Raw genomic sequence first — 72089 nt, forward strand, 5'->3', positions numbered from 1 at the left:
TTTGAAAAGTTTTGTATAAAACATGGCAATGGCCTACATGACCACTCAACTTCCCTTTCAGATCTAGGATAATTCTTTAAAGTTTTGGCCCCTAATTCTTCTAAATGTGTGGTGTTCACTCGACCCTGTTCGTCTGCCCCCCTCTGGCAGCCATTATACAAATAACAGGTTGAAGAACAACTCTTCGGGCAATGGTTGCTTTCTCTTTCATCGATATTTCATTTATTCGTATGAACATCACCTACTATACACCGGGCTGTACACTAGATGCTAGACATAAGAAACTAACAAGATAGAACACTGCAGTCAAGGGTGGTAGACAAACAAGTGAATAGATAATTACAAATTAGTGAAACAAGAGTCGTGGAGAAGCATACAGAGAATGCTGGGAGTGTAGATAGGATACTTGGGCTGGCCTTGCCATTGTTAGGGGGAATGATGGGACGTGAAGGAAGTCGAGAAGCTGGGCATTGAGAAGGGCAGGTAGAGTTCCTAAATTCAAGTAGGAATAGGAGATAAGAGAAGTCAATGGGAATTCAGTGAGCTGCAAGGATGCTCATTCAATATGCAAGAAGTCAGACCACAGGTTTCAAGGGAGGAGAGCAACAGGTGGGGTCAGAGAGATTGGTTGGGGCCAGATCACAATAGGCTTTTTATGTCACTAGAGTTTGAGCTTTTATCCCCTAGGCTAGTGGTCCCCAAACTTTTTTGATTATGTTCCTCATTAGTAAAAATATATGTGTATACAAAAAAAAAATATACCTCCAATATATGAATATTTATTCATTTATACATTTTATACCTAGGCAGTGTAGTGTAATGGTTAAGAGCTTGGTTTCTGGAGCCAGATGGACTATATTCCAAATCCTGGCTTTGCTACTTTTTAGGGGTGTGACCCTGAGCAAACAACCTCTCTGTACCTCAGCTTCCTCATCTGTAAACTGAGGATAATAGCAGACTCACCACCTCTGAGGGTTGTAGAAAGGGCCAAATTAAGTAATTCATGAGAACTTAGAACAATGCCCGGCACATGATAAATGTTATGTTAACTTGCTGTCATCGATTCTGACTCATAATGACACTATAGGACAGGGTATGACTGCCCCATAGGATTTCCAAAGAGTGGGTGGTGGATACCAACTGCCAACCTTTTGGTTGGCAGTCGAGCTCTCAACCATCGCCCCACCAGGGCTCTGAATATTATTCTATACATCTACTACTGAGTGCCATTATAAAAGTGGAGTTGGAATTTCTACCTATTTTTTTTTTTTTTTAAGGGCTCCACCAGAAACCTTGCCGGTGTAGCGGTTAAGTGTTACGGCTGCTAGCCAAACGGTCGGGAGTTGGAATCCGCCAGGCGCTCCTTGGAAACTCTATGGGGCAGCTCTACTCTGTACTATAGGGTCACTATGAGTCGGAATCGACTCGATGGCACTGGGTTTGGTCTTTGGTTAGGGGCTCCACCTACCCCAGAAAATCTGTTTTAACACAAACTCACTTCAAAATGTCAAGAATTATTTTCATCCTCAAAACTTGTAACTGGAAGAGCAGACCTCCTCTAACCCCTCACCCTACCTGACAGTAAATAGCTTTGGCCTGTCCTGATTGTACTTATACCAAACTCATCAGTGTAGGTAATTCTTGCATTTAACTCAAAGCAGTGACCTGGGGCCTGGGGTGGGAACTGAGGACCTTCTTTTATAACAAGCTTCCAAGTAGTGCTGGTGCTACTGGTCCAAGTACTACACTTTCAAATTTTGAAAAGAAAATATAAATATCAAATAAACTACCTTTAAAAAATATTTTTATTTTTCCAGCACAACCAGATGGTGCCTGGCTACCATCACCAAACACTCTGACAGGGATCACAAGAGAGGCTTCCAGACAGAGCTGGAGAAAAATGGAGAACAAAATTCTAACTCACAAAAAAAGACCAGACTTACTGGTTTGACAGAGACAGGAGAAACCACAAGAGTATGGCCCCGGACACTCTTCTAACTCAGTACTGAAGTCACTCCTGAGGTTCCACCTTCAGCCAAAGATTAGACAGGCCCATAAAACAAACAATAATGCACGTAGCTCAACCGCGTATACCAGACTAAATGGGCCTACCAGCCCAGGGGCAAGATCGAGAAGGCAAGAGGGCACAGGAAAGCTGGACGCATGGAAATGGGGAACCCAAGGTTAAAAAGGGGAGAGTGCTGACATGTCGCAGGGCTGGCAACTAATGTCACAAAATAATATGTGTATTAACTGTTTAATGAGAAACTAATTTGTTCTGTAAACCATCTACAGCACAATAAAAACAAATAAATAAATCAAATATTTTTATTTTACATGGGACACAGCACACTTTTCTTCTCACTAAAAAATATAAGTGTGTGTGTATATATATAATATATATATATATGTATATAAACCCTGGTGGCGTAGGGGTTAAGAATTCAACTGCAAACCCAAAGGTCAGGGTCGTAAGTCTGAATCCACTAGGCTCTCCTGGGAAACCCTATGGGGCAGTTCTACTCTGTCCTACAAGGTTGCTGTGTGTTGGAATCGACTTGTCGGCAACGGTTTGGTTTTGTTTTGGTTTAATACATATATCTGTATGTGTGTGTTTTAGCAAAGGTAAATATGCTCAATTTTTGGACAATGTTGGTTTAGCTCTAAATTCAGATTATTCCAGAACTTGAAAAAGAACTTGAGCAACAAGCACAGATACCAAATAGAAAAAGTGCCTTATGGACTTTGCCTAACAAGTTGTGATACTCGTTTTTCAGCCTTATCCACTAGGTATGCAAAGCTCCTTGTTCAAATTCAGCTAACAATTTCCATTTTTCCTAATGTCAATCAGTTATTGTTGCAAAATATTGGAAGGCTCTACATTTTCATATTGTTAACAAATTACCTTATTTTAGTTTTTTAGGAGGACCAAATACCCTGTTTCCAAGCCTTTAAAGCATAGAAATGATGTTAATAGGTGGCCCACTTACATAATATTCTGCCTCAAAATCGCCTAACACTAGAGACACTTAAACTACCCATTGTCAGTATACTCTCTCCAAAGTACGAGTTTAATTTTTTTTATTGTGTTGTAAGTGAAAGTTTACAGCTCTAGTTGCTCATACAAAAATTTATAAACACATTGTTATGTGACCCTAGTTGCTCTCTCTATAATGACAGCACACTCACCGTTTCCACCCCAGATTTCTCTTGTCCATTCAACCAGCTCCTGTCCCTTTCTGCCTTCTCATCTTGCCTTGGGACTGCATGAGTTTATTTTGAAAAGCTGTTACTCTCTCTCTCTCTTTCGTTTTGTTAGAGCATAACTTTTGCCCTGAAAAGACAAATATAGTTATTTTTTCAAATATCCTTTAAGTGCATTACTGACATCGTTTTCATCATGGAAAAGGTCAGCAAGTTTGGAACATTATTTATTTATAAAAGAAAAATAACACATTAAATCTGGTAACTCTTTTAAGTACATTGCCACAGGGAAGCTCCTTTTTCCCCCAGGTTGGTCATTTATTGTACAGATGGAGAACCACATGATGAGTTGACATGAGCTTCTCCAGGCGTGAGAGCATACTAGTTGAGGGTCAGACAGTTTAGAACATGTTGCTTTCACAGCTGGAGTTTCTTCCAGACCTTAAGTTGAAGTACAGGAGAAGCAAAGCAATGCCCAGTACGTGACCAGCACACGATTCATTTTACTGGTGAGAGTACAAGACTTGAAATACTTTTTTAGTGCCACTGAACTGAAATAGTGCATCAGTTTCTGGAGCCGTCATGATTTTCAATCTTGTCAAAGCCACGAATTCTGCATCCTGTGTCCTTCAACATATACAGCCACCCTCGGCCCCAGAGAAACCCTTTTAACCTCATGTACTGTGATTGTGGAACACGTTTTCTTTCTCACCCATGTATTCTACTTCTAGGTAAAAAAAAAAGTAGGTAGGTCTAATTGGCATTTCTCCCCTTTTGTTAAAATACATGTAAAACAAAAAGCCCCCATTGATAATACACAGTTCACCACAGATAATACAGAAAATGTACATATTGTTCCTATTAGAGTGACTGACCCAGTGGTGTGCTGTTAAATGTTTAACAACCAGCTGTTTGTAAAGAAAAAAAGGTATTGATTTGCAATGCCTGCTAATTCTCATGGTGTAAACACTCCCACCACGGCGAATTTCAAGCTACCAACGTGATGTCATGACCACAGAGTTGGGAAGAGATGCATAGCAGCACAGCGATGCAGCCCATATCCATCATCAAGATACAATAGGTGGAAGTAATCTCAAGAGCACACATAATAGTAAAATGCAGTAAAATAACTGGAAGTGATGCATTTTGAGGGCTGATTAACTTTTGCTTTTAAAATAACTTATTAAATTATAAGTTTACATATGTGATTTTTTAATAATGTCCGTTTATCAAGGAGTCCCTGGGTAGTGCAAACTGTTAACAAACTCAACTCCTAACCAAAAGGTTAGAAGTACCAGTCTACCCAGAGGTGCCTCTCAAGAAAGGCCTGGCAATCTACCTCCAAAATGTCAGCGACTGAAAACCCTATGGAGCACGGTTCCACTCAGACACACATGGGGTCACCATGAGTTGGAGTCAGCCTGGCTGGCAACTGGTAACTGGTGTTTATCAACAGACTCACGAAATTCCTGAAAAGTTAATAATATACACTTGAGAGCTAGTACAAGCCAACTCCAGCAGCACTTGGATCTTACCATGCTAAAACAACAAGACTTTGTGGAGAACATTGAGTTAAAGCTCTTTTTCATTCACTTAAAGCTGACAGGCACCATACACAATAGCTTCTTCCTGATTCTTGGTTTCTTCTCTTAACAGGAGGAACCAGAGCAGTAATGATAGAAGAGAGTAGTCTTGTCACAAAATTTTTTGATATATACCCTTTTGGATTTTTTTCATGTGTTTGTAGGCATGAGTGTGTGTATGTGTCTAAAGAAAAACCAAACCAAACTCGTTGACTCATAGTGACTCCATAGTACAGAATAGAACTACCCCATACAGTTTCCAAAGAGCACCTGGTGAATTCGAACTGCCAACCTTTTGGTTAGCAGCCATAGCTCTTAACCTCTAGGCCACCAGGGTTTCCGTATGTGTCTAAGTGTACATATATGTATAACTGTATAATAAATGATATGAGACATTAAGGATTTTTGAACAATTGAAGATATAGGGAAAGGACCGGACTGAGCTTGGACCAAGCTAATCTAAATGGACTGTATTGGTGTTGCACACTTTGTGGTTTTTAGGGCTGGATGATTTAAATGCCCTGGAGTCAGCCTATTGTGTGATTATCTCTATAGATAATAGGTGAGACTGCAATTAAAGACCTGGGACTTATATCCTTGTGTGCTGTGCTGGCATTACAGTAGAGTTTAAGTTTCTGCATGCAGCATTTCTGGATCCGACTTTAGGTTTATTCATTTATTTAGTCAGTTAGTTGGCAACTTGCCCACCAAAAATGGTTCACCGTTTACCTTCTTATCAACAATATATGAGTCCCTCTTTTTTCACATCTACAGCAATACTCTGTAATATTATTCTTCTTATCATTGTTTTTAAAACCTTTGCCAAACTTAGCAAGTGAAAAATATTGTTAGATATGCATTCTTTAATTATGAGGGAGGTTGAAGATCATTTCATATCTTTGTTGGTGATTTGTATTTCTTTTTTTGAAAAGTGTTTCTTCATGCTCTTTTATATTGGCTTGTTTATCTCTTTATTGATTTGAAAGAGCTCTTTACACTTTTAGAATATTACAGTTTTGTCTATTATATACAGCAACCCCTCCCCCTCCAGTTTGGCATTTGCATTTTAATTTTGTCTTGTTGCTGTTGTCATCATTTGCCATACAGGAATTTCCATTTATGGAGTTAAATATATGAATATTTTCTATTATGGTTTTTCTGCTTTGTCTCGAATTATAAAAATATTCATCTATGTTTTCTTCTATTATTCTTATTGTTTAATTTTTAAATTTGTCTTTAATCCACTATTTATTTTTAACAATACGTGAAGTAGAGATTCATTTTTTCCTAAAATATCAACTAATTATCCTAAGACTATCCTTTTATTTTAATAATTCACACTTTCCCTATTTAAAACTTACTTTTATAATACCCTAAAACAAACAAGAAAAAAACCCAAGCACATTGCGGTCGAGTCGGTTCTGACTCAAAGCAACCCCATAGGACGGGGTAGAATTGCGCTGTAGAGCTGTCAAGGAGCACCTGGTGGATTCAAACTGCCGATCTTTTGGTTAGCAGCTATAGCTCCTAACCATCATGCCACCAGGGTTTCCTATAATATGCTATGTTTATATAAATAGGTGAAGATACAGACTTGTTATTCTGTTCTATTGATCTGTCTTTTTATCCCTTTGCTAGTATCACAGCCTCCTCATTAGAGACATTTTATACCACAATTCATCACACACTACCTTTGTTTGTCTTATGTCTTTTTGCTATTCTCATTTGTTTACTCACCCAAATAGCTTTGGAATCACTTAGTCAACTGCCTTTGAAAATATGTAAAGATATTCAGACATTGCAATATGGGACTGGTATAGGAATATACACACTAATTAAATAGAATAGGAAGTCTAGAACTGGACCCAAGTTATATACGGGAACTTGGTTTGTGGGGAGGGGAACATTTAAAATCAGTAGGAAAAGGATGGGTTATTCAATAAGCAATCTTAAAGCAATCACTTATAGATTTGGAAGAAAGTGTAAGTTAGCTCTCAACCTCACACCATAATAACCTCACACAAGTGAATTAAATGCACGAGAAGAAAATATAGGATGATGCATTTAAGATTGTGGGTTGAGGAGGGATTTCTCAGTGTGATACAAATCAGAGGCCATAAGAGGAAAATTGGACAGACTCTGTTTCATAAAGTTAAAAGCTTTGTCATAACAACAACCACCAAAAAAAAAAGAGAAAGAAAAACAGATGAGGGGAAAATAGCTGTAATATGTTTAACAGACAAAGGGTAAGATATATTATGGAGTTCCTATAAATTAATAGCAAAAAAAAGAAACACAACTTTAAAATGATCAAAGGATATAAATAGTCGAATTATGAAAGAAGAAACACAAACAGCCATGAAAACTGTGAAAAGCAGCTCCATTTTGCTAGTGATCAAGAAAACGTACAACTAAACACCAACAGGAGACAATATTTGCTTATGAGATGGGCAAAATTTTAAAAAGATTGATTGCCCCCAATGTTGAAAACAGTATGAGAAAATGGCCTTTCTTGAGGAAATGTAAATAGGAGCAAGGTTTTTGGAGACTAACTTGATGGCATCTATCAAAATGTTAACTGTATATACCCTATGACCAGAAAGAACACTCTTTGGAACTGATCCTACAGAAATGCTAGCTTAAGTGTGTAAAAATATATGTATAACAATATTTATTTTAGCAAAGGCACTGGAAACATCTCAAATATTCTTTAATAGGCAGATGGATAAATGGATGATGGTGCAACCCTCCTTCAAACATTTACCCTGGTTAAGAGGAACTGGATAGTTGTGTATTAATAGCTTGGAAAGATATCCAAACCATATTGATAAGTGAAAAAAAATTGAAGCACAGAATAGAAAAATGATCCACTTATGTAAAAAAAAAAAAAAGTGTGTGTGTTCTGTGCAGGTGTGTAAGAGTATAATCCAAACTAGAAAGAGTGATTACTTCTGAACGAAATATTTTGTGACACATTTCTGATTTTTTTAATATAATGAGCTCTTAAAATTAAATGTTTTTCTTAAAAGAATGATTTGGCAAATTCTGACAAAAATGTTAATAATTTGGAATTTACACTATATTTCTAGATTGCTTTGAGAATAATTGACATCTTTTCAATATTGATTTCTAAACTACAAATACAGAATGTCTCTCCATTTATTTAAGTCTTCTCTGTCTCTCAATAAAGTTTGAAATTTTCCTTTGCTGGTCTTTTTATTTTTTATTTTTTTAATTAACTTTTATTAAGCTTCAAGTGAACATTTACAATTCCAATCAGTCTGTCACATGTAAGTTTACATGTATCTTACTCCCTTCTCCCACTTGCTCTCCCCCTATTGAGTCAGCCCTTTCAGTCTCTCGTTTCGTGACAATTTTGCCATCTTCCCTCTCTCTCTATCTTCCCATCCCCCCTCCAGTCAAGAGTTGCCAACACACTCTCCAGTGTCCACCTGATTTAATTAGCTCTCTCTTCGTCAGCATCTCTCTCCCCCCTGCTGACCAGTCCCTTTCATGTCTGATGAGTTGTCTTCGGTGATGGTTCCTGTCCTGTGCCAACAGAAGGTCTGGGGAGCATTGCCACCGGGATTCCTCTAGTCGCAGTCAGACCATTAGGTATGGTCTTTTTATGAGAATTTGGGGTCTGTATCCCACTGATCTCCTGTTCCCTCAGGAGTTCTCTGTTGTGCTCCCTGACAGGGCAGTCATCGATTGTGGCCGGGCACCAACTAGTTCTGGTCTCAGGATAATGTAGGTCTCTGGTTCATGTGGCCCTTTCTGTCTCTTGGGTTCTTAGTTGTTGTGTGACCTTGGTGTTCTTCATTTTCCTTTGCTCCAGGTGGGTTGAGACCAATTGATGTATCTTAGATGGCCGCTTGTTAGCATTTAGGACCCCAGATGCCACATTTCAAAGTGGGATGCAGAATGTTTTCATAATAGAATTATTTTGCCGATTGACTTAGAAGTCCCCTCAAACCATGTTCCCCAGACCCCCGCCCCTGGTCCGCTGACCTTTGAAGCATTCATTTTATCCCGGAAACCTCTTTGCTTTTAGTCCAGTCCAATTGGGCTGACCTTCCTTGTATTGAGTGTTGTCTTTCCCCTCACCCAAAGCAGTTCTTATCTACTGATTGATCAATAAAAAACCCTCTCCCTCCCTCCCTCCCTCCCTCCCCACCTCGTAATCACAAAAGTATGTGTTCTTCTCAGTTTTTTCTATTTCTCAAGATCTTATAATAGTGGTCTTATACAATATTTGTCCTTTTGCCTCTGACTCATTTCGCTCAGCATAATGCCTTCCAGATTCCTCCATGTTATGAAATGTTTCAGAGATTCGTCACTGTTCTTTATCGATGCGTAGTATTCCATTGTGTGAATATACCACAATTTATTTACCCATTCATCCGTTGACGGACACCTTGGTTGCTCCCAACTTTTTTAAATTGGCTACTTGGTAATACATAATTCTAGTTGCCATCGTAAGTAGGGAAACCCTGGAGGTGAAGTGGCTAAGTGCTACGGCTGCTACCCAAAGGGTTGGCTATTCAAATCCACCAGGTGCTCCATTGAAACTCTATGGGGCAGTTCTACTCTGTCCTATATGGTCGCTATGAGTGGGAATCTACTCGACGGCAGCGGGGTTTTTTTTTTTTTTTATGGTAAGTAGAATGTTTTTTTGTTTTTTGTGTTTTCCCATTATATTTTCAAACTGGCTATGATACGATATATAAAATACTGTTGCTTCTTATATATTATGTAAGGGGACTTCTTACTGAAAGATATCGTTTAGTTTTTAAACAGTGGGTAGCAGGGAAGTTACGTGAGCAGGCTCCAGAATCAGGTCACTCAGATTGGAATCCTGGCTCTGCCACTCACCACTCACCTCCTACTTAACATTTCTGGAACTTAGTTTCCACATCTACAAAAGAGAAGCAATGACAAATGTACCTCCTGGGGTTCCTGTGCCCCCACGTGTCTGTCAGTTTGTCATGCTGTGTGGGCTTGTGTGTTGCTGGGATGCTGGAAATATGCCACTGGTATTCAAATACCAGCAGGGTCACCCATGGCAGACAGGTTTCAACTGACCTTCCACACTAAGACAGACTAGGAAGAAGGACCTGGCAGTCTACTTCTGAAAAGAATTAGCCAGTGAAAACCTTATGAATAGCAGCAGAACATTGTCTAATATAGTGCCAGAAGATGAGCCCCCCAGGTTGGAAAGCACTGAAAAGATGACTAGGGAAGAGCTGCCTCCCCAAAGTAGAGTCCACCTTAATGATGTGGATGGAGTCAAGCTTTCAGACCCTTCATTTTCTGATGTGGCACGATGTCTTACACACTTTGGACATTTTATCAGGAGGGACCAGTCCCTGGAGAAGGACATCATGCTTGGTAAAGAGAGGGTCAGCGAAAAAGAGGAAGACCCTCAATGAGATGGATTGACACAGTGGCTGCAGCAATGGGCTCAAGCATAAAAATGGTTGTGAGGATGGCGCAGGATCAGGCAGTGTTTCGTTTTGTAGTATGCAGGGTCACTGTGAGTCAGAGCCGACTTCCTGGCACCTAACGACAACAATCACTTTACCAAGCATGGTGTCCTTTTCCAGGGACTGGTCTCTCCTGATAACTTGTTCAAAATATGTGAGATGAAGTCTCATCGTCCTCCCTTCTAAGACGCATTCTGGCTGTACTTCTTCTATGCTGGATTTGTTCGTTCTTTTGGCAGTCCATGGTATAGTCAATATTCTTTGCCAACACCACAACTCAAAGGCATATGTATACATAAAATGTATATATTGCATATACAATTTGGGATGTTGTTATGTATGTTTTCTGAATCTGTTTTATAACTGGGGCTCCCTTCTGGGTTAGTGTTAGGTGAGAATTCTTGATATGTAGAAGGTTTTTATGAAGAAGCTTTTTAGTTATCTAGTGCTCCTATGACAGGTACCATAAGTGGATGGCTTTAACAGGCAGAAATTTATTCTGTCAGAGTTTATGAGGCTAGAAGTCTGAATTCAGGGCTCCAGCTCCAAGGGAAGGTTTTCTGTTTTTATCAGCTCTGGGGAAAGATCCTTGTCATCAATCTCCCCCTGGTCTAGGACCTTCTCAGTGCAGGGAACCTGGATCCAAAGGATGCACCCATTCCTGTCTCTTCTTTTGGCGATAATGAGGTGTGTCTCCTCTGCTCCCGTCTCTCTTTTGTATCTCAAAAGAGGCAACCCAATCCTGTAGATCGTGTTCTGCCTCATTGATATTATGTTGTTGTTGTTGTTAGGGGCCGTCGAGTCGGTTCTGACTCATAGCAACCCTATGCACAACAGAGCGAAACACTGCCCAGTCCTGAGCCATCCTTGACAATCGTTATGCTTGAGCTCATTGTTGCAGCCACTGTGTCAGTCCGCCTCATTGAGGGTCTTCCTCTTTTCCGCTGACCCTGTACTCTGCCAAGCATGATGTCCTTCTCCAGGGACTCATCCCTCCTGACAACATGTCCAAAGATTGTAAGATGCAGTCTCGCCATCCTTGCTTCTAAGGAGCATTCTGGTTGTACTTCTTCCAAGGCAGATTTGTTCATTCTTTTGGCAGTCCATGGTGTATTCAATATTCTTTGCCAGCACCACAGTTCAAAGGCGTCAGCTCTTCTTCGCTCTTCCTTATTCATTGTCCAGCTTTCACATGCATATCATGTGATTGAAAATACCATGGCTTGGGTCAGGTGCACCTTAGTCTTCAAGGTGACATCTTTGCTCTTCAACACTTTGAAGAGGTCCTTTGCAGCAGATTTGCCCAATGCAGTGTGTCTTTTGATTTCTTGACTGCTGCTTCCATAGCTGTTGATTATGGAACCAAGTAAAATGAAATCCTTGACAACTTCAATCTTTTCTCCATTTATCATGATGTTGCTCATTGGTCTAGTTGTGAGGATTTTGTTTTCTTAATGTTGAGGTGTAATCCATACTGAAGGCTGTATGTAGTCTTTGATCTTCCTCAGTAAGTGCTCCAAGTCCTCTTCACTTTCAACATGCAAGGTTGTGTCATCTGCATCATGCAGGTTTGTTAATGAGTCTTAACTACAATCCTGTTGCCCCGTTCTTCTTCATATAGTCCAGCTTCTCAGATTATTTGTTCAGCATACAGATTAAATAGGTATGGTGAAAGAATACAACCCTGAAGCACACCATTCCTGACTTTAAACCAATCAGTATCCCCTTGTTCTGTCCGAACAACTTCCTCTTGATCTATGTAAAGGTTCCTCATGAGCACAATTAAGTGTTCTGGAATTCCCGTTCTTCGCAGTGTTTTCCATAGTTTGTTATGATCCACACAGTCAAATACCTTTGCATAATCAATAAAACACAGGTAAACATCCTTCTGGTATCCTCTGCTTTCAGCCAGGATCCATCCTACATATCTTAGCAGTTAGGATTTATGACACATAGGATAATCACATCAGATCACAAAATGGTGGGCAGTCACACGGTACTGGGAATCATGGCTTACCCAAGTTGACACACATTTTATGGGGACACATTTCAATCCGTAGTAGTAGGGTTGGCATATCTCAGTGAGTAGAGAGAATAACTTAAGTACTATTTTAGTTAGTAAGTTCACATTTGATCCAGTACCCACTAAGGGGGTAGAACGTTGTACTTTGAACTTTGTTTATGGAGGCACAGGGGAAGATGATCCTTGAAAAATCTTGTAATTTGGAATACGGAATGCATGAAGTGCCTGAAGAACACTGAGGCCCAGATATTGAGGTACTTTATATCAAGGGTACTCCTTTTCTGCTGGTGACTGTGGGACACCCAAGAGTACATTAGCTACTGTCTCTGCCCTTAAGGATCTTATTGGCTATGAGAGGAGAAAAGATACACATAAAGACAGAGTGTGTGAGATACTTCACATGAAAAGCGTTGTGGAGGTTGAAGACAAACACAGAAAGCATATTATTTGAAAATGTAATGATCAAGTGTATTTTATGTTTCCTCACTTTTTGGGTAGCTTGTATAATACAAGGAAACCCTGGTGGTATAGTGGTTAAGGGCTATGGCTGCCAACCAAAAGGTTGGAAATTCTAATCCACCAGGTGCTCCTTGGAAACCCTATTGGGCAGTTCTACCCTGTCCTATAGGGTCACCATGAGTCAGAAATCGACTCGATGGCAACGACAGTTTTGATATAATACAAGGTAGAACATGGTGAACTCTATAAGAGATGTAGGTAACTTGTTTCAGAATTCAGAAAGGAGCAGATGATTTCATCATGGACAGAGGGACACCGTCATGGTAGGGGAGGTATTTTAGGTTCACCTGGAAGTATTTGTAAAAAGCAGACAGTTGTGCATGAAAGCAACAAGAGGGAACCATAAGGTCAGGCCAGAAAGAGGATGGTGTGCCTATGTTGGGATAGTAAAGAGAGAGCCCTGACTGGTGCATGTAGTTGAAAAAGACGGGAGATAAATTACCTAGGTTAACTGTGACTGCATTATGAAGTACTTTAAATATCAGGCTAAGAAGTTTGGATTTGATTGGTAGGCAATGAGAAGTCATTATAGCTGTGCTTTCTTAGAGTCTGTGAAGGACTTCAAGAGAAACGTGCATATATGTACTTACTCAAGAGGGCCCATAACTTTTATTAGATTCTCCAAGGGGCCTATGACCCCTGAAAGTTAAATTACCACTATATTACAGGTTTTAGAAGAGTAGATTACAAAAGACAGATAAACACCCAAGGCCAGTTAGGTGGCTATTGTTGTAATTCAGACTGTATGTAATATGTTTGAGTATAAACTGAGGACATTAAGTACTAAGCAAAAGTTTGAACGGAAGTGAGTATATCTTCAAAGGTCCCACATAGCCATATTAATGGCTCACTTGTAAGTACAATTGAGAGTGACTATCATATATTTTGGAAACCCTGGTGGCGTAGTAGTTAAGTGCTATGGCTGCTAATAACCAAAGGGCTGGCAGTTCGAATCCACCGGGTGCTCCTTGGGAACTCTATAGTGCAGTTCTGCTCTGCCCTATAGGGTTGCTATGAGTCGGAATTGACTAGATGGCACAGGGTTTGGTTTGATTTTTTTTTTAATCATATATTTTTGTTGTTGTTATTTAGTCCCAGTAGGATAAATTAAACTTCATGAAAATGAAGTCAAACATTGATTATGGCAATAAAAAAAGAATCAGATAATCCAGGTGTTTAGATTTGGGTTGTGTTAGGTTTTTCAGCATTTTATCTTGTTATTTGGTTTTTATTATTCTAGTTTAACATAAAATTGATATTTAGTAAATGTACTCTGGGGTGAAGTGACCCTGGAAAAATGCTGTGTGTCTGGAGAGAGTAGTGTAGGATTAAGTCTTTTTGGTTTGGATAATGTTCCTGGTAGACAGCCACATGAAAGCAAATCAGTCACACAGTAATACTTCTGATTCAAAACAAAATTTAATGAAATCTCCAGTTACTAGTATGTTGTGTGCAAATATAAACTTGAAACGATTACAATTATCAAATACTTTAGTTTTTATTTCCACCATTCCCCATTCTTATTTATATGATAACTATCCTCCTATGTGAAGCTCATTTTAAAAAAAAAAGAAAAAATTACTAACATTCTTCTCTGTGTTTGCTGATTGGCATAGAAAATAGTCTGGATGCAGTTATTACTTCACAGCTTTAGGGAAAAGGCCACTTAATTTATTAGTTTATTATCAACTTAAAAGTCCATCTTTTGTACTTGTAAGGATTTAAGGCCACAGTTAACATTAAAACATGCAGTATAGGATAATTAAAATACTTAAAAAGTAAAATCAGGTAAGAAATATTTGTTCTAAAACTTAGAATGAGAGTTATTACAATTGAGCACTACATTTAACTTTATTTCCTGTTATCTAAGGTATAAAAAAAAAAAGAGAGAGAGAAAGAGATTGATTTTATATTTTATACTAAAAAAAAAAAAATTTTTTTTTTTTAGAGAGCACAAATTACTTTGGAGAGGTAGCCTTTTCCCTTGCATCAGTTTTTGGATTGAAAAATTTGATCACTTTTTCTTTTTTAGAAAGCTTTGTTGAGATATATTCACCTACCATATAATTTACCAATTTAAATTATATAATTCAGTTCACAGAACTGAACAAGTATCATTACAATCAATTTTAGAACATTTTTATCATACCAAAAAGAAACCCCTCACCTCTAAGCTGTCACTCCCTAAACCCATATCCTTTCCAGCTGTAGATGTCCACTGAACTGTTTTTGTCTCTGTAGATTAGCCTTTTCTGGATATTTTGTATAAATGGAATTAAATATAAACATATGTCCTTTGTGATTGTCTTCTTATCTTCAGAGATGTATGTATTAAGATCCTTTCTTCATTTTTTAATTGGGTTATTCATCTTTTTGTTATTGAGTTGTAGGAGCTCTTTATATATTCTAGATACAAGTCCATTATCAGATACAACATTTATCAGATTTTTCCACCAGTCTGTAACCTGTCTTTTCACTTTTGTGATGGTGTCCTTTGAAGCATAAAAGTATTTAATTTTGATTAAGCCCAGTTTATTTTTTCTTTGGTTACTTGTTCGTTTGTTGTCATATCTAAGAAATAATTGCCTAATTCAAAGTCATGAAGAGTGTAGTGGGTTGAACACGGGTCCTGAAAAAGACATGTCCAAGTCCTTACCCGAGGATCCTGTAAATGTGATCTTACCTGGACAGAGGGTCTTTGTAGATGTAATTAAGGTAATGATCTCGGGATGAAATCACCCTGATTAGCGTGGGCTCCAAATCCAGTGGAATGTCCTTGTAAGAGATAGAAAAGGAGAAGACTGAGAGACCTAGAAACACATGGAAGAAGGCAATATGAAGATGGAGGCAGAGACTGAAATCACGTACCCTCAAGCCAAGGAACAACTGGAGCCTGAGATGCTGGAAGAGGCAAGAAAGAAGTCTCCCCTAAAACCTTTGGAGGGAGGGCAGCTCTGTGGACACCTTGATTTTAGACTTCTGGCCTCAGCTGTGAGAAAATAAGTTTTTGTTGTAAGCTACCAAGTTGTAATTTGTTAATGGCAGTCCTAGGAAACTAGTACAAAGAGTTGTATAGTTACAGCTCTTACATTTTGGTCTGTGATCCATTTTGAGTAAGTTTTGCATACGCTATGAGGTAGGAGTTTAACTTCATTTTTTTATGTGTCTAGACTATTCTTTTCCCATTAAATTGTCTTGGTATCCTTGTCAAAAATCAACTGACTGTAAATGTGAGGATTTATTTCTGGACTCTCAATTCTGTTCCACTGGGCTATATCAGTACCATACTGTCTTAATTACTTGTAGCTTTGTAGTAAGTTTGAAATTGAAAAGTGTGAGTCCCCCAACTTTATTCTTCTTTAAGGTTATTTTTGCTTTTCTGGGTTACTTGCATTTCCACATAAATTTTAAGATCAACTTGTTAATTCCTGCCAAACAGGCTGTTGGACTTTAATGGGAATTGTATTGAATCTGTAGATCAGTTTGAGGAATACTGCCATCTTAGCAATATTGTCTTTCAGCCTGTGAACATGGGATGTCTTTCCATTTATTTAGATTTTTTTTTTTTTTTAATTTCTTTCAATGATGTAGTTTCCAGAGTAAAAGTTTCTTAATTTTATTTTCAGGTTGTTTATTGTGTATAGAAATACAGTTGTCTTTTGTATATTGCTCTTGTACCCTGCAACTTTGTTGAACTTGTTTATTAACACTAATAGTTTTGAATGGATTCCTGAGCATTTTCTGTATATGAGGTCATGTCGTCTGTGAATAGAGAGAGTTTTACTTCCCTCCAGCCTAGCCTTTTATTTCTTCCTCTTGATGAATTGACCTAAGCAGAATCTCCAGGACAATGCTGAATAGAAGTGGTGAGAGTGGACATCCTTATCTTGTTCCTGATCTTCTGGGGAAAGCATTCAGTCTTTTATTTTAAGTATGATGTCAGCTATGAGTTTTTCATAGATGGCCTTTATCAGTTTGAGGAAGTTCCCTTCTATCTCTGGTTTGTTGACTGGTAGCTTCTTATACATGGATAAGAAGTTCCCACCTTGGGTCCATGATGTAGCTGTAGAACTAGAAGGAAAAATCCCCTGGCTTTAGCCAAGGTCGTATGTTGTCGGAACTTATCCATTCTCAAGACTTCTAAATATTGCTTTTTTATTAGTGATTCTCAAATTTGTGATTCTGGTTTTGAATTTTCGCCTAAGTTCTAATCTCTCTGACATTTGCTTATTTGATAATTCCAATTAGCTATCAGTCTGCCATTCCAAATTCAGCATGACTTTATTCATGCATTCATTTGATTGATTCATTTATTGTACATTAAGTGCTATTCCAGACTCCAAAGGATACAAGAATGTGTTTGGAGAAATGTCTGGGGTAAGAATGGCTCTAACACAGAGGACCTCGCGTGTCAACAGAGGACCCTCTTGGAGATACGCAGGGGCTGTGTCACAAAGATCCTCTGAGCTAAGTTCTAAGGAGTTAGAAGTTTATTCTGAAAGTAGTAGTGAGCCACTGAAAGATCTGAAGCAGGAAATCAGTGTCAGATGTGAATTTTGAACAAATCGTGAGGAAGGAGAGGTAGTATAGAATATATAGATTGATTTGAAAATGAAGCTGGAGGCTGGGGAACTGGTAGTTCTATCATTTGAAAAGAAAAGAAAGCCTGAAATAAGACACTGGCAGTGGAGCTCTGGTGGCACAGTGACTAAGAGCTACAGTGAACCATGGCTCCTAACCAAAAGGTTGGCAGTTCAAATCCACCAGCTGCTCCTTGGAAACACTGTGGGGAAGGTCTACTCTGTCCTACAGGGTTACTGAGTTGGAATTAACTCGATGACAATGTTGGTTTTTTGTTTTTTAAGTGGGGATAGATACATAGATTTTTAGGAAGTCAAAAATGGATAGTACTTGGTAACTGGATTATAGAGGCTGAAGGAACAGGACAGTACCTCCATGATTCCTATGGTTTTGACCACGGCCTAGGTGGTTCTACATTGGAGAAGTGTTATAGTTGTTGTTAGTTGCCATCAAGTTGATTCCGACTCATGGCGACTCCATGTGTGCAAAGTAGAACTGGGTTTTCAAGGCTGTCATCTTTCATAAGCCGATCGTCAGGCCTGTCATCCAAGGCACAACTGGGTGAGTTCAAAGCGTCAGCCTTTTGGTTAGTAGTCGAGTGTTTTAACCTTCTGCACCACGTTGGGAATCCTAGGCGGTTAAATGTGAGGCTGGATTCAGAGAAAAGTGTTTTAGGTGATAATTAATGTGAATGAGGTCACTCAAGGAATGAGCAGAGCTCGTGGTCAATGAGAGTATAGTGGAGACTATAGGATGAGTAGAGGAAAGGAAACCTGAAATTAAGCTACAAGAGGTAGGAAGAAAGCTACAAGAGGCTGCTATTACAGGCCAAAGTAGGGAAGAATTAGCTCAATTTTTCATTATCGTTTAGTTTTCCTTTTATCCAGTACATTGTTTTAAACTTTAACATGAAAATTTTTTGTTTTGTTTTTCCCATTTGCCTCATGCTCTTTACTACCTAAGCCAGTGTTTCCTAACTTGGACATATATCGGAGTCACTTGGTGAGATTAAATGCAGATTCTTTGGGTCCTGGTAGACCTACTGAATGAGAATCACCTGGGATGACACCCTAGAATCTGTATTTTTTAAAAACTTCTGTGATAAAGACTTGCTCTTTACCAAGCTTGTTTCTTTTTATCCCTGATGCCAGCTAACTTATATTTACTAGTCCCTTTGGTGTTGGGGATGGCCATATGATTGAGATCTTTCCACAGGAAATTAAGCAGAAGTGTTGAGTGTCACTTTATCCATTGCAAATACGAAGCCCCCTTGATCGATCCTCTCTCTTTCCCACCTTCTGTCTGGCAGTTGTATGTATGACAGAGCAACATTGGAAACGAGGGGTCAAATAGAGCTGAGCATCTGTCAACCTGGGTCGTCTCCACCCTCCTCAAACTGATCATTAACACTGATTTTGGTCTTTCTGTATGCATGGATTAAAAATAAACTATTGTGTTATGCCACAGTTTTGGAATTTACCTATTATAACATCCACTGTTACATTAGCCAGTATGGTTTCTTAGATTACTATTTAAGGATCAGAGTTTGGGAACCCTTTGTCTATAATATTTGTATTTTTAAACTCATTTATATATGGCAGGGTAGTCTTCAGTTTCAAACAATGTATTGCATTAGGCAAATCTGCTGCAAAGACCTCTTTAAATTATTAAAAAACAAAGATGTCACTTTGGGGACTAAGGTGCACCTGACCCAAGCCATGGTATTTTCAGTTGCCTCATATACATGTGAAAACTGGACAATGAATAAGGAAGGCTGAGAAAGAACTGATGCCTTTGAAGTATGGTGTTGACGAAGAATATTTAATATACCATGAACTGACAGAAGAGCAGACAAATATGTCTTGGAAGAAGTAACAGCAAGAATACTCCCTAGAAGTGAGGATGGTGAGATCGTGTACTTTTGGCATGTTATCAGGAAGGACCAGTCCCTAGAGAAGGACACCATGCTTGGTAAAGTAGAGTGTCAGCAAAAAAGAAGACCCTCAACAAGATCTGTTGACACATGGCTACAACAACGGGCTTAAACATAGCAAGGATTGTGAGGATGGCGCGGTTACTGGGCAGTATTTCATTCTGTTGTACATAGGGTTGCTGTGAGTTGGAACTAACTCGATGGCACCTGACAACAATAGTCTTCAGTTGTTGACTTACAGGCCCTGTAGGTAAATATTGTATTTTTTTCTGTAATAATTTTAATGGAAATGGTTTTGTTAACATCCTGATAATTTTATTAAATGACAAACATTTGCATGCTTACTGCCTCCTGGTCTTTGATGCTGGGGATACATCTATATATAAAACAAAGGGTCTGCCTTCTGGTATGGAATAAGATGGACTTAGATAAGAGCAATTATCTTACCTGTACTTTGGAGCACCAAGGGAGAAGTGGCTAATTGAGCCCAAGGTGGAGTGGGTGGAGTCCTTCTCGATGTTTATATCCCTTATGTAATATTGTTCTCTTTTATACTTGTTGGACAGGAGTCATACATAACCTCTTTAAAATACCCCTTTAAATGAAAAAAAAACCAAACCTTTTTCCATTGAATCAATTCCAACTCATAGTGACCTTATAGGACAGAGTTTCCAAGGAGCGCCTGGTGGATTCCCTTTAGAAGATCAAAAACAAGTACATTTTTGGTAGATTTGTGTTACATGGGGTGTGCCGAACATGTGACTTTTCTTAATCTCTATCACTAAGAAAATTATTTAAGAGAACTATAAATTTTAGTCTTGATGCAGATTATATTGTTAAATGTTTCCTGCAATTAACAAAGAAAAAAAATTTAAAGAAAACCTTATTGATGATGTTTACTCTTTCCTTCTTCCTTTGCAGGGAAATTTTGGATTGGGAATGGTACAGGTCAGAAAGAACCTACTTTCTTCATAAACATGGTATGCTAAATCTGTGTAAGTTCCATAGGGTAAAATCACATAATTAATCAAACAGGACTTGGAAAGATATATCTATCTGTCTTGTCAAACCCATTGCTGTCCAGTTGATTCTGACATGATGACTCCATGTGTGTACAGTAGAACTGCACCCTGTAGGATTTTCTTGGATGTAGCCTTTATGGAAGCAGATCGCCAGGTTTTTCTTCTGTAGTGCCACTGGGTGGGTCCGAACCTCCACCCTTAAGGTTAGTAGCTGTGCGTGTGTGTCTGTGTATGTATATGCATGTGTGTGTGTAGATGGGTACATGTGTATATGAATAAACAAGAGTCTTCTATATTGCATAGTTCTCTAAATACTTAGGGATTTCCCCCAGTTTTGAAAGCTTACACGCTAGGCAGTATGTGGTTGCAGTGTCAAACTGGATCGTTACCAGTGTGAGGAAAGTGTTCCTAGGAGAACTATAAAAGGCTGAGCAAGTGACAGCCACAACCTGGAGAAAGAGGCGTAACATGTTCTTGGAGTTTGTTGGACTTGTTTGTTAACAACAGTTGGCTTTTAAAGAATATGTAAGCGACTGCAATGTCAGCAGGATTGAAACCAGGTGACTAGATCAGAGTAGCAAGTGTAGTATTAGTTAGGCAAGACAGATAAATAGCCTAATCCAAGGTACGAGCAAGTAGTTAGAAACTAGCATGTCTGTGAGAGCCTGCAGGATTCAAATAGGGAAGATGTCTGGGATCAAGAGACTTTAGTAAATGAGGCCAAGGAGCTATGTAACCTTGCAGACATTCTCATGTGATCTTGTAGAAGGGAAACTGAGAGAGAACCTGGTTAGAGTATTTTCTAATAGAGAAGCTAGTCAAGGGGGAAAATGAAATATGGGCTGTATGTCCTATAGAAATGTTTCTGGGTGATTGTGTATATGTTCAGTAATGGCTAATCTACTCACTTAACAATGGATGAACTTGTTATTTTAAAGAAACTTACTGTAAATTATTTAAAATATGAAGTCCTTTAATAGAATAAGTGATCTTTTAGCTTATCTTTTATCACAAAACTGAATTTCTGTATATTACCTTCACTTAAATTTAGATGCTCTGACTGACTGTTACAGGTGATCACTACAGAGAATATTTTGCATGTTCTCATAAATTACTGGAGTCCTGGTGCCATAGTGGTTAAGAGCCCAGCTGCTAACCAGAAGGTCTACCAGCCACTCCTTGGAAACGCTGTGAGGCAGTTCTGCTCTGTCCTATTGGGTCCTTATGAGTTGGAATCGACTCGACAGCCTCAAGTTTCAGGTTTGGTAAATTACTGGCTTTAGAACCACCTATTTTATGTATTGGCTGTGGAACTGTTGCTTTTTAAATGTTAGTAATTAACTCATTTGTATTTTCTCCTTACTGACAATATTTCACCTTCTAAGGCTTACAGATTCAATTAATGTCAAATGAACTCCTTACCTGCTCACCTTGTACCTCTCTTTGCTCCTTGGAGCTGCAGTTCTGAACTTGAAATTTCTTTTCTCTGACCACAGCTTCTTTCATTCTTGGTTCTTCCAGTGAACCTGAGCTTTGCTGTGTTAAGCCTACTTCACTTAGTTGCTCGGTTCAGTTTGGCACAAACTGACCTCTGGAGAAGCCTTGACCTTTTGATTTGCACAGTCCTGGTTAGAGCAGTGTTTTTCAAAGTGTATGCACTGCTAAAACGGCAAGATGAGCAAACCTCACCTTTATCATTTCCTTGTCATCAGTCACTTACATGGCACTTTGTCTCTCTTACCCTAACCACCCAGCGTTAAACTAAACCTCATCCCTGGCCACCTAGGGCCAGGCCATTGGGTACCAGCCATAGGCTCAGAAGTCTGCACAACTCCCATCACTTCAGACCAGCTGGCCTCTCTCTCTCTCCCTCTCTCTGTCCCTCACTCTCTCCCTCTCTGTCTGTCTCCCTCTCTCTCTCCCTCTCTGTCTCTCTCTCATCCCCTGGGACGAGCCTGTAAAGCCTTTCTCTGTCACCCAGTTGCCCAGACCTGGGTCTTCACAAATCTCTGTCCTGCTAGCCCCTGCTGGCTTATTGCCCCCTATGGGTTTGCTAATTCTCTATAACTGCTTATAAAATTCATGGAAACTTTAATTTCTTTTTGTTGTGTGCTGTTGAGTTGATTCCAACTCAGAGCAACCCTTTTGACAGAGTATAACTGCCCTATAGGGTTTCCTAGGCCATAATCTTTACCGGAGCAGATCGCCAGGTCTTTTCTTCTGCGGAACCACTGGGTGGGCTCGAACCACTGGTTAGCAGCAGAGAGCTTAACCATTGTGCACTAGGGCTCCTTTACTTGTACCTACATTTACTCATTGATTATAATCAGAAAGGATACAAGCAAAGAGACTTCAGACAAGGCCTGGGAGAGGGCCCTGTGGCGCAGTGCAGAGACAGTATCTGACTTTCATCTTTATCCTCCCATCTTGTCAGCTGGGGATTATGTGCCTGATGATTTTATACGTGGTGTTAGTTGATGAGGACTGAGGAGAGATGGCAGGAGCTGAGACTAGGGGAGGAAGAGTATATGGGGCAATTCTAAACTAAGGGGCTTGAAATTTATTCTTACAGCTGTGGGGTGGCAGCCATTGGAAAAGTTTATTTAGAGTTTTGTCCTTCAGTTTGAGCCTTTAGGAACCGACTTTGCAAGGACTGGGCTCTGCTTAGAGATGACAGTGACAAATCATAGGTTCAAAGAGGAAGGTGAATCTTCCTTTTTCTCTGGAATTGGTCCTTTATTCTTTTGGGCAGTTAAAAGTTGTTTGTATCCAAGAAGCTACTTCCTTGCAGGCATGAAATATTTACAAATTTGTGACAGAGTGATGTATAGTATGTGGAGAGGGAATCATGAGAGCTCTCTGTGAAGTTTGTGAAGCAAGAGTTTGAGAAAACCACTATTATGGGAGTCGCCGGCTGGTGCAAATGGTTAACGTGCTCAGCTCCTAACGGAAAGATTGGAGGTTGGAGTCCACCCAGAGGTGTTTGGAAGAAAGGCCTGACAACCTTCTTACAAAAAAACAGCTATGATAACCCTATGGAGCACAGCTCTACTGTGACATACGTGGAGTTGCCATGAGTTGGAATTGACTGGACAGCAGCTGGTGTTTTGGTTTGTTATAGGCTGAACGGATTGCTTATTGTTTGTGTATATACAGTGGGGTGTGTATTGAAAGCTTAAACATCCTCTGGCATCTTATTTATTTTTGACTGTTCAAGGAAGGCTGGGCTGATAATACTAGTGCCTTTTAGTAGTTGACATAACAGGGAAGTATTTGGCCTTTTACTTACTTGGAACCCACAACTTTTTTTTTTTTTTTAAACATAGGTAGGCTAGATAAGAGGCTTTGTACTTGCTTCTTAGAAGAAATTTAGGAGCAGTAAATTGACTGCCTTCAAATTTTTGCTACCAGTTCTTCACAGAAGTATAAAATGCAGAATCCCTGCCTGATTCGTTTGTAAACAATCCTTGTGATTGTCAGCTTGCCAAGGGATGCTTTTTTCTTTTGAGTAATTTCTGGGGAATACCTTGCTTTGGATCACCCTTTGTTGTTGCCTTCGGGAGTACAGGTGCTCTTTTCCCCCCTTTTTCATAAAACCATTAAATTCTACAGTTTTCAGGAATTCAACGTTGTTTTCATGGAACTGATGTAAGTTAAAATTGAAACTGTGAGAGAATTTACCTATTTAGTCTTGAGCTGAAAATTTCCCAAAGAGTAGGAGCCATAGTTTTGCTCGCCACCAAACGCAGAACAAGTAATTTTGAATTTATGGGCATGATTATGTCATGGCCTTTCTAAATACAAAAATATAACTTTCACTTAGAACATTGAATACTTTGATAATATCTTTACTGATATTGGTGAGAATGTAGTGAAATTGGTCCCATTATAGTTTTTTCTATTTGCCTTTTTTTTTCAATTATGTTCTAGGTGAAAGTTTACAGAGCAAATTAGTTTCTCATTAAAGAATTAATACACAAATTGTTTTAGGACATTGGGTGCCAACACTTTGATGTGTCAATGCTCTCCCCTTCACGCTGGGTTCCCTGTTCCCATTTGTTCAGTTGCCTGTCCCTTCCTGCTTTCCTGTCTTTGCTTTTGGGGTGGTGTATTCATTTAGCCTCATAAACATGGTTAAATTATGCAGCCAGTTCCTCAAGTGTGTTATTGTTTGCCATATAGACTTGTCTAATCTTTGGTCTAAGAGCGAGCCTCTGGAGTACTTTTGTACTGAGTTAAAAGGGTATCTGGAGGCCATAGGTTTGTGGTCTCTCAAGGTTCTGTCAGACCAGCAAGTCTGATATTTTTTTGTATGTTTGAATTTGAATTTTGTTCTACATTTTTCTCCTGCTCTGTCCAGGACCCTGTGTTGTGATTCCTGTCAGAGCAGTTGGTGGTGGAAGCCGGGCACCATCTAGTTGTTCTGGGTTCAGCCTGGCAGAGATTGTGGTAGTTGTGGTCCATTAGTCCTTTGGACTAAACTTTCCCTTGTGTTTTGTTTTTTTAATAGACTGAGGTAATCTTGTTTATTTGTCTACATGTTTATGGTGTCTCCCTGTACTGGAATGTGAACTCTAAGAGGACAGGGACCATGTGTCTTTTATATATTGCTGTATCCCTGTCATGGATTGAATTATATCCCCCTCAAAAATGTGTGCGTTTACTTGGTTAGGCCATGATTCCCAGTATTGCGTGGTCGTCCTCCATTTTGTGATTGTAATTTTATGTTAAAGAGGATTAGGGTGGGATTTTAACACCCTTACCAGGTCACATCCCTGATCCAGTATAAAGGAAGTTCCCCTGGGGTGTGGCCTGCACCACCTTTTATCTCTGAAGAGATGAAAGGGAAGTAAGCAGAGAGTTGGGGACCTCATACCACCAAGAAAGCAGCACCAGAAGCAGAGTGTGTCCTTTGGACCCAAGGTTCCTGTGTGAGATGCTCCCAGACGAGGGGAAGACTGATGACAAGGACTTTCCTCCAGAGCTGACAGAGAGAGAAAGCTTTCCTGTGAATCTGGAGCCCTGAATTTGGACTTGTAGCCTACTGGACAGTGAGAGAATGAATTTCTTTTTGTTAAACTTGTGCACTTGTGATATTTCCGTTATGGCAGCACTGGGTGACTGAGACAATCCCTATCACCTATTGCAGTGCTTTGCGTATAGTGGACACTCAAGTAATTGCTGAATGAATTCTGACTTGGTGTGGCTTAGGTGGTATCCTGACATGTATTGAAAAAGCACCTCGGGTTATTTTGATGTGCACTCCCATGGTTGAGAAACCTTCGTCTATCTTCCTTCTCTAATGTGCGTGAGATATAGAAGATATCACTCTTGAAATTGGTAATCTCATTTCCCTAGTAGGAAAAGTTTAATTTGGTAATGTTATTCAAATGTTGTTTGTAGGTAGGACTCAGAATGGACAATTGCATTCCATCATCAAATAATTAAGTTTAGGAAAGGTGGGAAGATAGACCTAAAATTGAGTTTATTCCATTTTTTTTTTCTTTTTGTTTAAAAAAAAAAACAGGCAAGGTTAGACTTCCTAGATGGTTTTCCTTCAAAACACTGCTTCTCAATGGGGGACATTTTGACGTCTAGAGACGTTTTAGATCCCTTGTAGCTTAGTGGTTAAACGATCAGCTGCTAACCAAGAGGCTAGCGGTTCAAATCAAGCCGCTCTGTGGGAGAAGGATGTGGTAGTCTGCTTCTGTAAAGACTACAACCTTGAAAACCTGATGGCACAGTTTTACTCTATCTTATAGGGTCACTATGAGTCGAAATGGTCTCCACTGGCAATAGGCTTTTTAGTTTTAATTTAAATATGCACATATCTTACATTTTAAAGGCTTGTTTGTATATGTAAGTCAGTAGTTTTCAAAGTGTAGTCCTTGAACCCTTAGGAGTAAAACCTATTCATATTAATACTAAAATATTATATGCCTTTTTCTCTTTGATGTTTGGATTAAAGATACAAAAGCAATGCTGAGTAAAACAGCTGATACCTTAGCAGGAAATCAAGACAGTGGCACTGAATTGTCCAGTAGTGTGTATTCTTCTCTGTCATGAATACTTCATGTCATACAGTTAAAAAAAAAAACAAAACCTCATTTTTCCTTCAGATTCTTTTTCAGTACAAATTAAATTTTACTATACTTGGCCCTAGAGTATCTGTGTGATAAAGTGGGTATGTGCTGCAGAGGAAAAGAATTTGTATGATTGAGTTGCTAGCTCAGCTACCCCTGTCCCCATTTTCATGTAATATCTTCTTTAATTGAAAGAACAACTGAAAAACCATGGTTATTCAGACTTGGGTATTTGGCAAACATTTCTTTGAAAATGAACTTGTTACTAATGATAAAATTGGAGCTTTCAGGCAAAAATTAGAATTTGGGGAAATCTGTATGGGCCACCTTGAGCTTGATAGCATTCTAGTAAAGACATTTGTGGTAATAATGATAGTAATAGTGGTATTATATAATGAACTGTGTCAACATTTGGAAGAACTGAATAACTCAGCAAACCAACATTTTCCAGATGGCGTTATAAAATCACACATAGGTAAAGATCCCATTCAAAGAGCAAGTTAGACAAATGGATTTTGTGTGTGTGTGTGGTAAAGTATGTATAACAAAACATTTGGCATTTCAGCCATTTGTATGTGTACAATTCAGTGACATTTATTACATTCACCATGCTGTGCAGTTGTCATCCCTATCCATTTCCAAATTTTTTTGTTATCACCCTTAACAGAAACTCCATACTCCTTAAGGAATAACTTTGCATTTTCCCCTCCCTCCTGCCCTTTGTAAGCTCTCATAAACATTGGTCTCTATGCATTTGCCTGTTCTAGATAGGTATTTTATATAGGTGGGTCATACAATATTGTCCAGCAGTGTCTGACTTAGTTCACTCAGTATAATCTTTTCAGGGTTCATCCATGTTTTAATATGTATCAGAACTTCATATTTCTTCATGGCTTAATTACTGCACTGTATGGATTTCCCACATTTTATCCATCTGTTGATGGATACTTAGTTTGTTTCCACTTTATGGCAATTGTTAATAATGCTCCTCCCACATGTCTGTCATTTTGTTGTACTTTGGGGGCTTGTGTGTTGCTGCGACACTGGAAGCTCTGCCACTGGTATTTAGATACCAGCAGGGTCACCCAGGGCGGACAGGTTTTAGTGGAGCTTCCAGACTAAGACAGACTAGGAAGAAGGACCTAGTGGTCTATTTCTGAAAAGAAGAAATAGAAATGAGAAGAAACAGCTGCAAACATCCATTAATAATCGGAACCTGGAATGTACAAAGTATGAATCTAGGAAAATTGGAAATCATAAAAAACAAAATAGAACACATAAACATCAGTGTCCTAGGTGTTAGTGAGCTGAAAAGGACTGGTATTGGCCATTTTGAATTGAACAATCATATGGTCTGCTATGCCTGCAGCAACAACCTGAAGAGGAATAGCATTGCATTCATCATCAAAAAACATTTCAGGATCTACCCTGAAGTACACTGCTGTGAGTGATAGAATAATACCCATACGCCTGCAAGGAAGATCAGTTAACGTGACCTACTTTTCAAATTTATGCACCAACCACTAAGGTCAAAGATGAAGAAATTAAAGATGTTTTACCAACTTCTGCAGCCTCAAATTGATTGAACATGCAATCAGGATGCATCGATAATTATTGGTGATTGGAATGCAAAAGGTGGAAACAAAGGATTGGTTGGTGGAAAATATGGCCTCAGCGATAGATACGATGCTGGAGATCACAGGATAGAATTTTGCAACACCAATGACTTTTTCATTGCAAATATCTTTTTTGAATAACATAAGTGGCGATTATACACACAGTCCTCACCAGATGGAATACACAGGAATCAAATCAACTACATTGGTGTAAAGAGATGATGGAGAACTCAATATCATCAGTCAGAACAAGGCCAGGGGCCAACTGCAGAACAGACCATAACTGTTCATATGTAAGTTCAAGTTGAAGCTGAAGAAAATTAGAACAAGTCCAGGAGAGCCAAAGTACAGGCTTGAGTATATCCCACCTGAATTTAGAGACCATCTCAAGAATAGATTTGACACGTTGAACACTAATGACCAGACGAGTTGTGCAAGGACATCAAGGACATCATACGTGAAGAAAGCAAGAGGTCATTAAAACGACAAGCAAGCAAGAAAAGACCAAAATGGATGTCAAAAGAGACTCTGAAACTTGCTCTAGAACATCAGATATCTAAAGCAAATGGAAGAAGTGATGAAGTAAAAGAGCTGAACAGAAGATTTCAAAGGGTGGCTCTAGAAGACAAAGTAAAGTAACCTGGAGTTAAGAAACCAAAAGGGAAGAACATGCTGGACATTTCTCAAGCTGAAAGATCTGAAGAAAAAATTCAAGCCTGGAGATGCAATATTGAAGGATTCTACAAGGAAAATATTAGATGACACAGGAAGCAGCAAAAGAAGATGGAAGGAATACACGGAGTCACTATACCAAAAAGAATTGGTCAACATTCAACCATTTTAGGAGGTAGCATATGATCAGGAACCGATGGTACTGAAGGAAGAGGTTCAAGCTGCACTGACGGTATTGGCAGAAAAACAAGGCTTCAGGAATTGATGGACTACCAATTGAGATGTTTCGACAAACAGATGCAGTGCTGCAAGTGCTCACTTGTCTACGCCAAGAAATTTGGAAGACAGCTTCTTGGCCAGCCAACTGGAAGAGATCGGTATTTGTGCTCATTCCAAATAAAGGGGATCCAACTGAACGCAGAAATTATCCAACAGTATTATTAATATCACACGCAAGTAAAATTTTGCTGAAAATCATTTAGAATGAGATGCAGCAGAATATCAACAGGGAACTGCCAGAAATTCAAGCCAGATTCAAAAGACGAGGTGGAAAGAGGGATATCATTGCTGATGTCAGATGAATCTTAGTTGAAGGCAGAGTTAACCAGAAAGATGTTTACCTCTGTTTTACATTGAGTATGCAGAGGCAGCCGACAGTGTGGATCATAACAAATTATGGATGATTGCCAAGGATGGGAATTCCAGAACACTTAATTGTGCTCTTGCAGAATCTGTACATAGATAAAGAGTCAGTCGTTGGAACTGAACAAGGGGATACTGCATTGTTCAAAGTCAGGAAAAGTGTGTGTCAGGGTTGTATGCTTTCACCATATTTATTCAACCTGTATGCTGAGGAAATAATCCGAAAAGATGGACCATATGAAGAAGAATGAGGCAACAGGATTGGAGGAAGACTCATTAACAACCTGCAATATGCAGATGATAAAACCTTGCTTGCTGAAAGTGAAGAGGACTTGAAGTACTTACTGATGAAGATCAAAGACTACAGCCTTCAGTATGGATTACACTTCAACATAAAGAAAACAAAAATCCTCACAACTGGGCCAGTAAACAGCATCATCATAAACAGAGAAAAGATTGAAGTTGTCAAGGATTTCATTTTACTGGATCCATAATCAACACCCATGGAAGCAGCAGTCAGGAAATCAAAGGACACATTATGTAAATCTGCTGCAAAAGACCTTTTTAAAGTGTTAAAAAGCAAAGATGTCACCTTGAAGACTAAGGTGGGCCTGACCCAAGCCATGGTGTTTCAAGTTGCATCTGCATGCGAAAGCTGAGCGATGAATAAGGAAGACTGAAGAAGAATCAGTGCCTTCGAATTAATGGTGTTGGTGAAGAATATTGAGTATACCATGGACTGCCAGAGGAACAAACAAATCTGTCATGGAAGAAGTACAACCAGAGTTCTCCTTGGAAGCAAGGATGGCAAGACTTCGTCTCTCATACTTTGGATATGTTGTCAGGAAGGACCAGTCCCTGGAGGAGGACATCACGCTTGGTAAGGTGGATAGAGGGTCAGTGAAAGAGAGGAGGACCCTCAACAAGGTGGATTGACACAGTGGCTGCAACAATGGGCTCAAACATAGCAACAATTGTTAGAATGGCACAGGACCACACAATTTTTCGTTCTGTTTTGCATAGGGTCACCATTAGTTGGAACCAACTTGACGTCATCTAACAACAACAATAATAATGCTCCAGTGAACATTGCTAAGCAGGAAACTGAGACCCTGTGTCTTAGGCTGGGTTTTCTAGAGAAGCAAATCCAGTAAAGCGGATAAGTACATATAGAGAGTGATTAATGTGAAGGAAATGGCTAATGTGGTCATAGAGGCTGGAATGTCCTAAGTCCGTGGATCAGGCTGGAGGCTTCTCGTGAATCACATAGCTGCAGGGCGGGGAACCCAAAATGGGCAGGCAAGATGGCAGGTAAGCTTCTAGTTCCAGTCCCAATAACTGGAGGTCAGACAAACAGGAGCCAGCTGCCGAATCCAGAATGAGCAGAAGTCCATGAGCCTTGCCAGAAAGTCTTCCTATATTGGTTGCAGACGACACCCCCCAGGAAACTCTTTTAACTGATTGGCTGCTCACAGCAGATCCCGTTGTTGAGGTGATTACAGTATATCAGATCTCATCATGGAAGTGATTACATCATTTTACGACTGCCAAACCACTGAGAGTCACACCCCAATCAATTTGAAACACAACCATAATGATCACACCCTGCTTTCAAGTCTTTTGGGTAGATATATACCTAATAGTGCAATGGCGGAGTCATATGGTAATTCTATGTTTAACTTTATGAGGAACCACCAAACTTTTCCACAGCAGCTACACCATTTTACATTCCCACCAACAATTGATTAGGGTTCCAATTTTTCCATATCCTTGCCAACACTTCTTATCTTCCATTTTTCTGGTAATAGTTATCCTAGTGAGAGTGAAGTGGTGTTGTGGTTTTGATTTGCGTTTCCCCAATGATTAATGACGTGTCAAGCATCTTTTTTTCCCTTAAGTTAAAATATTTTTTTGTTTATTGTACTTTAGATAAAGATTTACAGAGCGAACTAGTTTCTCATTTAACAATTAATACACATACTGTTCTGTGACATTGGTTGCCAACCCCACGACATGTCAGCACTCTCCACTTCTCAATCTTGGGTTCCGCATTACGAGCTTTCCTGTCCCCTGCTGCCTTCTTGTCCTGGCCCCTGGGGTGGTGTGCCCTGTTAAGTCTCCTTTTGTTTTATGGGCCTGTTTAATCTTTGGCTGATGGGTGAACCTCAGGAATGATGACTTCATTACTGACCTAAAAGTGTGTCTGGGGGCCATACTCTCGGGGCTTCTCCCGTCTCTGTCAGGCCAATTAGTCTGGTCTTTTTTTCTGAGTTAGAATTTTGTTTTACATTTTTCTCCAACTCTGTTTGAAACCCTCTGTTGTGACCCTTGTCAGAGCAGTTGGTGATGGTAGCGGGACACCATCTAGTTGTGCTGGACTCAGTCTGGTGGAGGCTGTGGTAGCTGTGTTCCATTAGTTCTTTGAGCTAATCTTTCCCTTGTGTCTTTGGTTTCCTTTATTCTCCCTTGTGTTGAGCACCATTTTATGTGCTTATTGACTGTTTGTATGTTCTTTAGAGAAATGTCTGTTCAAATCCTTTGCCCGTTTTTAAATTTGGTGGTTTGTTTGTTGTTGTTGTAGGGTTTTTTGTTTTGTTTTTGGTTTTCTTAATATTCTGGATACTAAACCCTTATCAGTTATATGGTTCCTAAATATTTTCTTGGATTCTGTAGGTTGTTTCTTAACTTCCTTGATAAAATCTTTTGGAAGTTTTTAAATTTGGAGAACTGGATTTATCTGTTTTTTCTTTTGTTACTACTGCTTTTGGTGTTGTATCTTAGAATCCATTTTCGGAAACTGGATCCCAAAGCGTGTTTTATTCTTAGCATTTTAAGCTTTTAGTTCTGACATTTAGATCATTGATCTGTTTTGAGTTAATTTTCATACATGGTGTGAGGTATGGGTCCAATGTCATTCTTTTGCATTGTCTTTCTCAACACCGTTTATTGAAGACTATTCCCCAATTGAATGCAATTGGCACCTTGTAAAAAAATCAGTTGACTGTGGAAAATTAATTTATTTCTGGACTCCCAATTCTATTTAATTTTTTTATATCTTTGTCATTATACCAGTACCAAACTGTTTGATTACTGTAGCTTTATACTAGTTTTTGAAATAGAGAAGTTTGAGTCCTCTTACATTGTTTTTATTTTTCAGGGTTGCTTTGGCTATTCAGAACCCCTTGCAGTTTCATGTGAATTTGAGGTTTGACTTTTCCATTTCTGCCAAGAAACTGTTGGAATTTGTGTAAGGATTGCATGGAATCTGTCGATTGGTTTGAGTAGTACTGACATTTTAACAATATTAAGAACGTGGAATGTGTTTTCATTTATTTAGGTGTTTAATTTCTTTCAGCAATGTCTTATGGTGTTCAGTTAAGAGTCTTTGTCCTCCCTGGGTAAATTAATTCCTAGGTATTTCATTCTTTTGGATGTTTTTGTCTGTGAAATAGTTTTCTTTTTTTCCTTGCCTTTTTAAAATAATTTTTTTTTGTTGCTGAGAGTATATGCAGCAAAATATATACCAATTCAACACTTTCTGCGTGTACAATGTAGCGACACTGATTGCATTCTTTGAATTGTGCAACTATTCTCACCCTCCTTTTCTGAGGTAATCCTCCCCCATAAGCATAAACCCTAAGACTCCTACAGAATCTTTTGAATCGTGTTGTCAGTTTGATCCCACATAAATAAGTCTTCAAAGAATATAATGCTCAAGGCATTCTTTACTAGTTGAGCTAAAGTATTGTTTGGTTTTAAGAAGATTTCAGGGGATATTTTTGGTTTTAGGTTTAAAGGTTATCTTAGGGTAGTAATTTCAGAAGTTTGTCCATCCCCCATGGCTCCACAAAGTCTGGAGTCTCTTAGAATTTTAAGTTGCGTTCTGCATTTTTCCCCCTTTTGATCAGAATTCCTCTGTAGACTCCTTGATCAAAATGTTCAGTAATGGTAGTCAGGCACCATCCAGTTCTTCTTGTCACCTGGCATATGAGAGAGTTGTTCATGGACGCAATTATCCACACATTCCATTTCCACCTCCTGTGCCTGACTCTCCTTCTTCTCTTTCTCCTGGCAAATAGTTACCAGTTGTTGTGCCTTGGCTGGCAGATTACAAGCTTTGAAGACGCCAGGCACTACACAGCAAACAAGGAGGTAGAACAAAAGCACTAAACACAGTATTAGGGCAGTTAACTTGGATGTCCCATGAAACCATGACCCTAAACTTCTGAACCAAGGAACCAAATCCCAGGAGGTATTTGGCTGTACAGAAGCAGCCTTAGCAGCTGTTCTCTTTTTGTTGTTGTTTTGTTGTTTTTGTAAACATATCTGTTGCACAACTTTTGCCAGTTCAGCTTTTTACAAGTGTGCACCTTAATGGACAGCAGTTTCATTAATTGGCTGTGTAACCTTGACTTGAACGAATATAATTTTTCTATCACCGTAACCCAAACCTCAGTTCCTTATAAGCAGAAACCCTCTTTTTTTCCCCTGCTTCCTACCCCAGTAGCCACTGAGAAACTTTGGTCTCTATACATTTGCCTTTTCTTATCTTTTTCTATGAGCGAGGTCATACAATATTTATCTTTTTATGATCGACTTGTTTCACTCAGCGTAATGTCTTTAAGCTCCATCCATATTAAAGCATGTATCCAGACTTCATTTCTCTTACTGACTGAATGGTATTTCATTGTATGTATGCTCCACATTTTTGTTTATACATTCGTCTGTTGATGGGCATTTAGGTTGTTTTGACTGTTCTAAATAGTGCTGCAATAAACATTGGTGTACAAGTCTCTCTTTGAGTCTCTGTTTTCAGGTCTTTGTGGTATATGCCTGGGAGTGGAATTGCTGGGTTATCTGATAGTGTTTTTAGTGTTTTGAGGAACTGCTACACTGTTTTCCACAGTGGTCGTACCATTTTGCATTCCACCAGCAATGAATAATGGCTCCAATTTCCCCACATCCTCACCCTGTCCATATTTGTTACTTTCTGGTTTTTTTTTTTTTTTTTTTTTAAGCCAACCAAAACAAACAAAAACTCTTTGCCATCGAGTCGATTCCAGCTCATTGCAGCCCTATAGGACGAAATGAGAACTATCTCATAGGGTTTCCAAGGAGCAATTGGTGGATTCGAACCACTGACATTTTGGTTAGCAGCTGAGCTCTTAACCATTGTGCCACCAGCCTGGTGGAAGTGAAATGCACCCTTACTGTGGGTTTGATTTGCATCTCTTGATAACTAATGATGTTGAGTATCTTTTCATGTGTTTGTTGGCCATTTGAATGTCTTTTTTGGTAAAATGTCTATTCAAGTCCTTTGCCCATGTTTTGATGGGGTTATTTGTCTTTTTATTGTTAGGTTGTTGAGACTTTATATGTATTTTGGGTTTTAGATTCTTCTCAAATATATGGCTTGCGAAAATATTCTCCCAGTCGGTAGCTTGCCTTTTCACATTTTGGTAAAGTGTTTTGATGAACAGAAATCTTTAATTTTTATGAGGTCCCATTTATCTATTTTACCTTTTGCTGTTTGTGCTTTTGTTATTGTATAGATAATCCATTGTTCAAAACTAGGCCTGACAGCATTGCCTCTGCATTTTCTTCTAACAATGTTAATGGCTTTAGTTTTCACATTTAGGTTCTTACTCCATTTTGTATTTGTTTTTGTATATGGTGTGAGGCATGGATCCTGTTTCACTTTTCTGCATATGGAAATAAAATTTTCCTAACACCATTTATAGAGGAGACTTTTCTTTCCATATCGAATGGAACTTAGTTAGCACCCTTATCAAAAATCAGTTGATCACAGATGTGTGAATTTATTTCTGGACTCTCAGTTCTATCCCATTGATTTGTGTGTCTGCTGTTACACTAGTATCAGACTTTTTTGATTGCTGTAGCTGTATAGTATGTTTTCTGTTGGTCAAGTTTTGATGTCCTGTCAAAGAAGAATGTCCACAATTATCTTAAAAGGCTGTTTTGTGTGAGTAGAGATTTTCTGCATGTTCTTGAATGAAGACAGTTTATTTCAACACATTAAATGAAGAAATGGCTATGAGAGACCAACTTTTTTCTTTTAATTCAGACACTAAAGAGTTTTATAAAAATGTGAAACTGTGCTACTCTTTTCACAAAATTCTTTTGAAGATAATTATTTTCATAGAAAATTTATTTCTGTTAATAGGTAAATGATATTTTATTATGAAATGAATTTTAAAATAGTTTTTAAAATTTTTTAGTTTTAATTTGGAATACAGTAAACATTAGTGGATACAACCCACATGAGCAAACTTCTCTGAGGACCTCAGTAATCTATACATGTGGAAGGGTCCTCTTAACAACAATTTTTAAACCAGATAGTCTCTTAAGAGTTGTCCCTCAGATATTGTTGAACGTCTGTTCGTTGTTAGGCTAGTCTGCCATAGATTAGGCGATTGAATTGGGCCTTTCATTTAAGACTTGAATATACTTTTAATGTATAAAATATATGACAGAATTTAATTTGATGGTTACATTTTGACTTCATATAGCTAAAGAAAGTGTTACCTGCAGATCAAATGAGTGGATAATTATATTCGGGAGAAAAAGAAAAGAATTTCAGAAAATGATGAATAAAAAATACTGAACTGTGAACTGCAAGTAATTGTGGAACAAGCATTGTCTTAAACTTTTGGCATCAAGTGGATTCTGACTCACAGCGACCCGAAGCATCATCTAAATGGGAATCTTAATTAGACAAACAAGATTAGATTTAGTAAACACCTTAAATGAAAGAGATTGCAAAGTATAAGAGAGGGTACAATAGGAGTATTTTAATTACTGATAACACTACAGATTTACCCAACCATAAAGAAATAGAAATAACAGTTTATTTGTTTCTGTGAACTAACTCTGTGTATGAGTAAATTGTTGGTAGGTACTATGAAAGTTAATTGTGGGGAACATTGATGAGAACCTTTCTGAAGGTAATTTACAGAAGAAACTTCACAGATTTTCTTCTTTATCTGTATAAAATTAATCAGGATTGAGTTCTACCTCTGGGGGCAAAGATGGCTGACTAGGTAGAAGCTACCTTGGATCCCTCTTGCAACAAAGTCTCAGAAAAACAAATGAATCGATCACATACATGCCAGCCTACGAACCCTGACCATCAAACACAGATCTAAAGAGTTGACCTGAGTGACAGAGACTGAGAACGAACAACCACGGGGAAGCAACGACTGATTTCGGAGCCTGGAGCCAGCGTCCCAGTCAGAAAACCTTGGCGCCGGGCTTTAGACTAGGTGCAGGGGAGCTGAGCACAGCATCCTGAGACGGCACAAACATGGGACGCAGCCCTAGCCCCCAGAAGTGACCTCGGGGGAAGCCCAGCCAGTACACGCAGGCAGTGCAGCCACACGGCTTACAGGAGGAGAAGTCACCAGGAGGCAGGGCCTGATTTTGGAGCCTGGAGTGTGGCGTCCCAGCTGGAGAACCTTGGCGCTGGGCTTTGTACTGGGAGTGGAGGAACTGAGACAAGGCTCCTGAGACAGCACAAGCACAGGACGCGGGCCTGACACTTGGGGACAGTCTCAACCCAGCCAGCATACACAGTCAACACGCCCGTTGGGAATCTCAGATAAAGCAGTTATCCGAAGCAAGATAAGTAACTTTGTTTATATTCTGGGCTACTACTCTCTCCTCCTATTTATCTGATCCCTCCCCTCCCCTTCCCAGGTGGCTTCATTAACATTGAAATTTCCTGAACTGAAGAGTGAAGTGCTCTGCTGTTTTTCTTTCTTTCTTTCTTTTTTTGTCTTTTCCTAACCCATTCTCCTGGCCTGAGAGAAGCAGCTACAAAAAACCCAGGGACTAAAAATCCTTCCCTAATTGGACTAAAAATACAGAACCAGCTCCAGCCAAGCATATGAGATCCACTGTCTTGGGCTCTCATCCCTGCAGGCAACAAGGTGGCTATTATAATGCAAAGGCAATTCTGATAGGGATCTGACTATAATTGTTTTCGCTGATTACTGGAAGGACAAATTTCCCAGGTCTGACATCTCTGCATATTCAACAGAGCCCTCACTGACCCACAACTGGGAACTGAGGGTTGAAGCTCCCCGCCTAGAACACCTAGCCTCCTGCCTTAGGGGTCCAAGAATGTTGACCCCTACCAATCTGTAGAGGTACTTGCATTGAGGGCCTAAGGTACAGCTGCAGAGCCCACCCACCAAAGTGCTTTAGGAAAAGAGACACACCTACCTCACTGGCACTTGGAGGAAGCCTGTCAAGCATCCTGCCCCCCCCGGAGTGTGACCCTCTGCTGCTACTGGAATCTGGTGCACACAATTATCACCACTACTCCTCTAGGTGGATAGGTGACAGTCTGCACCACACACTTGATGAGCTAAAATCAGATTGTGCTCAAAAATAGTGAATGGACTCTTAGGCTTATATATCTGGTAGCCCAAACCAGCTGGAAATAGGACATAAGTGATTCAAGGGGTACAATAATCGAGACAGCGCAATTTAGTAACCCATCTACGTATATTGAAAGAAAACAAAACAAGATAAGACTCAGTGAGCAAATACACAATAAATCATTACAATATCTTATAGATAGCTCGGTGACAGCAGTCGATACCGAACCACATAAAGAAGCAGACCATGATTGCTTCTACAGCTACCCAAACTAAAGAATCAAAATCTTTCCCAAATGAAGATACAATCCTGGAATTGCCACATGCAGAATATAAAAAACTAATTTTTACAGAATGCTTCAAAACATCAGGGATGACCTCAGAAATCAAATAAGGCAATCTACACAAAAAGCCAAAGAACACACTGATAAAGCAGTGGAAGAACTCAAAAAGATGATTCAAGAACATAGGAAAAAATTAATAAGCTGCAAGAATCCATAGACAGACAGCATTCAGAAATCCAAAAGATTAAGAGTAAAATTACAGAATTAGACAACTCAATAGGAAGTCAGAGGAGCAGACTCGAGCAATTGGAATGCAGGGTGGGAACTCTGGAGGACCAGGGAATTGATACCAATATAGCTGGAAAAAAATCAGATAAAAGAATTAAAAAAAATGAAGAAACCCTAAGAATCATGTGGGACTCTGTCAAGAACAATAACTTGCATGTGATTGGAGTCCCAGAACAGGAAGGGATAACAGAAAACACAGAGAAAATAGATCTGTTGGCAGAAAACTTCCCTGACATCATGAAAGACAAAAGGATATCTATCCAAGATGCTCATCGAACCCCATTTAAGATTAATCCAAAAAGAAACTCACCAAGACATATTATCATCAAACTTGCCAAAACCAAAGATAAAGAGAAAATTTTAAAAGCAGCCAGGGAGAAAAGAAAGGTCTCCTACAAAGGAGAATCAAGTTCAGACTACTCAGCAGAAACCATGCAGTCAAGAAGGCAATGGGATGACATATATAGCGCACTAAAGGAGAAAAACTGCCAGCCGAGGATCATATATCCAGCAAAACTCTCTCTCAAATATGAAGACGAAATTAAAACATTTACAAATAAACACAAGCTTAGAGAATTTGCAAAACCCAAACCAAAGCTACAAGAAATACTAAAGGAAATTGTTTGGTCAGAAAATCAATAATATCAGATACCAGCACAACACAAGGTCACAGACCAGAGCATCCTGATATCAACTCAAATAGGGAAATCCCAAAAACAAATTAAGATTAATTTTAAAAAGAAAAAAACGCTCAAAACAGGGAATCATTGAAGTCAATATATAAAAGATCACAATAATCAAAAAGAGGGACTAAATACAGGTGGCATAGAACTGCCATATGGAGAGGGAAACAAGGCGATAGAGGACAATAGAAGTTGGGTTTTTACTTAGAAAAATAGGGGTAAATATTAAGGTAACCACAAAGAGATATAACAACTCCATAACTCAAAATAAAAACCAAGAAAAACGTAACAACTCAGCAAACATAAATTCAAACTACTATGAAAATGAGGAACACACAATTTACAAAGAAAAACGTCTCAGCACAAAAAAGTAAGTGGAAGAATGAAATTGTTAACAACACACACAAAAACGCATCAAAATGACAGCACTAAATACTTATCTATAATTACGCTGAATGTAAATGGACTAAATGTACCAATAAAGAGACAGAGAGTCTCAGACTGGATAAAGAAACATGATCTGTCTATATGCTGCCTACAAGAGACACACCTTAGACTTAGAGACACAAACAAACTAAAACTCAAAGGATGGAAAAAAAATATATCAAGCAAACAACAATCAAAAAAGAGCAGGAGTAGCAATATTAATTTCTGACAAAATAGACTTTAAAGATAAATCCACCACAAAGGATAAAGAAGGACAGTACGTAATGATTGAAGGGACAATAGACCAGCAAGATGTAACCATATTAACCATTTATGCACCCAATGACCGGGCTGCAAGATACATAAAACAAACTTTAACAGAACTGGAAAAATGAGATAGACACGTCCACAATTATAGTAGGAGACTTCAACACATCACTTTCGGAGAAGGACAGGACATCCAGTAAGAAGCTCAGTAGAGACACAGAAGACCTAATTGCTGCAGTCAACCAACTTGACCTCATTGACTTACACAGAACACTTCACCCAACTGCTGCAAAGTATACTTTTTTTTCTAGCGCACATGGAACATTCTCCAGAATAGACCACATACTAGGTCATAAAACAAACCTTTGCAGAATCCAAAACATCGAAATATTAGAAAGCAACTTCTCAGACCATAAGGCCATAAAAGTGGAAATCAAAACAGAAAAATCAGGGAAAACAAATCAAATACTTGCAAACTGAACAATACCCTGCTGAAAAAAGACTGGGTTAAAATGTCTATTCTACCAAAAGCCATCTATACATACAATGTACTTCCGATCCAAATTCCAATGTCATTTTTGAAGATGATAGAGAAACAAATCACCAACTTCATATGGAAGGGAAAGAAGCCTCGGATAAGCAAAGCATTACTGAAAAAGAACAAAGTGGGAGGCCTCACGCTACCTGATTTCAGAACCTATTATACAGCCACAGTAGTAAAAACAGCCTGGTATTGGTACAACAGGCACATAGTCAGTGGAACAGAATTGAGAACCCAAATATAAATCCAACCACATATGAGCACCTGATATTTGACAAAGGCCCAGTGTCAGTTAATTGGAGAAAAGATAGTCTTTTTAACAAATGGTGCTGGCATAACTGGATATCCATTTGCAAAAAAATGAAACAAGACCCATACCTCACACCAAGCACAAAAACTAACTCCAAGTGGATCAAAGACCTACACATAAAGACTAAAACGATAAAGATCATGGAAGAAAAACTAGGGACAACCTTAGGAGCCCTAATACAAGGCATAAACAGAATACAAAACATTACCAAAAATGACGAAGAGAAACCAGATAACTGGGAGCTCCTAAAAATCAAACACCTATGCTCATCTAAAGACTTCACCAAAAGAGTAAAAAGACCACCTACAGACTGGGAAAGAATTTTCAGCTATGACATCTCCGACCAGCGCCTGATCTCTAAAATCTACATGATTCTGTCAAAACTCAACCACAAAAAGACAAACAACCCAATCAAGAAGTGGGCAAAGGAAATGAACACACACTTCACTAAAGAAGATATTCAGGCAGCTAACAGACACATGAGAAAATGTTCTCGATCATTAGCCATTAGAGAAATGCAGATTAAAACCATGATGAGATTCCATCTCACTCCAACAAGGCTGGCATTAATCCAAAAAACACAAAATAATAAATGTTGGAGAGGCTGTGGAGAGATTGGAACTCTTATACACTACTGGTGGGAATGTAAAATGGTACAACCACTTTGGAAATCTATCTGGCGATATCTTAAACAGTTAGAAATAGAACTACCATACAACCCAGAAATCCCACTCCTTGGAATATACCCTAGAGAAACAAGAGCCTTCACACAAACAGATATATGCACACCCATGCTTATTGCAGCTCTATTTACAATAGCAAAAAGCTGGAAGCAACCAAGGTGTCCATCAACGGATGAATGGGTAAATAAATTCTGGTATATTCACACAATGGAATACTATGCTTCAATAAAGAACAGTGATGAATCTGTGAAACATTTCATAGCATGGAGGAACCTGGAAGGCATTATGCTGAGCAAAATCAGTCAGAGGCAAAAGGACAAATATTGTATAAGACCACCATTATCAGATCTTGAGAAATAGTATAAACTGAGAAGAACACGTACTTTTGTGTTTACAACGGGGGGGAGAGAGGGAGAGGGTTTTTTACTGATTAATTGGTAGATAAGAACTGCTTTAGGTGAAGGGAAGGACAACACTCAATACATGGAAGGTCAGCCCAATTGGACTGGACCAAAAGCAAAGAAGTTTCCAGGATAAAATGAATGCTTCAGAGGTCAGCGGAGCAAGGGCGGGGGGTTGGGAACCATGCTCTAAGGGGACTTCTAAGTCAATTGGCAAAATAATTCTATTATGAAAACATTCTGCCTTCCATTTTGAAGTGTAGCGTCTGTGGTCTTAAATGCTAACAAGCGGCCATCTAAGATGCATCAATCGGTCTCAACCCACCAGGATCGAAAGAGAATGAAGAACACCAAGGTCACACGATAAGTATGAGCCCAAGAGACAGAAAGGGCCACATGAACCAGAGACTTACATCATCCTGAGAGCAGAAGAACTAGATGGTGTCCAGCCACAACTGATGACTGCCCTGACAGGGAGCACAACAGAGAACCCCTGAGGGAGCAGGAGAACAGTGGGATGCAGACCCCAAATTCTTATAAAAAGACCAGACTTAACTGTCTGAGTGAGACTAGAAGAATCCCGGCGGTCATCCTCCCGAAACCTTCTTTTGGCCCAGGACAGGAATCATTTCCGAGGATAACTCATCGGACATGGAAGGGACTGGACAATGGGTTGGAGAGAGATTCTGATGAAGAGTGAGCTACTTGTTTCAGGTGGACACTTCAGACTGTGTTGGCGTCTCCTGTCTGGAGGGGAGATGGGAGGGTGGAGAGGGTTACAAGCTGGCAAAATTGTCATGAAATTAGAGACTGGAAGGAGGGAGCAGGCTGACTCATTGGGGGAGAGTAAGTGGAAGTATGGAGTAAGGTGTGTATAATCTTATATATGACAGACTGACTTGACTTGTAAACTTTCACTTAAAGCACAATAAAAATTATGTAAAAAAAAAAACCTGGAAATAGACATGCCATACAATCCAGGCATCTCACTCTTAGGAATATATCCTAGAGAAAAAAGAGCCATCATACAAATAGATAGATGCACATCCATACGTTCATGTTCATTGCAGCATTATTCCTAATATCTAAAAGATGGAAACAACCTAAGTGCCCATCAAGAGATGAATGGATAAACAAACTATGGTACATACACACAGTGGAATACTACCCAACGATAAAGAACAATGATGAATCAGCAAAACATCTCACAACATACATGAATCTGGAAGGTATTATGCTGAGTGAAATAAGCCAGTCACAAAGGGACAAATATTCTGTGAGACCACTGGTATAAAAACTCACGAAAAGGTTTACAAAAATGAACAAACAATCTCTGATGGTTACTAGGCAGGGGAGGAGTCGGTATGGAAAAACACTAATTAGACAATAGATAAGTGGTAACCTTAGTGAATGGTAAGAGAGTACACAATACTGGGAGTGTCACCTCTACTTGATTAGGGCAAAGTCATGAAAGCTTCATAGACACAGCCAAACTCCCTGAGGGACCAAATTATTGGGCTGAGGGCTGGGGACTATGGTCTCAGGGGACATCTAGCTCAGTGAGCACAACATAATTTATAAAGAAATATTCTACATTCTACTTGATGTTTAGCATCTGGGGTCTTCCAAGCTTGTGAGCATCCATCTAAGATATCTCACTTGCCCCACCCCATCTGGACCAAGGGAGAATTAAGAAAAACAAAGACACAAGGGAAAGATAAGTCCAAAGGACTAATGGAACACAAATACCACAGTCTCCACTAAACTGAGTCCAGCCCAACTAGATGGTGCCCAGCTACCACCAACAACTGCTCTAACAGGAATCAGAATAGAGGGTTTTGGACAGATATGGAGAAAAATGTAGACCAGAATTCTAACTCCAAAAAAAGACCAGGCTTACTGATCTGACAGAGACTGGCAAAACCATGAGACTGTGGTCCCCAGACACCCTTTTAACTTAGTACTGAATTTATTCCTGAGGTACACCCTTTAGCCGAAGATCAGACAGGCCCATAAAAGAAAATGAGACTAAATGGGCACACCAGTCCAGGGGCAAGGACGAGAAGGCAGAAGGGGGCGGGGAAGCTGGTAATGGGGAACCCAAGACGGAGAAGGGGAGAGTGTTGACATGTTGTGAGGGTGGCAACCAATGTCACAAAATAGTATGTGTATTTATTGCTTAATTAGAAACTAGTTTACTCTTTAAACCTTCCTTTAAATTACAGTAGCCAAAATGAGAATGAAAACACAACAGACAAAAGCTTTTAAGATACGGCAAAAGCAGTGGTCAGAGGAAAATTTACAGCAATAAAAGAGAAAGGGCCAAAATCAAGTTTAACCCTACAACTCAAACAAATAGAAAAGGAGCAGCAAAAGGAGTCCCCACTCACCAGAAGAATGAAAATAATAAAGATCACAGCAGAAAAGAATGAAATAGAAAACAAAACAAAAAGTAGAAAGAATCAACAAGACTAAAAGTTGGTTCTTTGAGAGGATCAATAAAACTGGAATAATAGAGGTAGAAAATTTGAACAAGCCAATAGCAAAAGAAGAAATTGTAGATGTCATAAAACAAACAAACAAACTACCAACAAAAAGTCCCAGCCACGTCAGCTTCACTGGAAAATTCTACCAAACATTCAGAGAAGAGTTGACAACAATTCTACTCAAACTATTCCAGGACATAGAAAAGGAAGAAATACTCCGTAATTCATGCTACAAAGCCAGCAATATTCTGATACCAAAGCCATGCAAAGACATTACTAAAAAAGAAAATTATATACCAATAGCCTTTATGAATATAGATGCAAAAACTCTCAACAAAATTCTAGCCAACCAACACTATATAATGATTCAAGATACAATTCATCATGAAGGCTTAACTACAATAAACACTTATGCACCCAATGTCAGGGCTCCAAAAGACATAAAGCAAACACTAAGAGCAATGAAAAGAGAAATTGACAGTTCCACAATAATAGCGGGAGACTTCAACAGACCACCCTCAGTAACGGGCAAAACATCAGACCACTCTCAGTAATGGACAAAACATCTAGAAACAAACTCAACAGAGATACAGAAGAGCTAAAGAGCACAATCAGCCAATTTGACCTCACAGACATATATAGAACACTCCACCCAACAGCTGCAAAGTACACTTTCTTTTCCAGTGCACATGGAACATTCTCCAGAATAGACCACATCTTAGGCCACAGAGCAACCCTCAACAAAATCTAAAACAAATTGTCTTCTCTGACCACAATGCCATCAAAGTAAAATTAACAACAGGAAGACTAAGGAAAAAAAAATCAATTACATGGAAAGTGAATAACACCATACTTCAAAACCACTAGGCAATAGAAGAAATCAGAGATGGAATCAAAAAATTCCTAGAATCAAATAAGAATGAAAATACATCATATCAAAACCTTTGGGACACACCCAAGGCAGTCCTCAGAGGTCAATTTACAGCAATAGATGCACACATCAAAAAAGAAGAGCCAAATCAAAAATTAGCTGTACAACTTCAACAAATAGAAAACACTCATACACAAAAAGGCCCAGACGCACCAGAAGAAAGGAAATAATAAAGCTCAGAGCATATATAAATGAAATAGGAGTAGAATAGAAAGAATTAAGAAAGCCAAAAGTTAGTTCTTTGAAAGGATGAACAAAATCGACAAACCACTGGCCAAATTGACAAAAGAAAAACAGGAGAGGAGGAAAATAATCCAAATAAGAATGAAACAGGGGATATTACAACAGACCCAACTGAAATAGAAAGGATCATGACAGAGTATTATGAAAAACTATACTCCAACAAATTTGAAAACCTAGAGAAAATGGACAAATTTCTAGAAACACACTACCTACCCAAACTAACACAAAATGATTTTGAGAAGAGATTAAAAAGGTAATTAAAAAAAAAACAAAACAAATAAATGCCCTGGCCCAGATGTCTTTCCTGGAGAATTCTACCAAACATTCAAAGAGCTCACACCAGTACTACTCAAAACTATTTCAGAACACAGAAAATGAAGTGATACTTTTAAATTCACTCTACGAAGCCCTTATAACCCTGATACCAAAACCATGCAGACACCAAAAAAAAAAAAAAAAAAAAATTACGGACCAATATCTCTCAGGAATATAGAAACTAAAATTTTCACCAAAATTCTAGCCCATAGAAATCAGCATCACATCAAAAAAAATAAGACACCACAACCACTTAGGATTCATACCAGGTGTGCAAGGATGGTCCAACAGTAGAAAATCAATCAGTGTAATCCACCATATAAACAAAAAGAATCACATGATCATCTCAATCAATGCAAAAAAGGCATTCAACAAAGTCCAACACACATTCCTGATAAAAACTCTCAATAAAATAGCTATAGAAGGAAAATTTTTCAACATAATAAAGGGCTTATATGCAAAACCAATGGCCAACATCATTCTTAATTGGGAGATGCTGAAAACATTCCCCTTCAGAACAGGACAAGACAAGGATGCCCTGTATGACCACTCCTATTTAAAATTCTATTGGAAATCCTAGCTAGAGCAATAAAATAGAAACAAAAATAAAGGGCATCCAAATTGGTAATGAAGAAATTAAACTCTTATCTATTTGTGGATGCTAAAAAAAAAAAAAAAAAAAAAAAACATAGAAGACCCAAAAAACTCCATGAGAAAACTACTGGAACTAATACAAAGATTCAGCAGAGCAGCAGGATACAAGATAAACATACAAAAATCAGTTGGATTTCTACACATCAATAAAGAGAACAATGGAAAGGAAATCAGGAAAACAATACCATTTGTAATAGCCCCTAAAAAAAAATAAAATATTTGGGAAAAAATCTAACCAAGGATGTAAAAGACCTATACAAAGAAAACTATAAAACATTACTGCCAGAAAACAAGAAATCTGCATAAATGGAAAAACATACCATGCTCATGGATAGGTAGACTCAACATGGTGAAAATCACAATTCTTCCCAAAGCGATTTACATATATATCGCAGTACCAATCCAAATACCAACAACATTCTTTAAAGAGATGGAAAAACTTATCATGAACTTTATATGGAAAGGGAAGAAGCCCCAGGTAAGTAAATCACTATTAAAAAAGAAGAATAAAGTAGGAGGACTCACACTACCTGACCTCATGACCTACTACACAACTACAGTCCTCAAAACAGCCTGGTTCTGGTACAATGACAGATACATTGACCAACGGAACGGAATTGAGAACCCAGATGTAAATCCATCCACCTACGGTCACCTGATGATCGACAAGGGTCCAAAGTCCATCAAATGGGAAAAAGAGAGACTTTTTAAAAAACGGTGCTCGCAAAACATGGTGTCCACTTACAAAAAAAAAAAAAAAACAACAAACAGTACCCACACTTCACAAAGTATACAAAAACTAATTCAAAATGGTTCAGAGACCTAACTATAAAACCAAAAACCATGAAGTTCACAGAGGCCCTAATACATGTCATTAACAGGATACAAACCACAACCAACAACACACAAGCTCCAGAGGATAAGCTAGATAACTGGGATCTTCTAAAAATTAAACACTTATGTTCATCAAAAGACTTCACCAAAAGAGTAAAAAGAGAACCTACAGACTGGGAAATGATTTTTGGCTATTACAAATCAGACAAAGGTCTAATCTCGAAAATCTACAAAAAAATCCAACACCTCTACAACAAAAAGACAAATAAACCAATTAAAAAACGGGCAAAGGAAATGAGGAGTCACTTCACCAAAGACGATATTCAGGGGGCCAACAGACGCATGAGGCAATGCTCATGATCTCTAGCAATTAGAGATACGCAAATCAAAACCAGAATGAGATAACATCTCACCCCGGCATTATCAGCACAAATTAGTGAAACGGGAAATAACTAATGTTGGAGAGGCTGCAGGGAGATCAGGGCTCTTGTGCCCTGCTGGTGGGAATGCAAAATGATACAACCATTTTGGAAAACAATATGGTGCTTCCTTAGAAAGCTAGAAATAGAAATACTATATGATCCAGGAATCCCACTCCTAGGAATATATCCTAGAGAAATAAGTCATCACATGAATAGACATGCACGACCATGTTCACTGCAGCATTGTTCACAATAGCAAAAAGATGGAAACAACCTAGATGCCCATCAACAGGTAAATGGATAAACAATGATACATACACACAATGCAGTAGTACCCAATGATAAAGAACAATGATGAATCTGCGAAGTATCTGATAACATGGATGGATCTGAAGGGCATTACGCTGAGTAAAATAGGTCAATCACAAACGGACAAATATCCTATGAGACCTCAACTCTAAATGCTCATGAAAAGGTTTACATACAAAAAAAAAAAAAATCTTTGTTATTAATCACGATTACCTTGATTTAAGGAGCCCTGATGGTGCAATGATTAAGGACTCAGCCACTACCTAAAAACAATGAACAATCTGAAAAGGAAATTTAGAAAACAATTCCATTTTCAATGACATCTTAAATAATACAATACCAAGGAGTTAATTTAACCAGGAAGGTGAAAAAACTGTACACTGAAAACTATAGAAAAATGTCATTGAAAGAAATTAAAGAAGATCTGAATAAAGGGAAAGACACTTCTTGGATTTTAAGACTTAATACTGTTAAGATAGAAATACTACCCAAAGTGACGTAGAGATTCAACATGATTCCTATCAAAATGCCAATAGTCCTTATTGTAGAAGTAGAGAAGCCAATCCTCAAATTCATATGGAATTGCAAGGAGCCCCCAATAGCCAAAGCAATCTTGAAAAAGAACAACAAAGCAGGAGGACTCACACTTCTATTTCAAAATGTACTATAAAGCTATAGTAATCCAAACAGTCTGGTACCAGTATACAGATAGAGATATAGACAAACAGGCTAGAATTGGGAGTCCAGAAATAAGCGCATGTGTCTGTGGGCAACTGATGTTGAACTAGGGTGCCAAGTCCCTTCAGTGGGGGAAAAAATAGTCTCTTCAACAAATGATGCTGGGACTGTTGGATCTCTCTATGCACAAGAATGAAGTTTGACTCATATCTCATACCTTATATAAAGATTAAATCAAAATGGATCAATGACTAAGTGTAAAAACTAAAACCATGAAACTCTTAGAATAGGGGTAATGTTTCAGGACCTAGTTTTTGACAGTGGATTCTTACATATGACGCCAAAAGCATGAACAATAAAAGATAAAATAGGTAAGTTGGACTTCATCAAAATTAAAAACTTCTGTGTATCAGAGAAATTTATCAAGGAAGTGAAGAAACAACCTACAGAATGGGAGAAAATATTTGGGAAGCATGTAATATCCAGAATATATACTACGGCACAGCGGTTAAGAGCTAAGGCTGCTAACCAAAAGTCCGGCCGTTCAAATCCACCAGTTGCTCTTTGGAAACCCTATGGGGCAGTTCTACTTTGTCCTATAGAATCGCTATCGGTCAGAATCAACTTCATGGCAACAGGTTTTGGTTTTATCTGTGGTGATTCAGTGGTAAAATTCTCGACCTCGATGTAGGAGACCCCTGTCTGTCAGTGGAGAATTGCTGAATATGTTGCCGAATAGGTCTCCGTGGAGCTTCCAGACTAAGATGAACTAAGAAGAAAGGCCGGTGGCAATCTTCTGAAAAATCAGCTAATGAAAACCCTGTGGATCACAGTGGTACATTCTGCAACCGATCATATGAGTGGCGTAGGACTAGGCAGTATTTCATTCCGTTGTGCATGGGGTCTCCATGAATCAGAGGCGGACTCAACAACAGCTAACAGCAAGAACAACAGCAACAACTCAACAACGAAAAGACGAAGGACTGAGTTAAAAAATGGGCAAAGGACTTGACTAGACATTTCATCAAAGAACTATCCAAATGGGCAATAAGCATATGAAAAGATGCTCAACGGTCATTAGTCATGGTTGTTAGTGGCCATTGAGTCAAGTTGCTAGCATTCCACCCTGACTTATGGAGACCTCATCCACAACAGAATGAAATGCTGCCTGGTCTTGTGCCGTCCCATCCCCATGATGAGTTGCAGATCGGCAGGCTTTTCTTCCTAGTCCGTCTTCGTCCAGAAGCTCCACTGAAACGTATTCAGCATCATAGCAACACACAAGCCTCCACTGACAGACAGGCGGTAGCTGCACATGAGGTGCATTGGCCTGGAATGAAACCTGTGTCTCCTGCATGGAGGGCAAGAATTCTACCCCTGTACCGCCACTGCCCCCTTATAGTGTTTCATAGCATCTTCAAATTTCGTGTGTTCGAAATTAAATTTATCGTCTTCCTTTCCCCGAAAATTCTGTTACTCTGTTTCCCTCATTGGTGAATGGTGCTATCATCTGTTCAGTTCCAGAAGTCATAAATTCAAAAGTCATTCTTAACTCCTCCTTCCATCACCCTCCCATAGTCACTTGATTACTAAGTTCTGTTGATTCTGTCTTAATATCCTAGAAATCGTTCCGCTTCTTTCATCCCTTCTGCTATGGTTCAGGTTCTTATTTGAACCATTGACTACTGCATCAGCCTCTTAATTGCCCTTCTGGAATTTAGGCTGACTCTTTGATCTTTCTTGTTAGTGTATTCAATTCTTAACATTTCTGAGATACAAATCTGAATAGTCACACCCCTGGTTAAAATTTTCAATTATTGGCCATCACCTTCATGATAATAGTGGCGTTAAATATAGCTAAGTGCATTACTTATTGCGGTACAGTGAATTAATATGGCCCTTGTAGCCATGGTCTTTGTAACTCCCACCAAATGACTGGGTGAGACTATGCAAATGAGGTGCTGGTGGCCCACCAAAGGGATTGGCAAGTTTGCTTATAAATAAGGTGCATGGCACCTTGTGGGGTTACAACCATGCAGATAGGTGTATGCAGCCCTAATGGGGGGATTGGTCAGTTTTTCCATCTGACTGGGCTTAAAATGAGCAATCTCAGAGGTGGAAAGAGAGGATTTTAACACCACCAAGAAAGAAAACTCAAGAGTGGAGTGCATCCTTTGGACCCGGGATCCTTGTGCTGAGATCCTCCTAGATTCAGGAGACAGACAGACAGCTGTGACACCAGAGATGGTGAGAAACAGCCGCAGAGAAATGGTGGCAGCAGAGGCAGCAGAACCAGGAGACTGGCAGGAGACGGCGAGGTGGGCTTCCCAAGCCACAGAGTGAGAGAGTTGGCAGAGTGGGGTGCCTCTGGGTACTTATCGGCAGAGCTAAAAGAGCTTTGTAACACCTGAGCAGGGCAAAGGCCAAGGGGCCAGAGAAAGATGTGCCTGCAAAAACACTGAGAAGATGCTGTCCTGGTCAAAGAACTCTACCCTGAGCATTCCCGAACCTGAATTGTAACCTGTTACTTCCCTAATAAACTCCGTAATTATGAGTATTGTCTGTGAGTTCTTTGTGGTCATTGCAACAAATTATTAAACCCAGCAGAGGAGTAGAGAGTGCTGTGGGAGGGACAGTTGGTGTCATAATTGGTAAAAAGGTTGAAAAGTGGAGGCATGTCTGACTCCTGCCTGTGTAAGAACCAGCGTGGGCTGTTGATTTTGATTCTCCTTCTCGTATGTGAAGTTAGAGGAGGTCAGATGCCCCACCATGCCATTTTTACCCTTGTGTTGTCTGATTTTATTCTTTGAACAGTCCTTTGCCATTTTCCTGGTTGCACAGATGAGGAAATTGAGACCTAGATTTAAACCCAGGACTGTCTGTTTTTAAAGTTTACGCTCTTAGGCACTTTCTTATGCTACTTACGTAGGACATTCCAGACCCCTTGTGTTGTGGCTCTTACCCACTTCTCTAGTGTCTACTTGACATTTTTTAAAGTAACGTACTTGAGAGCAGAGATCATATCCCACACCAAGCATTTTCTTAAAACATAGTAGGCACTTGGTAAATGTTTGTTAAATGATTGTTAAGCAGTGATGAATAGCAGGGGACAGTGAGACTAGCCCAGTGTAGAAAGACATGAAAGAGACATCGGAAGAAAAGGATTCCTCTGGGTGGCCATGTTCATAAACGGTCAGCCTTTGGGTTAAAGCAAAATAGTGAGAGGTAACGGAATGAAGGAAATGAAATCCAGAAAGGGTGATTAAAAGAAACTTTTTGTTTTTGACATGAATGAATTGTGTCCCAGGGTTGTAAGAACCTGAAAATGAAGCATCTAAATACCTTTTTATGTTTTTAGAACTTGTGGAATTAAAGAGAGAGATGCCTGAAAACTAGAGACAGAGAAGTGTATTTTTCGGAAAGGGGAAGAAGGAAGACTATAGAGCTTGATATGGCCCTCAGGTGAGAGTCTAGAATAAATTACTTAAAGGATAAATTGTTTCCAGGAGAGGTGAAGCACTAATCATTAGGAAATAGCCTGAATTCATTAAGAAATAAACAAAACAGCCGAGCCTTCTTTTTGCACATGGAGCCTGTTGTTTTCAGTCCATTGGATGAGATGTAAGGTGTACTCATCAAAAGCACAGATCATGGGAGGGAGAGGCTGTTAGCTAGGATGGGCTAGATTTGGCTGTAGTAATAACCTCAAATTTTGGTGTTAAAAACAAAAGAGATTTATTTTTTAAATAATATATTTTTGGTGATTCCAATTCAACAGGTTTCACACATATTACTTAATGACATTGGCTACATTCTTTTTTTTTTCCCTATTATTGCATAGGGTGTATTTGTTTTTACAAAAGTAGAATAACTATAACAACACTGATCTACCATGCCTGATATGGTCAGTATGTCCCATCCATATTTCCTGGGACCACAATATCATTTTTAAAATTTTATATTGTTGAGAATATATACAAAACATACACCAGTTCACCACAATTCAGTGACATTGATTACATTCTTCAAGTTGTGTAACTATTCTCACTCTCCTTTTCGTTTCTGAGTTTTCTGTCACATTAACATAAACTCACTGCCCCCTAAAGTTCCTGTCTAATCTTTTGAGTTGCTGTTGTTACTTTGATCCCATATAGTCCTTCAAAGAGCACAGTGCTCAAAACAGACATTTTTTACTAGTTAAGCTAGACTATTTAGTTTTAGGAAGACTTCAGGAGATTTCTTTTGGTTTAAGGTTTAAAGATTATCTCAGAGCATTAGTTTCAGGGATTCATTCAGCCTCCATTGCTCCAGAAAGTCTGGATTCCATGAGAATTTTAAATTCTTTTCTGCATTTACCCTGTTTTGATCAGGATTCTTCTATAGACCCTTTGCTCAAAATGTTCGGTCGTAGTAGCTGGGCACCATCCAGTTCTTATGGTTTCATGGCAACCAAAAAAGAAAAAAACAAAAAACCTGATGCTCTCAAGTCTGTTCTGACTGATAGCAACCCTGTAGGACAGAGTAGAACTGCCTCATACGGTTTCCAAGGAGTGCTTGGTAGATTTCAACTGCCAGCCTTTTTGGTTAGCAGCTGAGCTCTTAAACACTGCCCCACCAGTTATTCATGGAGGCAATTAGCAACACATTCCATATCTTCTCCTGTTCCTTATTCTCCTTCTTCCTCTGTTGCTCCAGGCAAATAGAGACCAATTATTGTGCCTTGGATGACCACTTGCAAGCATTTAAGAACCCAGACACTATGCAAGGAACCAGGAGGTAGAAAAGAAGCACTAAACATGTTATTAGGCCAATTAACTGGGATGTCATGTGAAACTGCGACTCATGATGACCCAGTATGTGCAGAGTAAAACTGTTCTCCACAGGGTTTTCAAGACTGTGACCTTTCTGAAGCAGATCACCAGGCCTATCCTTCGAGGTACCTCTAAGTGGGTTCGAACTGCCAATCTTTCAGCTAGCAGTCAAGCACTTAATCGTTTGCACCACCCAGGGACTCCTGAGTCATCGTACCCACTGTTTTTAATGACCTCAGGAGATGGTGAATTTTACCTCTCTGGGTAATCTCTCTGGAATAAACCAGAATTTTTTTTCTTTTTTTTTCTTTAGTTTTAAGGCCGTACAACCCACCATACATTGGGCCCCCTCACAGGAAACTGATCAAGAGAACAGGAGACATTTAATGAGAGTTTTCTTTCTTGGTGTTTCAGGAGAACTAGAAAGAGTCACAGCCTTTCCTTAATGTTGATGTATTTATTGAGGAGGAAAGAAATTATGTAACAGGGAAGTGTGGGGCACTGTTTGAGAACGTGGTCTTATCTGGCTAGTTACGGAACATTCTTATGCCTTGTTGTTTAAGGATTTCTTTTTTATTTTTCAGGAACACAGGAGGAAAGGAAGACATCTCAGGATCCCATTTCGAGGGTCCTTTGGCTCCGTATTCACTGTCAGAACATTTTCTCCAAGAGTCCTGGGCCAGACACCTGGATTTCCAGATGGGTTTTGTAGTCAAGGAGATTTTAGATAGCGGAGGTGTTTCACTTATGTAGAAAAGTTCAGTTATCTAAAGAATTTATTTTATAAAATACCACAAAACTTTGTGACTTAAAACAACAGCAATTTATTATTTTTCATGATTTTGTGGACTGACTAGTATCAACTGAGTGGTTTTGTTCCACATGGTGTAGCTGAGGTCACTCATGGGCTACATTTAGCTAGAAGCCTGACTGGGACTAGGACATCCAAGATGGCCTCTCATCCTCTAGTACCTCTCGCCATTCTGTAATCTAGCCCATTTCTTCATACCATGGCATTTAGCTTCCAAGAAGGAGTATTTCAAGAGGACAAGCCCCAATATGCAAGCACTAATGAAGCCTCTGCTGGCATCATTTTGCTAATGTCTCATTGGCCAAAGCAAGTCACATGATCAAGTCCAGAGTCAGTGTGGGAGGGGGCTACACAAGGGTGCAAACACCAGGAGGTTTTGTTCACTGGAGGCCACCACTATAACAATATAGCACAAGTGAGCAGGGCAGTTTTGCACACTGGGTCTCCTCAGTTGTCAGTGCTTAGGTATGGATGCGTAACCTAAGATCTGGTCCTTGACTTTGCAATTCCAGAAACTCTGTGTGATTAGGGGTTCATGCTTAGCCCCATGCTTTTATCTGAAATTGCCTCTCATCATCACTCAAAGACGTGAATTTAGGCTGTCATATTTTTCTCTCAAGACCGTCGTCTTGGCCACAGATGATTGAACCAGAGTAGACACCTGACCTATGACTCTGTTGGCTGAGCTGGCCCAACTGGACTTTCTCCTATGACTTTGGCATCGGAATACTGAGAGACTAAGACCCAAACTGGTGAAGAGATTATAGAAAATCTCCTAGATAATCTAAAATGAGTTTGGAAATATATCTAAACTCCTGAGATGACTAGAAAATGAGACTGCTAAACCATAGTTATTAAGAGATTGGCTGCTAACCAAAAGGTTGGCAGTTTGAATCCACCAGCTGCTTCTTGGAAACCCTATGGGCAGTTCTGCTTTGTCCTATAGGGTCGCTATGAGTTGGAATCAACTTGATGGCAACAGGTATTCTCTAGTGGATATATGGATATATGTTTCTGCTCATTATGCTCCATGACAATATCTAGCTGCAAGGGAGGCTGAGAAATGTAATCTCTAGCTGAGTAGCCATGCACCCAACTACTGTGGAAGAAGGAGAAAATGTATTTTAGTGAACACTTAGCGGCTGCCTCCTCCCCCTACCCCCTCCCCACACAGCATAGTGTTGAATTCATGGTTACCTTTCAGAAGGGAGAAAGACAAGAGTGTATTCAGAGGGAGTAAACAGGATGATGAAGGCCTCAAAATCAGGTCATAAGCAGATTGGTTGAAAACTTGGGTATTGTTATATTGAGTATTTAGGAAACGAAATGGCTGCCTTTGAATGTTTTACGTGCCAAAAGAGATAAAGGTTATTCTCTAAAGGCTCAAGGAGTAAATATAATAAGAGGAAGGTAACCAGTAACCAGTTGCCATCAAGTCAGTTCTTGACTCATGGCTCAGAGAAATATATTTATGTTCATTAAAAGAAAAGAAGAGATTAGCTTGGAGGCGGGGCCAAGATGGTGGACTAGGTGGACGCTGCCGCGGATCCCTCTTGCAACAAAGACTCGGAAAAACAAGGGAATTGATCACATACATAACAATCTACGAACTCTGAACAACAAGCACAGACTTAGAGACGGAAAACGAACAAATACAGGCAGACAGCGACCGTTTTCAGAACTAGGAGCCAGCGTACCAGGCAGGTGACCTTCAGAGCCCGATCTGGGGCAGAGCCCAGGGGGGCAGACGGCACAGACAAGGGGCCCAGCCCTACCCCCCCGAATCCATCCCGGGAGAGAGTCTAGCTGGTTGGCGCGGGCGGCGTAGTGGCGCAGCCGGAGGGAGAAGCACCCGGGAGGTAGTGACTGATATTGGAGCGGGGAGAACAGCGTCCCAGCTGGGGACCCGTCCCGCCGGGAGTATGGCAGGAAGTGGGCGGGGCGCGAGCGGGGGGGGGGGAGGAAAGCTATATTTCCCTAAAGCGACCCCGGGGCGGGGCCCACACATTCGTGCGGGAGGACGCCCACCCAGTCCGCGCCTGCGGCACGGCGAACCGGAGGGAGAAATCCCCGGAAGTGACTGGTCTCAGAGCGGGGAAAACAGTGTCCCAGACGGGGTGCCATTCCGCTGGGATTTGGGCACGCGCAGGCGGGATGTGGGCGCGGGGTCCAACTATATTCCCCTGAATTGACCCAGGGGGCGGGCCCACCCAGATCCCGCGTGTGGCGCGGCGCACGGGAGGGAGAAACCCCGGAAGTGACTGGTCTCGGACCGGAGAAAGCGTCCCAGCCGGCGAGCCATCCTGCTGGGATTTGGGCGCATGCGGGCGGGGCACGAGCGCGGGGTCCAATTATATTCTCCTGAATAGACCCTGGGGGCGGGCCCACCCGTTCATGCGGGAGACGCCCACCCAGTGCGTGCAAGCGGTGCCGCGCACCGGAGGGAGTAGTCCCCGGGAGGAAGTGACTGGTCTCCAAGCAGGGAAAGCAGTGTCCTAGCCGGGAAGCCGTCCCGCCCGGATTTTGGCGGACCAGGGCGGACTGTGAACGCGGTGTTCAGCTCTATATTCTGTGGTGCTACACTCCCAGCTCTCTGATCCCTCCCCCACCCTCTCTAGGCGGCTCCATTAACATCCGAATACCCGGAGCCAGAGGGAGAATTCAGATAGGGATCTGACGGCATTTTTTTTTTAGCTGATTACCTGGAAAGTCTAGTTTCCCAGTGATGGCTCAGAGACAGCAGTCCATATCAAACCACATAAAGAAACAGACCATGACAGCTTCTCCAACCCCCCAAACAAAAGAATCAAAATCCTTCCCAAATGAAGATACACTCCTGGAATTATCAGATACAGAATATAAAAAACTAATTTACAGAATGCTCAAAGATATCACAAATGAAATTAGGATAAATGCAGAAAAAGCCAAGGAACACACTGATAAAACTGTTGAAGAACTCAAAAAGATTATTCAAGAACATAGTGGAAAAATTAATAAGTTGCAAGAATCCATAGAGAGACAGCATGTAGAAATCCAAAAGATTAACAATAAAATTACAGAATTGGACAACGCAATAGAAAGTCAGAGGAGCAGACTTGAGCAATTAGAATGTAGACTGGGACTTCTGGAGGACCAGGGAATCAACACCAACATAGCTGAAAAAAAAAATCAGATAAAAGAATTAAAAAAAATGAAGAAACCCTAAGAATCATGTGGGACTCTATCAAGAAGGATAACTTGCGAGTGATCGGAGTCCCAGAACAGGGAGGGGGGACAGAAAACACAGAGAAAATAGTTGAGGAACTCCTGACACAAAACTTCCCTGACATCATGAAAGACGAAAGAATATCTATCCAAGATGCTCATCGAACCCCATTTAAGATTGATCCAAAAAGAAAAACACCAAGACATATTATCATCAAACTTGCCAAAACCAAAGACAAACAAAATTTTAAAAGCAGCCAGGGAGAAAAGAAAGGTATCCTTCAAGGGAGAATCAATAAGAATAAGTTCAGACTACTCAGCAGAAACCATGCAGGCAAGAAGGGAATGGGACGACGTATACAGAGCACTGAAGGAGAAAAACTGCCAACCAAGGATTATATATCCAGCAAAACTGAAATATGAAGGAGAAATTAAGATATTTACAGATAAACACAAGTTTAGAGAATTTGCAAAAACTAAACCAAGACTGCAAGAAATGCTAAAGGAGATTGTTTGGCCTGATGACCAATAATATCAGGTACCAGCACAATACAAGGTCACAAAACAGAACGTCCTGATATCAACGCAACTCAAATAGAGAAAGCACAAAAACAAACAAATTTAGGCTAATTCTAAGAAATAAACAAAATAATACAGATAACAGGAAATCATGGAAATCAATTGATAAACGATCACAACAATCAAAAAGAGGGACTAAATATAGGAGGCATTGAACTGCCAGATGGAGAGGGATACAAGGCGATATAGAAGGATACAAGTTAGGTTTTTAATTAGAAAAATAGGGGTAAATAATAAGGTAACCACAAAAAGGAATATCAATTCCATAACTCAAGAAAAAAGCCAAGAAAAACGTAACGACTCAACAAACACAAAGTTAAACATTATGAAAACGAGGATCTCACAAGCTACTAAGAAAAACGTCTCAGCACAAAAAAGCATGTGGAAAAATGAAATAGCCAACAACACACATGAAAAGGCATCAAAATGACAGCACTAAAAACTTATTTATCTATAATTACGCTGAATGTAAATGCACTAAATGCACCAATAAAGAGACAGAGAGTCAAGGACTGGATTAAAAAACACGATCCATCTATATGCTGCCTACAAGAGACACACCTTAGACTTAGAGACACAAACAAACTAAAACTCAAAGGATGGAAAAAAATATATCAAGCAAACAATAAGCAAAAAAGAAGAGGAGTAGCAATATTAATTTGTGACAAAATAGACTTTAGACTTAAATCCACCACAAAGGATAAAGAAGGACACTATATAATGATAAAAGGGACAATTGATCAGGAAGACATAACCATATTAAATATTTATGCACCCAATGACAGGGCTGCAAGATACATAAATCAAATTTTAACAGAATTCAAAAGTGAGATAGACACCTCCACATTTATAGTAGGAGATTTCAACACACCACTTTCAGAGAAGGACAGGAAATCCAGTAAGAAGCTCAACAGAGACATGGAAGACCTACTTACAACAGTCAACCAACTTGACCTCATTGACTTATACAGAACTGTCCACCCAACTGCTGCAAAATATACTTTTTTTTTCTAGTGCACATGGAACATTCTCTAGAATAGACCACATATTAGGTCATAAAACAAATCTTTCCAGAATCCAAAACATCGAAATATTACAAAGCATCTTCTCAGACCACAAGGCAATGAAGCTAGAAGTAAATAACAGAAAAACTAGGGAAAAGAAATCAAATACTTGGAAAATGAACAATATCCTCCTGAAAAAAGACTGGGTTATAGAAGACATCAAGGAGAGAATAAGGAAATTCTTAGAAAGCAACGAGAATGAAAATACTTCCTATCAAAACCTCTGGGACCCAGCAAAAGCAGTGCTCAGAGGCCAATTTATATCAATAAATGCACACATACAAAAAGAAGAAAGAGCCAAAATCAGAGAACTGTCCCAACAACTTGAACAAATAGAAAGTGAGCAACAAAAGAACCCATCAGACACCAGAAGAAAACAAATAATAAAAATTAGAGCTGAACTTAATGAATTTTTTCTTTTTAGAGAACAGAAAAACAATTGAAAGAATTAACAAAGCCAAAAGCTGGTTCTTTGAAAAAATTAACAAAATTGATAAACCATTGGCTAGACTGACTAAAGAAATACAGGAAAGGAAACAAATAACCCGAATAAGAAACGAGAAGGACCACATTACAACAGAACCAAATGAAATTAAAAGAATCATTTCAGATTACTACGTAAAATTGTACTCTAACAAATTTGAAAACCTAGAAGAAATGGATAAATTCTTGGAAAAATACTACCTACCTAAACTAACACATTCAGAAGTAGAACAACTAAATAGGACCCATAACATAAAAAGAGATTGAAACAGTAATCAAAAAACTTCCAACAAAAAAAAGTCCTGGCCCAGACGGCTTCACTGCAGAGTTCTACCAAACCTTCAGAGAAGACTTAACACCATTACTATTGAAGGTATTTCAAAGCATAGAATAAGATGGAATACTACCCAACTCATTCTATGAAGCTACCATCTCCCTGATACCAAAACCAGGTAGAGACATTACACAAAAAAGAAAATTTTAGACCTATATCCCTCATGAACATAGATGCAAAAATCCTCAACAAAATTCTAGCCAATAGAATCCAACAACACATCAAAAAAATAATTCACCCTGATCAAGTGGGATTTATACCAGGTATGCACGGTTGGTTTAATATCAGAAAAACCATTAATGTAATCCATCACATAAATAAAAGACAAAAACCACAGGATCTTATCAATTGATGCAGAAAAGGCATTTGACAAAGTTCAACACCCATTTATGATAAAAACTCTTACCAAAATAGGAATTGAAGGAAAATTCCTCAACATAATAAAGGGAATCTATGCAAAGCCAACAGCCAATATCACTCTAAATGGAGAGAACCTGAAAGCATTTTCCTTGAGAACGGGAACCAGACAAGGATGCCCTTTATCACCGCTCTTATTCAACATCGTACTTGAAGTCCTAGCCAGGGCAATTAGGCTAGACAAAGAAATAAAGGGTATCCAGATTGGTAAGGTGGAAGTAAAGCTATCACTGTTTGCAGATGACATGATCGTATACATGGAAAACCCTAAGGAATCCTCCAGAAAACTACTGAAACTAATAGAAGAGTTTGGAAGTGTCTCAGGATATAAAATAAGCATACGAAAATCACTTGGATTCCTCTACATCAACAAAAAGAATACCGAAGAGGAAATAACCAAATCAATACCATTCACAGTAGCCCCCAAGAAGATAAAATACTTAGCAATAAATCTTACCAAGGATGTAAAAGACCTATACAAAGAAAACTATAAAACTCTGCTACAAGAAATTCAAAAGGACATATTTAAGTGGAAGAACATACCCTGCTCATGGATAGGAAGACTTAACATAGTAAAAATGTCTATCCTACCAAAAGCCATCTATACATATAACGCACTTCCAATCCAAATACCAATGTCATACTTTAAGGGGATAGAGAAACAAATCACTAATTTCTTATGGAAGGGAAAGAACCCCCGGATAAGCAAAACATTACTGAAAAAGAAGAAGAAAGTGGGAGGCCTCACCCTACCTGATTTCAGAACCTATTATACAGCTACAGTAGTCAAAACAGCCTGGTACTGGTACAACAACAGGCACATAGACCAATGGAACAGAATTGAGAACCCAGGTATAAATCCATCCACGTATGAGCAGCTGATATTTGACAAAGGACCAGTGTCAGTCAATTGGGGAAATGATAGCCTTTTTAACAAATGGTGTTGGCATACCTGGATATCCATTTGCAAAAGAATGAAACAGGACCCATACCTCACACCATGCACAAAAACTAACTCCAAGTGGATCAAAGACCTAAACATAAAGGCTAAAACGATAAAGATCATGGAAGAAAAAATAGGATCAACCCTAGGAGCCCTAATACAGGGCATAAACAGAATACAAAACATTACCAAAAATGATGAAGAGAAACCAGATAACTGGGAGCTCCTAAAAATCAAACACCTATGCTCATCTTAAGACTTCACCAAAAGAGTAAAAAGACCACCTACAGACTGGGAAATAATTTTCAGCTATGACATCTCCGACCAGCGCCTGATCTCTAAAATCTACATGATTCTGTCAAAACTCAACCACAAAAAGACAAACAACCCAATCAAGAATTGGGCAAAGGAGATGAACACACATTTCACTAAAGAAGATATTCAGGCAGCCAACAGATACATGAGAAAATGCTCCCGATCATTAGCCATTAGAGAAATGCAAATTAAAAGTACGATGATATTCCATCTCACACCAACTAGACTGGCATTAATCCAAAAAACACAAAATAATAAATGTTGGAGAGGCTGCGGAGAGATTGGAACTCTCATACACTGCTGGTGGGATTGTAAAATGGTACAACCACTTTGGAAATCCATCTGGCGTTAAACAGTTAGAAATAGAAATACCATACAACCCAGAAATCCCACTCCTCGGAATATACCCTAGAGATACAAGAGCCTTCACACAAACAGATATATGCACACCCATGTTTATTGCAGCTCTGTTTACAATAGCAAAAAGCTGGAAGCAACCAAGGTGTCCGTCAACGGATGAATGGGTAAATAAATTGTGGTATATTCACACAATGGAATACTACGCATTGATAAAGAACAGTGACGAATCTCTGAAACATTTCATAACATGGAGGAATCTGGAAGGCATTATGCTGAGCGAAATGAGTCAGTTGCAAAAGGACAAATATTGTATAAGACCACTATTATAAGATCTTGAGAAATAGAAAAAATGGAGAAGAATACATACTTTTGTGGTTACAAAGGGGGGAGGGAGGGAGGGAGGGAGGGAGGGAGAGGGCTTTTTATTGATCAATCTGTAGATAAGAACTGCTTTGGGTGAAGGGAAAGACAACACTCAATACAAGGAAGGTCAGCCTAATTGGACTGGACTAAAAGCAAAGAGGTTTCTGGGATAAAATGAAAGCTTCAAAGGTCAGTGGAGCAGGGGCTGGGGTCTGGGGAACTTGGTTTGAGGGGACTTCTAAGTCAATGGGCAAAATAATACTATTATGAAAACATTCTGCATCCCACTTTGAATTGTGGCACCTGGGGTCCTAAATACCAACAAGCGGCCATCTAAGATACATCAATTGGTCCCAACCCACCTGGAGCAAAGGCAAAGGAAGAACACCAAGGTCACACGACAACTAAGAACCCAAGAGACAGAAAGGGCCACATGAACCAGAGACCTACATTATCCTGAGACCAGAAGAACTAGTTGGTGCCCGGCCACAATCGATGTCTGCCCTGTCAGGGAACACAACAGACAAATCCTGAGGGAGCAGGAGACCAATGGGATACAGACCCCAAATTCTCATGGAAAGAACATACCTAATGGTATGATTGAGACTAGAGGAATCCCAGAGACAATGCTCCCCAGAACGTCTGATGACACAGGACAGGAACCATCCCCGAAGACAAATCATCAGGCATAAAAAGGACTGGTCAGTGGGTGGGAGAGAGATGCCGATGAAGAGAGAGCTAATTAAATCAGGTGGACACTGGAGAGTGTGTTGGCAACTCTTGACTGGAGGGGGGATGGGAAGATAGAGAGGGAAGATGGCAAAATTGGCACGAAACGAGAGACTGTAAGGGCTGACTCAATAGGGGGAGAGCAAGTGGGAGAAGGGTATAAGATATATGTAAACCTACATGTGACAGACTGGAATGGTAAGTGTTCACTTGAAGCTTAATAAAAATTAATTTAAAAAAAAAGAAAAGAAGATTCTAGCATAGTTGTCCAGAATGATTTACACCTCAGGTACATTTTGAACTAGAAGAAGAGACCAAAAAAAAAAAAACATTTATTGAGTACCTATTATGTGCTCGACACTATTGAGGCACTTTCACAGATTTGTTGCTTCCAACTCTGAGAGTCTGTTGCAGCTCCACATACTTTTCCCCAAACCCTATTTTTTATGACTCACTGACAAGCCTACAAAGACCATATATGAGTTAAATTTGTGGCGTAGAACATCCTAGGGTAAACCCTGGAGGGTGTTGTGTATGTTCAAGTTGTGAGCTCTGTGGTAGATGGAGAAGTTGGCCAGGGTGCGGAAAGAAGGAAACATATCACTTATTTTCTGATTGTCAGCGGCAACCTGAGATCTTCCAGAAGGGGTTATATAGTCCTGACCAGCATAGCTTTGTGGCGGCCCTCCTGTCTGCCATATTATCACACTGGTGAGACCAGAGAATGCTGCCAAGAAGTATGAGAGGGCTACTTTGGAAGTCCTGTCCAGTGTACAGATGTCCAGTATCTTCCACATAGCTCCTGTGGGTATTGGTGGGAGACAGGGTGCCTTTCTTGATATGAGTTCCTGGCGGTTTACTGGAGTCAGCAAGAGTGTTTTGTTATTCCTTGTACTTCTGGATCCAAAGTTCTAAGGGAACAGAGGGGCCCCCAAATCTACAATTCATGTAAACAAATTAAAGTGACAGAGTAACAGGAAATGGGCCAGGGCGCAGAAACCAAGACATCCCCCAGAACAGTGGGGCAGGGTATCAGAAACTAGCCCACAAACTTCTTTAAAGTTGCCTCTCAGAAGCAACCGGATGAAACGAGCCCTGAGCCCCAGAGACATGTGTAGAACATCCACCTGTGACCGCTGTGTGACCTTTCACCAGGGGCAGTGAAGGGCTGCAGCTGCAGCTGGGGAATCGAACTCGGAGTGAGAGACTGTGCAGACATGACAGCCCATAAGTCCTACTATGAATCCCAGAGGCCTGTGGGACAGGAGCCATCTTAGAAAGCAGCTGCGTGTGCACCTTAGGTAGCCTATCCCCACCCAAAACAGGCTAGTTGCCAGAAAATCCTACCTATGCCCCTGAATAAACATGAATCTTTTTCCCGCTCAAGTATTTTTAAAAGCCCGTGCAAGTCCTTCGTTCTGTGAGACAGGGGTAAGCATTGCCTAGGCCTTCCTTATCTCTGCTTGCAAGCCTCTTCATCAAAGCTTTGCTGGTGTGCCCTACCTGCTCATTCTTGACCAGCGAGAGGCAAGAACCTTATTTAATTGAAGGCATAGAGACTGTGGCAACAGTTCTGGATCTCCTAAATATTTCTGCTTGTTTCTCTTTAATTGAATACTCACCTCAGTCAGTCCTAAGCTCTAATGTTATGCTGGTCTACCAGTGTGGACACTAAGTGACAAAGTTTTAGGAAGAGACCCTAAAACTTTAAACCTCCTTGAACCTTGTGATAAACTTTAGTGTTTATGTGCCTGCAAGTAAGAATTTCCACACTTCTCTGGGAAGTTGGGGGAGAGCTAAGAGATTGAAGTAGAAATGTATTTGCACATAAAAATATTTTAGTCAAGCTGTGAAGAAGCTGCACAGGGGATGATTTGAGGCCCCTGGAGCCATCAAGTATCATGATTGACAATACCGTTTGGAGAACAAGGGTGTCCTTTGTGAACAGTTCCTCACACTTACCCACACTCCACCTTCCAGCCCTGTCTCTGTGTCTTTTAAATCTAGTACCTCAGATTTGGTTAGATGATAATAGACGCTTGTCATCCCCAAGTGAAAGGTTCCAAAGGGATGTCAAAAGGGTCTTATAACCAAGAGGAAGAAAGAGGATGTTTACAATCCAGTTGTACCTATCCATCTAAAGAGCTTTAGCCAACTTCCTCCCAGTTTGCCTAATGGAAAGCACACTTCATCACAGCAGGTGACAATTTTTTCCCAAAAAAACACAGAAGGTAGACTCAAATGAGAAAGGCGTATTCTTTCAATTGACTTCCTAAGGCCCTCTAACCTTTTGTCTTTAGCCTACTTGTAATAAGTGCTTTCAAATTACCCAAGAATGACCCTGTCTGAGCACCCAAGAGTAGGGGCCTGTCTAGAGAAATTAGTGCCTATGGCAATTAACTTTAAATTGCTGAATGATCTCTCACAGCTGGCAATGGAAACTTCGATGGCCAATAGAAACTGCTCAGTAGAGCCCCTCCTCAAGCAGCACTTGGGGTACACACCCTACTTGCCATACCTTAGTTATACCTCTGTCAAGAGGAGTGAAACCAAAGAGATTGTGGGTGGGTATGATGTCATTTCTCCTCATGAGGATTATTTCCTTGTTCTAGTTTGCAAAAAGTGAATTATGTTAAAAGATATAAACATCGTGAAGGACCTTGATACATGTTGCCAAACTGCCTTCTTGAAAAGTGGTACCAGATCATGACACTGAACTCAAGTTCCTTACAGACCCACTGGTGTCTTTGGACAATTTCTCATACTACCTTAGCATTGTGTGTTTCTAAAGCTAACAGCTATACTATATTCCTGAATCTTACCACCAGCTCCCATTCTTACAATTTAACCCTAACATTGATACTTAGAACTCTTTGCCCCACTCACTCTAGGGACTTAGCGTACTTGAAAAATTTTAAAATAAGTCCTTATATATAAAGCTCCCATTCCAGGATTATACCACCCTGAGTATATACCCACTTTTTACACTAGCCATACTCTTGACATGAACTTGGCACATCAACTGGCAGCATTTTGTTATTGGAGAAAATAAAGACATGTTCCTAAGGAGTCTCAGAGTGCCTCCTACACGTACTTTTAAAAATGTGCTTGTCATTAAGGTATTTGCATTGTTTGTAGTCCCTTGATGGGGAAATAGACAAAGGAAAAAAGGAGAGAGACTTTGTCACTGTTATTCATTGCTGTATTTCAGCACCAAAAACAATGCCTGGCACATAGTAGAAGCTCAATAAATATTTGTTAAATGACTGAGTGAAATTTTCCTTCTTTTGTTGAGAAGTTTCCTCATGGGGCATTTGGATGGCGTAAGGGTCATAAGGATTTCTTTGGCGGTTTCTTCGTCATCCACTTTTCAGGGAATCAGCCATCCATTTGATACCAGCTGTGCAGTCCCAGGAACCTTGTTTATATAACATGATGTAGCCTTGCTATAGATAATTGGCCCAGATATACTTTCTCTCATTTTGGAACTGCACTAAGAGATTTCTATTTGTGACTGTACTGGTCTTTGGAAAGACCTCTCAGGAAGTGGGAGTGAAATCATGGTCTCCTCTAGGTGGAGATGGAGAGCAGAGAAAGGCCATTTGCAGAAAGAGACAACAAAGGAGTAAAGGAGAAGTGCAGTAAAAATGAGCTTAGATTCCACTGTGTGCCCACTAGAATTGCTAAAATGAGGACAGACAATACCAAGTGTTGGTAAAAATATGGAGCAACTGGAACTCACTGCTAGTTGAGATGTAAAATGGTACAACTACTTTGGAAAACAGTTTGGCAGTTTCTTACAAAGTTAAACGCATACTTGCCGTATAATCCAGAAACCCTACTCCATGTATATTCACAACATACAGATTTCCTCCAAGATACATGTGCTGGAATGTTCCCTGAAGCACCATTTTAAATAGTCCCAAATGGGAAACAAATGCTCAACATTAGTAGCCTGAATAACTAAATTGTGGTATATTCACAGAACGGAATACTCCACAGCGGTAAGAATGAATGAATTACTGTGACATATGGATGACATTAATAAATCTCATAAGTAAAATGCTGAATAAAGAAAGTGTAAAAAACAATCAAAATTAATGTGTGCTGTTAGATGTCAGGCCTGTGGCTAGCCTTGGGGAATAATGAGTGGACGAGTGGGAGCTTCTGAGGTGCTGGCAATGCTCTGTTTCTTGATCGGGTGCTGGTTACATTGCTGTGTTTAGTTTATGAAAATTTATTGAGCTGTGCACTTATGACGTGCACTTTATGTATTCATATTTCAGTAAGAAGATTTAGGAAAAATTTTTAATCTAAAATTTTAAAAACGAGTCTAGAAACAGAGATAAATGTCTGCTAATGTCAGCAGCATTCCTTAGATTCCATGAGAAAACTGTACTGTTGTTTAAAATTCCTTTTCTGGATGTAAGGTATCTTGTCTGGGTTTCTTCAGTCTGGGTATCCAGCCATTAATTCCCAAGCCTCTTCCACTGGATGGAAGCTCTCCTAGTGACATAGGTTTTTGGCCCACAAATATCCCTTTCCCCTCCCCCATCGTGACCATCTTCGAAAGTAGATGAATCTGTATTCTGTAGGAAATTAAGTACATATTCATCAAATTGTCTAAGATTGCCGATGTTTAGCCTCAACTATTCCACCAAATCCTCTGCTTCCCCAGAAAGGAAGCAGCATTTCCTATTTGCCTGGGATGGAAGATGGAGAATGCTGGCGGCCAAATCACCAGGCAACACAGTCTTGGGACACACAGTCTGGGATGTCTTGTAGTCAACCGAGACACTACGGATTGTGGTTAAAACTGTGCTCAGAAGTTTGGTGATTTATCCCCCAGTTCAGTCCCTTAGATGGTTTCCTGAGAAAACAGAAGCCGACTCAGTCCAGCTCCTCCCACACAACTTCAAAAGGACAAACACCTAGCCCAGGAAGTGGAGGTTACGGACCAATGAGGTGCTCGCAGCTTAGTAAAGATTGGACCCTTGGCACTGAGCCCTAATCTTCCCCACATGGCTCATCTACCCAGCTCTAATTCAAACCTAGACAACGGAAGTAGCATCTTTATCTAGACAGGCTCAGATTTTTCCAACTTCGTTCAATACAATGAAGTATCATTGTGAAGCCAAAGTTCTGGATTTCAACGTTTCACATCTGTTCAGCATCCTCTGTGACTATTTTCCCTCTGACCTTTCTTGGATTGAATGGATGACCTCACTTGCCTCTAACCACAATGACTAGGACTCAAAGACGACGTCTGCTTTGAAATAAAATTTGGCTCCGGTAGCATCTTTCTGCCTCTGTATGGTTTAGACATCTCCAGACTTTTTTGTGCCAGAAGACAGAAGAGGGAGATCTGGTGATTGGGCGCTTCTGGAAAGTCTGCTTAGTGTCAATGCAAAGTGAGAATTTCATTCATTTACCCAACAGGTGTTTACTGAGTACTAATTATCCAGTGTACTGACTGAGAATATAGCCATAAGCAAGATACATAAAAATCCCTTCCCTCATGGGGTTTATATTCTAGAAGAAAGGAGATAGACAATGAACGTATAAACAGATAAACGGATAATTTCAGATAGCCATAGAGCTATGAGTAAAAGTGAAAAAATGTGATGAGAGAAAGAATTGCTAAGACTAAGATGGGAGTGAGCTGCTTTGGTAGGGTGGTAGGAGAATACAACTCTGGGGAACATTATATTTAAGCTGAGACTTGAATAATAACATGATTTGGGGAAAAGAGTATTCTGGACAGAAAAAATGGCAAGCACAAAGGCCTTAAGGTGGGGACAAGCTTAGTTGTTCAGGAACAGAAAGGACAGTGTGGCTGGAGTGAAAGAGGAAGGGATTTCAGATGAAGCCAAAGAGGTATGCAGGGCCTAGATCATGTGATATTGTAGGCTGTGATAAGGAATAAAATTTGCCTGATGTAGACAGATGATTCAAATTCTTGGAAAGCCTCAAAGGGAAATGAAATACAGTAGTAGTTGTGGGAGAGGTAGTACAACCTAGTGATTAGGGGTTTAGACTCTGGAAACAACTCTCTGGGACTACATCCCAGCTGTACCACTATGCTGTGTGAGTTTAGCAAAGTGACTTAACCTCTCTGGGCCTGGGTTCCTTCACCTTTAAGGTGGGAATAATAATTCATCCTCACAGATACTATTTTGCATTGAGGATTAAATAAATTCATATCTCTAAGATGCTTAGAACAAGGCCTGGCATGTACTAATTGCTCAAGTATTTGAGTTGTTCCATTGTTGATGTTATTAATATTATAGACTTATTACTAATGGGAAAAGGACTTTCAATGAGCTCTTCACTATGTTCTACTTTAGTTTTAAAAATTAGTGGAGTTGCATTGTCATAGATTTCATTATCTGTCTTTAACTCTTCCTTCCCTCCCTTCTCCTGTCATGACCTCTCTGGGTGGAGTATATCTCCTTATTCCACTGACTTTGGGCTTGGTCATGGGTTAGAAATTGAATTGTGTCCCCCCAAATATGTGTTGGAATCGTAACCCTATACCTGTGGGTGTAATTCTTTTGGGAATAGGGTTTTCTTGTTATGTTAATGAAGCCATGTCAGTGTAGGGCGTGGCTTAAGCCTAATCACTTCTGAGTTATAAAAAGAGTAGATTAGACTCTTACAAAGCTGATTAGACTTAGAAGCAAGCACAGATGGAGGGAGGATAAATGCCACATGAAGATTGCTAAGGAACCAAGGAACACTGGGGCTACAGAGGCTGAGACAAGGATCTTCCCCCAGAACAGCAAAGAGAGCCTTCTACAGACAGCACCCAAATCCATTCTCCGCCATCTTTGCTCTTTGCACCTCTTGTTTTAGCTTAAAATTTCTGAGTGCGTACATCTTATTAAGTAAGCCTAAGTCTTGTGTTTCTGCTTTCAGGATAACCTGGGCATTGCCACACAATGGGCAGTAACATCTGTGACCACCAACCTTGACCCAGTGCACAGCTATTAATTCAGCTGAAATGCAAGAATACAGCCAAATCAGCTGTTAAAATATTTCCATGGCACTTGTAAGTTACCACTACCCCTAGTCCTCCAAGTGCCCCACCAACATGCAGGAAACCCCAGCCCTCCCCCAAGACATCCTAGAGCACTCCCTTGATTCAGCAACTGAAGGGTTAATGCTTGGAGCACTATAAGGAGCCTTTGGGATTCTCCCCTAGCTGCTGTGGCAGAGAGTAATGCCAGTGATCTCTGGTTATGAAATATTTTGGTTCCCCCTCTGCATATGGGCCTTCTGCTACACCAGGTAAGCACTCTAGTGGGCATAGGGTAAAATGGAAGAAGAGTCATGGGTCTGGCCTTCCACTCATGCCAGGTCCCATCCATCCTGCTCCAAGATGAGACTGTTTTCCTGCCATCCCAGCATAGGTACCTGCTTGTCAGGTTTGAGCCAAAATGCTTCCATAAGTCATGACCATCTGTGAGTGGAATCTAACAAGGGGAAACCAGGAATGTGGAGGAGTGATGGTCTGTGGTGCTTACTGTGAAATGCGTATGCCACAGGTATTTGGCTTGCAATAATTTGTGTTTGAGATCCAGATCCAGTACCTATAAAACCCTGTACCTAGAGCTCACATGAAAGGAAAACTAAACTTTGTCTTCTTTCTTGCCAGACCCATTCACACACACACTTATATGGGAAGGAACTGCTTGGTCTCTTCCATTCTGTGTATATTTTCCAGTATAGTCAGATGCACAAGGAAAATGTATTTAACTCAGTGAGGGAGTTCAGTTTGTGAGAGAAAACTCCTGTAGGAGGGGGAAAGACTGACGAGTCACAGGGAATTAGACAAGCTCTCCAAGTCTGCAGAGGAGCTGCAGTTCCAGCTTCCCTTATGCTGTGGCCCATCTCAGGAAGTGAAGTGGTCAAGTTCGTTCAGGGACCACTGCCCACACTCCATCACTGAAGTGAGGTCCAATGGTCAGGAAGGTTCAGGAAAGTAAGGACTGCCCCAACGTGAGACCCCCCCATCCCTTCTAAACAGACTGCTGAGCAGTAAAACACTTCCAACATTGAGGGACTTTGTTTTTCATCATCACTGGTTGCCTGTGAACATGGGCTCGGCTGTAGTCATAAGTCCCCTGGTTGGGATTATTCTGCGTGAAGATGGAATAAAAAAGTGGGGTGCCTGTGTGTGTGCTGAGCTAAAAGAGAGAAGAAGGAGGGGAGAAAGACAATGTGGAAAAGAAAGCTAAAGCAGTATTTGAGGCATATGAAGGGAGAAAGACTAAGAAATTTTCTTTCTTGGCTTAACTGAAACAATGAAACAGCTGAGCTTTCAGTACCCAAAGACCACTGTATAAGGGGACCTCAGGGGGATCACTTGATGGTGATCAGTGAGGTAGAGCAACCCAGCCCAGGGCTGGGGCAGAGGCCATGAGACTCCTGTGTTGGCCACTTTCTGTCCCCTTTCATCTCTAAGTTAGACCTGATGACCAGCATCTAACACCTGGTGTTCCCTGACAAGCTGGAGATAGCCTGTTGCTTTTAGTCTTTAACTATTGTCATTTGTACTCAAATCTTCTGCAAAACACCTCTTTAAAGCATTAAAAAGCAAAGATATCACTTTGAGGACTAAGGTGCGCTTAGCCCATGCCATGATATTTTTAGTGGCCTCATATGCATGCCAAAGCTGTACAATGAATAAGGAAGACAGAAGGGATATCTCGACATGCCCCACATCACTGGACCCCTAGAAATTTTGCCTCTAGAATAATCCCTGAATTTTTGTGGAATTAATTTCCCACCCTATAGCATGTAACCATTTTACCAATAAGTCCAGAGTCACTGACACATCTTCCTTACTAGGTCCAGTCAGTGTAATGGACCCACGTGATGTCTTGTGGAAGGGAAAGGTGATAAAGTTCCCTGCAGTGTAAATTATGACGTATGGCTGGAGAGTTGTAGCCATGAGGTAGGGAGCTGAAAGTGTATTGCTCAGGCAGTTTTGTTGTTGTGTTGTTGTCTGGTGCCATTGAGTCGATTCCAACTCATAGCGACTCTACGCACAACAGAACGAAACACTGCCCGGTCCTGCGCCATCCTTACCATTGTTATGCTTGAGCTCATTGTTGCGGCCACTGTGTCAATCCACCTTGTTGAGGGTCCTC

The 72089-nt window shown here is 39.9% G+C and overlaps 1 long non-coding RNA gene across 3 annotated transcripts; it reads left to right on the forward strand.

Annotated features, from left to right (window-relative positions):
- Nucleotides 1–20217: 20217 nt before the first annotated feature.
- On the forward strand, nucleotides 20218–56068 carry LOC126064042 (uncharacterized). 3 transcript variants are annotated; one of them, XR_007514436.1, is made up of 4 exons: nucleotides 20218–20309; nucleotides 21425–21611; nucleotides 51880–51983; nucleotides 53917–56068. It is a non-coding gene; the product is annotated as an uncharacterized LOC126064042 (long non-coding RNA). The 3 variants fall into 3 exon arrangements; XR_007514435.1 differs by having other exon boundaries at nucleotides 20219–20554; XR_007514437.1 differs by lacking the exon at nucleotides 21425–21611 and having other exon boundaries at nucleotides 20228–20309.
- The last annotated feature ends 16021 nt before the right edge of the window (nucleotides 56069–72089 follow it).

This window comes from Elephas maximus, chromosome 20 (assembly GCF_024166365.1).
Source record: "Elephas maximus indicus isolate mEleMax1 chromosome 20, mEleMax1 primary haplotype, whole genome shotgun sequence".
Taxonomy (NCBI): Eukaryota; Metazoa; Chordata; class Mammalia; order Proboscidea; family Elephantidae; genus Elephas; species Elephas maximus.